At 46.7% G+C, this 69,104-nt stretch overlaps 4 protein-coding genes and 2 long non-coding RNA genes across 20 annotated transcripts in view; 4 read left to right on the forward strand and 2 right to left on the reverse strand.

Annotated features, from left to right (window-relative positions):
* The window catches only part of ZNF384 (zinc finger protein 384), a 22,194-nt gene extending 11,170 nt beyond the window's left edge, over nucleotides 1-11,024 (forward strand). For 11 of the 13 annotated variants that reach the window (XM_027885225.1, XM_027885232.1, XM_027885234.1 and 8 more), the window contains 5 exons: nucleotides 6,176-6,400; nucleotides 7,051-7,233; nucleotides 8,053-8,131; nucleotides 8,970-9,128; nucleotides 9,295-11,024. In XM_027885225.1, the coding sequence (XP_027741026.1) occupies nucleotides 6,176-6,400; nucleotides 7,051-7,233; nucleotides 8,053-8,131; nucleotides 8,970-9,128; nucleotides 9,295-9,570 (922 nt within the window). In that variant the 3' untranslated portion in view covers nucleotides 9,571-11,024. The remainder of the gene's footprint in view (nucleotides 1-6,175; nucleotides 6,401-7,050; nucleotides 7,234-8,052; nucleotides 8,132-8,969; nucleotides 9,129-9,294) is intronic. The other 2 variants (XM_027885236.1, XM_027885237.1) reach the window with 1 other exon arrangement.
* A 6,038-nt stretch (nucleotides 11,025-17,062) lies between these two features.
* Nucleotides 17,063-18,517, reverse strand: LOC114058169. The gene is made up of 2 exons (XR_003571381.1): nucleotides 18,097-18,517; nucleotides 17,063-17,884 (listed from the first exon to the last, which is right to left on the reverse strand). It is a non-coding gene; the product is annotated as an uncharacterized LOC114058169 (long non-coding RNA).
* Nucleotides 18,518-18,966: 449 nt separating this feature from the next.
* Nucleotides 18,967-33,754, forward strand: ING4 (inhibitor of growth family member 4). The gene is made up of 8 exons (XM_027885242.1): nucleotides 18,967-19,039; nucleotides 30,590-30,661; nucleotides 30,856-31,022; nucleotides 31,217-31,331; nucleotides 31,655-31,763; nucleotides 32,081-32,228; nucleotides 32,621-32,682; nucleotides 32,894-33,754. The coding sequence occupies exons 1-8, from the start codon at nucleotides 19,003-19,005 to the stop codon at nucleotides 32,931-32,933; spliced, it is 750 nt and encodes a 249-aa protein (XP_027741043.1). The 5' UTR covers nucleotides 18,967-19,002; the 3' UTR covers nucleotides 32,934-33,754.
* Nucleotides 30,953-42,618, reverse strand: LOC114058170. Its single transcript, XR_003571382.1, has 3 exons — nucleotides 42,118-42,618; nucleotides 37,772-37,817; nucleotides 30,953-31,270 (listed from the first exon to the last, which is right to left on the reverse strand). It is a non-coding gene; the product is annotated as an uncharacterized LOC114058170 (long non-coding RNA).
* On the forward strand, nucleotides 42,562-52,501 carry ACRBP (acrosin binding protein). 3 transcript variants are annotated; one of them, XM_027885241.1, is made up of 10 exons: nucleotides 42,562-42,770; nucleotides 43,449-43,661; nucleotides 45,063-45,157; nucleotides 45,264-45,366; nucleotides 45,500-45,875; nucleotides 50,813-50,945; nucleotides 51,201-51,314; nucleotides 51,421-51,588; nucleotides 51,664-51,750; nucleotides 52,296-52,501. In XM_027885241.1, the coding sequence occupies exons 1-10, from the start codon at nucleotides 42,722-42,724 to the stop codon at nucleotides 52,422-52,424; spliced, it is 1,467 nt and encodes a 488-aa protein (XP_027741042.1). In that variant the 5' UTR covers nucleotides 42,562-42,721; the 3' UTR covers nucleotides 52,425-52,501. The 3 variants fall into 3 exon arrangements, with proteins under 3 accessions (XP_027741042.1, XP_027741041.1, XP_027741040.1); XM_027885240.1 differs by having other exon boundaries at nucleotides 42,564-42,770; nucleotides 43,503-43,661; nucleotides 51,135-51,314; XM_027885239.1 differs by having other exon boundaries at nucleotides 42,565-42,770; nucleotides 51,135-51,314.
* Nucleotides 52,502-64,720: 12,219 nt separating this feature from the next.
* On the forward strand, nucleotides 64,721-67,925 carry LPAR5 (lysophosphatidic acid receptor 5). The gene has a single exon (XM_027885277.1). The coding sequence runs from the start codon at nucleotides 65,050-65,052 to the stop codon at nucleotides 66,166-66,168; it is 1,119 nt and encodes a 372-aa protein (XP_027741078.1). The 5' UTR covers nucleotides 64,721-65,049; the 3' UTR covers nucleotides 66,169-67,925.
* The last annotated feature ends 1,179 nt before the right edge of the window (nucleotides 67,926-69,104 follow it).

Here is a 69,104-nt window from a genome sequence, read left to right on the forward strand (position 1 = left end):
GGCAGTTATCCTGAAATAATTAACATTTGGTCTTCCTAGAACTGTAATCTTAAGTATGACTGTATACTCCTCTGTTACAGGTCAGACCCTGTTTTGCTTTGCAAAAGTGTTGCATCTCATAGCTGTAGCATAGACTTAAGTGAGCTGGGATATGAATGTATATAATGTGAATTTTCCTTTAAAGGAAAAAAAGTGCTCACAGGTATTGGTTTGGCCACTTGAAATTAGTGGATATGTCTGTTTTACTGTGTTTCATTCCCTTTGCTTACAAAAAAATGGAACAGGGACATTGTGGGTAAAGATGAGTGTTTATGGAGCACTGGTATTCCCGTGGTGGATACAACAGATGAGTGATTCTGCTTCATGAGGTTGGAATTGCATGTGGTCGACAAGGCTCGAGGCTGTTCAGAGGATGGTGATAGAAAACAGTGAATGCTTGTTTGTTAAGTATCTGTCTGTGCAACATAATAAGGATGCAGTTCTGTGGAAACAGTCAATAAGGCTGTATCAGAATGCACCTGCATTGTAGAGCCAAATTATGGTGACATGGATGAACTTAATCCTGGTGTTTCCAAATTTGCTAAAGTGCTTTCTAATGGACCTTTGGTATTTTTTTTTAATTTTAGCTTTTTAATATTAGCTATATCAAGAAATACCTTATTGTGTTTTATTGTTTTGTTGGGCTTTTATGCTAATGGTGACTGATTTCAAAAATTGGTAGACAGTGTCTTAGGTCTAATATTCAATGATTCAGAGGTCAACTGAAAGTTATGATTAATAAAGATAAGAGCAATTCTGGTGGATAGCTGAAAAAAAAGGGGATCTTTATGTGGTTGTTAAACCAGAATTATTCAGACAAAATGTATTTTAATGCAGCCCAGTGGAAGACAGCCTTTTGGGTAATACTGAGTGACTTTTCCAGCAGTCAGGGATTGAGGTGCAGGTATTTGGACACAGTGGAAAACATTATCGGGCAGAAGTGTCCTGTTGAATACTATTGAATGTCTTTGATCTAAAGACAAGGAATATGGAGGAACAGTATCCTGGAACGCAATGACTGTGAAAAAAAAACTTTTAGGAAGTAAGTGAAATTATGAAAGCTCCCAGTGCGAAACTGTGACAGAAAAGGGTAAGTGGAACTGTTGGAAGCATAAATGATGGAGTCATTAAAAGAAGGCAGGCAACTTGTGAAGTATGCTGAAATACCACAAAATTCTGAGTCTGGTATTTTTAAGGTCATTTGGAAAATGGACAAAATGCAGGAATGCCTTCAAATCTGAGAACTGGGAACGTGCCATATTATGAGAGCATTTAAAAACACTCGCTGCCTTGCCAGACAAGTGTGCTTTTCTACAGCCTTATCAAGCCACCAGGTGACTGCAGGACTGTGGAAATAAGTTGACTGAGATTTCTGAGCCTGGCTGATAGATTTGATACACATGCCAGCAGTGTAAATTGTTACGTGGAGGTGCAGCATTGCCTCTGGAATAGCAGCTGATGCTTGTTGTGCCAGTATGGAAGCAGAGGTACCGTTCAAATGCTTTCATTTGGCATCATCATATTCACTGACTTCATTCAGGTGTTACCTAAGTTTTCTACCTGTGTAGCTTGAATGTTATTTTTGTCTCCTTTCCCTCGCCTCTTACAAAATATTAACAAGAAAATGTTTAACTTCGCTTTAAAAAAAAAATCGGGGGAATGCGAGGGTTAAGTTAGCATTTATCATGAACTGTGCATCCATTATTATGCTATGCTTGCATTAGTTACTTCATTAACTCTGCATTGCAAAGGCAGTACATTTGTTTCCTTGCTAAATGAACTGCTGACTCTGACAGCCTAAACTTACTCTTATCATCTAGTTTAACTTCAGACCTTCCTGTTTTGATTTTTATTTTAACTTGTGGCTTAGCTTGTATTTGTAGTCTAACAGAAGGAGCAAAGGCTCAATTAAATTTGTAAGACTAATCTCAGTAGATACTAAGAACATGAACTCTCAGAGCTATGTAAAAGCTCACATAGTTTTCACAACTGTGATACTAATTAATTAAGCACTTGATTGAAAAAGGCTGTTAATCCATGTCAGGCAAATTTTACTATGAGCTGGTATTTCAGATGGTATTTTATCTCCTAACAGCATCGGATGAATGAGGCGGAACATTCCATGAAAAGTGGAAAAAAATACAGCGCTGTGTGCCACAGAGTTGTAGTCTAGTTGCCATAAGCATCATTTTGTTTATGACTCATCGTGATGACTTTCATATGGGAGCAGAACTAGAATTGTACATCCACCTTTTACTGGCATTTCATGATTTTTGAGGGTGTTTCTGTCTAACGCGAACATTCTCTGAATGTCTCCCTACATTTCCCTGCAGATTCCCTATTAAAAGAAAGCATTATAAACATTGGAAGGGGTTACTTTTGATCTCTGGCATATGGCTGAATGCTAATCTAACTATTGATATGAGCCTCTGTATTATTAAGGATATTTTCTTAAGGCTGTCTGAATTTGCAGAGCCATAACAGGCAGCTGCAGGGATGTTGTGTCACACTGTCGATGGGAATGCTGCAGTCATTTCTGCTACTTGCTCTCAGAAAGAATACAGTGAAAGGAGGGGTAGTTTAGAAGCACAGTGGGGAGACAATATTAAAAATGGATATTAAATGGATGGGGGGGGGAATCAATTATTTCATGTAGTGCTTCATTCATGCTTAGCAAGGAGCACTCCCTACTTTTCCTCTCTCCAGCCAGGAGAATTTCACTGAAGTAGAATACTGAAGTGCTGCTAGTATCAAATTGGATGTTCTCATTATCCATATAGATTTAACATTTTTTTGAATCCATATTTGCCCACTAGAGGGCTGATTGCATCTTCTCCTTTAATATTTGATGTTGTCTGAGGCAGAATGCAAAGGCCTTAATTAAATGGATCATTTGTTCCCTTGAAAAAACCTGATACCACACAATATAAAAGTCTGAAATGGAGCTTTCTGCTATATTCCGTGGCTTGTTTTAACTCATAAGGCTCATGAATTTGTTAATGCTACATAACACATTCTTGCTCTCTCAGGGTTGATGCTAATTAGATGATTAGAAAATGAGTCCTTGCAAGATTTTCTTTTTAAATGTTGTTTGAAAAACAGTATCAGAATGTCTGTTGCTGTTAAAGCCAGACAACATGGCTTTGTTTGTTTGTTTGTTTCAGGGTGTGTTTTGGGGGTTTTTTTTAGGGATGTTTTTGCTAACAGGTTTATCATTTTTGTGCAAGTGCTGGTGAGGTTTTGAAACACCTTCTTCATAATTTTATTTTGAAAATAGATAAGGATGTTTTATTAAACTTTATTTTATGGAATTTATGTCCTGAAGGCAGGTACCTGACAAAGCAAATAAGTAAGGGATGTGCAGAAGTTATGGAAAATAAAGTAGATGGCTTTATGGCACTACAGATTTAATGCATGGCACTGCTTAGACTTGATGGAATGGTAAAGTTCATGAATTTTTCAGATCAGAATAGACTATTTAAAATATAGAGTCATGTGCCCAGCACAGAAGAGATTAGTGCACAGCACTCTATTTAAACTAGAGCAAAACCTTTAGAAGGGCATTTCTGTTAGAAAGGTAGCTGGATTCTCAAAATATTGATTGTAAGGGCCAAGTCATTGAGACCATGCTGTAGCCTCCGAGCGTTGTTCCAAAGATGCATTATTCTCATCTTTGGGAAAACCCTATTTCCTCTTAGGTTTTTCACTTCCATTGTCAGTTATTGTTTCTCATAATACCTTTCCTTGCTCATAAAACAAGCCTCTGGTAATTGATATTTTTCTCCTTAGATAGATTTATTTGGGTATTGACCAAGTTATCTTTTAAGCTTTACTCCAAACCTAGACAGGAGTTGGTGAATCTTTCCTGCAAAGCCCATTTTCCACATGCCATCATTCTTTCCACATGCTCATCACTGCTGAGCCTTGTCAGAGTTTTTCAGTAATTGTTCATGACGTGGACTTCAGAATTAGGCATGCTGTTGCACAAATAGTCGCTCCAGTCCTGTTTACAAAAATGATACCTGCTATTCCCCTTCATTTGGGGGATCCATATTAGCACAGCATCGCACTGGGAGCTTGTTCTCAGTTGAATGGTTCCTTATCAGAGGAGTGATGTTGTGGAACAGGGTTCAGTTGAGAGTAATGGAAGTTAGCGTCTGCTGAGAAGGAGCTTGATAAAAGTCATGCAGGGGATTATGCTGTAATTGCTTGTATTAGCAGCAAACTGGACTTGGTGACTCAAAGGTAATTTTCAGTTCAGTGTTCACCTCAAAGTTCTTTCTAACGTTGCTGCTTTCAAGGATACACAATCCTCATCCCTGTAAGTACGACTTGATAACTGCAAAATACATATGCTGTATTCAGGCGTAGCATTTCAGGAAGTCTAGAACAAACTGCGCAAGTGTTTGATCTATAAACCAAGAGCTACATTTTTAAAAAGATCATTCTGACGTTCCTTTTTACTCCTTATACCTCAGAGATGTAGGGATAAACAGCCAAATTGCTTCTGTTTGTTGATTTCAGGAGGGATTGGGGGGTGTGTGAGGAGGGATTTATGTAAGGACGTATTTAGCTTGCGTGTTTGCAATTAAAACGGATTAAGAAAGATGAAGGTAGGACATGTGGTAACAACGGTTAGAGATGATAATGAATGTAAAAGAGCAGTGGTGGAGAGGAAGGAAATATTACAGCAGGTGTGTGTCAGAGTGCTTGCTAGGGAGGCATGGCTTCCAGCTACATGGCTTGAAATCAAGCTGTGGCTTGGAAGGGCCTGTGGAAGTTAAGGTAGGTGCTGGATAAGTACTGCCTACATTACATGCACTAATCAGACTGCACACTTCATAAAGCTTCTGGCTCCAACATAAATAATCACAACAGTAGATGTAATGAAGTATCTTCCTTCAAGGATATGGATATGGGAAGGGCAGGACAAGCTCTCTATGGCTTGTAATACCTGCAGAGACTTTCGTGACTGAGCAGTTTTGTAAATACTCGTAAAAGTAGAGGAAATTCCCAGACAAAAACAGCTTGAAGGTTGAATTCATGTTAACCAGACTTCGTCTGCGTGGCATTTCTTTTCTCAAAAGAGACCCTGGAAGTTAGATGTGCAGGTCCAATTTTTGTCTTTAATTGAGAAGTCTGCAAATGGAAAACCCAGGTTCAGATAAACCTTTACTGTGCCCCTTGGTTGACACAGATTTAGTAGGGGACTTAAAAAAAAAATCCAGTAACTTGGATGCAGCTTCTATCTCTTTGTCAAATTACCAAGCACAAAAGCGTTTAGCATCTTGAATTGTAAAACAGTGCGAGCTTCTCTCAGCAGCCTGGTGTCGTGGTGGAGAACAGTTTTTAACAGCAGCTTCCATAGCAGAGAGATGCCAACTGCTTCTTCCTGTTCAAAGAGTCTGTGTTTTTACCAAATACGTTTCTGATCATAATGGGAACAGATGGATCCAAACTCCCAGGCAAAACATTTTGCATCACATCAGTAAGACTGAAATGATGAAAGCCCATTAGACCAATGAAATACCACATTTGGTATCCAGAGTATCTTTGTGACATCGACTAGGAAAGCAGCACTGTTGTTATTCTGAGGATTTTGTATTTTAAATTCTCCAGTGTCTTATCCAAAAATGGCAACAGAGTTAAGTGGGTTTGGTCATAACTGCTTTTATGGACTTTGCAGTACATGGAATTAACTTCTGTTATGAAGATGAGCCTTAATCTGGGATTTCCAGGTTTTCCAAGCTTTTTTTTGAGTGAAATAAATCGCAGATGAACAAAGTGGGGTTTTTGTCTAGGAATTATTCCTGCCCCCTTAGGATTGCTATTGGAAGATTTCCAAAGTGGTGCCCTGTCTCTCTTGCAAGCCTAATAAATTGGCCTCTTGGTTTCTTCCAAGACCTTTACTTGTCTGGCTGCAAGGTATTGTGCGGTCTGTTCTGCCAGTTCCTAGCTTAAATTTGTCCCCTTGGAGTACTTGCAGCTGAGCAGTGTCCCAAGTGAAACCTCCCCAGAACCACATAGTGAGACAATATCCCTTCTTCACTCATTTGGAAGATCCCATCCAGTTAGTTGATCCATATTGGGGCTTACCCCCGTGTGACACTGTCTCTTCCCCTCGCCCCGGTCCCAGGTGCCGGATGTGTTCGCTGACCTTCTACTCCAAGTCGGAGATGCAGATCCACTCCAAGTCCCATACGGAGACAAAGCCACACAAGTGTCCTCACTGCTCCAAGAGCTTCGCCAACAGCTCCTACCTGGCCCAGCACATTCGCATCCATTCAGGGGCCAAGCCCTACACGTGCAGCTACTGCCAGAAGGCCTTCCGCCAGCTCTCCCACCTGCAGCAGCACACACGGTAAGGGCCGGAGGAGGCTGGGGGCCCTCTGCACTGCATGTTGCTGTCATCCCAGCATGCTGTGAGCACCCTCAGTGGGCGACTGCCTGGGGAGACCTTGCTGGTTTTCACAGGCCGGTCAGGTCTTGTACACGACAAATCGGCAGTAGCGGTATCTGATGCGTGAGACTTGGCCCTGGCTGTGAGGGGCTGGGTGTGCTCAGAGGCTGGCCCTGCTCAGCCTAAGGGGCATCTGCAGTGGAGTGACACTTTCTGACAGGAGGCAGGTCCGGTTGTGTCAGTGAGGGTAATGTTGGCATAGGAGGACTGTTCCCTGTCACCCCATCATAGTTCTGCCAAACATCTCAAGTCCAGGCTTGCAGCCCCCCTGCTATTTCAGCCGTAGGCTTTCCACACACAGGTCTGCCAATGCCCCTCAGTCCAAACTCTATGGTTCCTCTCTCTGAATCCTCCCCCGGTGCGGACAGACCATGGTCTCTTGAAGCGAAGGGGAGCACGGTTTGAGACCAAGTGAGCTCATGCCGTGTTTGGAGTTCCTCTGTGTAGCAGATAGCGTGGTGCTGTCCCACCCCCTTTGTGCCCTCATTCCATCAGCACTAGCCAGATGGCGGTCATGTCCAACTGCTGCTGCTCCTCCTCCTCTTCGGCAGGATCCACTCCAAGCTCCACACGGCGATTGTCAAGCCACACAAGTGTCCTCACTGCTCCAAGAGCTTCGCCAACACATCCTACCTGGCCCAGCACCTCCGCATCCACTCGGGGGCCAAGCCCTACACCTGCCGCTACTGCCAGAAGGCCTTCCGCCAGCTCTCCCACCTGCAGCAGCACACACGGTAAGGGCCAGAGGAGGCTGGGGGCTGGCCCTGGCCCCCCGCGCTGCCGGCATGCACCTGTGGAGCACGCGCGCCAAGCATGCGGGGGGCGGGCGGGGAATGCGGCCGGCTGCACCCCCAGCAGGAGGTGACCCACCAGAGTGGACGGAGTGGAGGCTGCGCAGGAGACACTGACCACGTCAGGGCTGAGGTGGGCACGTGCTGTCCCTGGGGATCCTTGGTCTTGCACCGCGGGTGGCACAGAGAGAGAGAGCGATAGAGAGAGGCATTGGCTGTAGGGGATCCCAGCCTGGCACCATGGGGGTTGGACTGAGTGTGTGGAAGCTTCTCCTGGCATTGCAGGGGGACAGGAACAGATTAACACTGTAGGTGATCTCAGCCTGTTATGTAAAGGGAAAAGTGTTGGCGTGTCTGTCCTGAGAAGGAGCAGAGCTGTTTTCTTGATACTGTGGAAGCAAGAGAACAGGTCATTTGGGACTCCCGCGCTTGAAGCAGGGAGCCTGGACCTTCAGACCCCTTCGCAACACATTTTCAGGTGGCCCGCATGCTGAGCTGGCAAGGCATTCATTCATAAGCTCTTGCTCCTCAGTCCTAGTCACTCTCTGAAATCAGCTTGACTGCCTGTCTTCTCTAACTTCTAGCTGGACATGGGAGCTGGGCAGAGCTCTCTTTGTCCAGATAGAACAGCATCTGGAGGCAACATCATCCCTTTCCCTGCTCTCCCGAGTGGCTGTGAGATTTGATGACAGCATCAGGCCCTGGCAGCCTGCCCTGCTGCCTGCTCACTTGCCTCCCATTTGTGCTCTTCCTCCTCAACAGTATCCACACCGGGGACCGACCCTACAAATGTGCTCACCCTGGGTGTGAAAAGGCTTTCACCCAGCTTTCCAACCTGCAGGTAAGGGGCTGGGCATGTCCTGCTTGCCAGTGAGGCTGGCAAGGATGCCAGTGGTGGGGGAAGTGGAAGAATTGGGGCAGCTGGGAAGAGAGTGAAATAATACAGAAAAGCTATTGAAGCCCTCGGCCCAGGAGAAATTCCTGACTTTTGTGGCAGTAGTGACCCAAAGAAGTCACATAAGTGGTTGTATCCTATAGAACTGTAAACTTGACTTGAAAGCACTGAGATCTTGGTAAAGTTTCTCTCATCTGTTCTGCAGTTTTCTAACTTAGTTGGGGCAAGACTTTTGCAAAATGTTACACCAAATAAAGTCTGGGTATTTGGTGGGGTTTTTTGTTTGTTTGACAATGATATGGAGTGCATAACGGTAGGGATTTAAGGAAGCAGAGGTGGTGTGTCCTGCTGTGGTATCCTGGAGGAGGGGAACTACAGGGTGTGCCAAAAAGCAAAGAGCTGTAAACACCTGCAAGCAGCTAAAGCAAATCCCGCCCTGAAGGTATCAGATGCAGGGAGCAAATGTGTATGAAGGCAGGAGAGGAGAGACCAGGAAAAGGCTGAGAAAGAGTTGCATGGAAACTGAGATGATGGGGTTTTTCAAGCATTAGGAGTCTCTGCTGTCCAGAGATACCTACTATGCCTGGGAAGAAAGGGCATGTGTGGGGAAGGTGGGCTGGTGGGAGAAGCTCTGTCCCCTATGCTAGGAGCCAGCCATTCCTCAGCCTTCGGGAGCCTAGGGAGCTTGGGGCCTGTCTGGAAGGGGGTAAAGCCATCTCCAGTACTAATACTCACTTTCTTCCTTGTGCTTGCTGTCTCTTCCCTCCCCACTGCTGCCACCCAGTCCCACAGACGGCAGCACAACAAAGACAAACCTTTCAAGTGCCACAACTGCCACCGTGCGTACACGGATGCTGCCTCGTTGGAGGTACACCTGGCTACACACACGGTGAAACACGCCAAGGTCTACACCTGCTCCATCTGCAGCCGGGCCTACACCTCGGTGAGTGTTTGCTGCCCTGGGGAGCGGCAGAAATGGACACACTTCCCAGGGAGCATCTCCTCTAGATCCAATGGGAGCAGCCCCCTGAGCTGTCTATGTCCCTTCCTGTTGGCCTTGGCTTTTGTGAGCGTTGTTCCCTTTTCTGACACTGTTCTTCCCATTGCAGGAGACGTACCTGATGAAGCACATGCGGAAACACAACATCCCTGACCCCCAGCAGCAGGTGGTTCAGGCACAAGCCCAGGCCTCGCAGCAGCAGCAGCACTTCCAGCCGCAGGGCGGGGGGGCAGCAGGGGGCCCTTCTGGAGACACTAACCAACCCAACCCTCCCCCCCAGTGCTCCTTTGACCTGACTCCTTACAAGACTTCAGAGCATCACAAGGACATCTGCCTCACTGTCAGCACCAGCGCCATCCAAGTGGAGCACCTCTCCAGCTCCTAGAGAGACCTCAACCCAGGGAGCAGAACGCCTCTTGTGCATAGCCTGTGCCCAGGGGCACCGCCTGTGCAGCGGCCCTCCTTGTGCAACAGTCTCCGGCCTCTCCTCCTGCAACAGCCTCTTCTGGCCGTGTAACCCTGTTCATGGCAGCCCCTTGAACAACAGCCTGTCTCAAGGGGGTGCTCCTTCTGTGCAACAGCCTGCCTGGTAGGAGGATGCTTCCTTGCGCAAGAGCCTCTTTCCTGTGCTGGGATCACTTCCTCATGCAAGAGCCCCTCCTTTCAAACCCAAAGAAAGGCCCCCGTTTTGCCTTCTCTCTCACTGTAGGATGCATATGAAGGGGGGTTGCGTGTTGAGACACGCACGGTGGATGGGATGGAGAGACGGCCCTTGTACGTACAGGGGCTTGGACACATGTTTTCAGCAGGCCACAGAAGAATGTGGCAGGGTTCACAGCTGGATGGGGTTCTTTGAGGATTGCCTTGAGTGTCTAAGAGAGAAATATCCATTCCTGTCCTTCCTGCTTGAGGAAGGGAGGAGGGGTCGCTCGTCCTGCCCCAAGGACTGGATGGGAGAAACCTTCTCTCCAGTGGAAGGTGAGACCAGTGGAGGGGGGAGAGGTGAGGCATGTTCTCTGGGACGGACAGGTGCCTGCACTGCTCAAGGGCTGTGGAGTATTGCATTCTTTCTCCTCCCCTGGTGCAGAACAGTAGAGAGGAGTCTGTCTGAACTGGCTGCTGCCTCTCTCTCCCAGCTGTCTGAGCAGCATGATGGCCAAGGCCCCGTAGGAATGTGGGTTCCTGCTCATTGCTCTTCCTGCCTGTTGTGGATGATATCCTAGCAGCTTGTACTCCTCCTCTCCCTCCTGCTTTTCCTCCCACCTCCTCAGAAAAGCCTGCAGGCATCAACAACAAACCAAAAAGCAACTAGAGGGAGGGTAAGAGACTGCCAAAATAATCATCACCCTTCTCTCTGCTCCCTTTCCTGTAAGGTGGAAATGACAGCAGTTCTGACACACACACACACACCTGTCCTGCCCTCAGTTTCCCAAAGGGAAAGAGGAGGAGGAGGAGGAATAGACCAGTCTTTTCAAGGAGCCAGCAGGAGGCAGGGAAAGGCTAGTTTCTCCTGCTCACCTCCCGCCAGAGTGTTCTCCCAGGCTCCCTCTTGCCAAGACGGGCTGGACTCACACGGCAGTGGTGGCCTCTTCTGGACCCTGGTCATGGGAGAGAATCCCCAAAAGGTGGACAGTGGAGAGAAGGGGATGAAGATCCCCACAGAGAGACCAATCTAATGAGAAGGGGGAGCCAACAAGAATAAACTGAAGGCCCCTTGAATTTATATATATATATATATATAAATATCTATTCCCCACCCCGGCCCGCTCTGTCCTTGCTGTAACTGTTTCTATCTCTGTGTTTATAAAACGCATTATCCTGGCGAATTTTTATTTTCAATCTTCGTTTGTTTTTCCCTTTCTCTTTGTCTTCAATTCTTCTTCCCCCCCCCCCTTTTTTTTTTATTGGTCCACATGACTGCTAGTCTTGTGTGTCACTTGTTAGTTTCTTTGGATCATGGAGGCTGACTCGGAAGAGAATGAGAAGGCAAGGGAAAAAGCATGTTGTTGGGTTTTAAAATCAGTCACCCACCCAAAAGCCTATAGAATCCCAGACTTCTGTATGAACAACCCATAGGGGCTTCTTTTTTTTTTTTTTTTTTTTTTTAACCACCCTGTATGGAAATAAATTGGTGTAAAAGGCTCCTTGAAGGTGCTGCTGTGAGCACCCTGCCCCTGTGACGTGTGTTCCTTCCCCCTGCACCAGACCACTGCACGAGCATCTTGCTGCCGTGAGTCCGGAGCGGCTGTGTGGGCGGATGCGAGGGCAGCACAACCCTGCCTTTGGGCAGTTGGCACAAGGAAAGCAAGGAGCTCTGCACCTGTAGTGCCTGTGGCAGAAACCTTTTTCTCTGTGTTTAGTCACCAGGGTTGGCTGTGAATGGTTGGAGTGTTTTGTAGATGCGTAGGTTAGGCTAGAAGAAGCTGTCTGACTTGCCTTCTGCACTTCATAGGTGACATTTCAATCCATTTATCCTGTAGTGAGCACCAAGAACTAATGTGTATTTAAACTGTGTGTTGACAAAATCTATTGGCTTGATTTTGAGGCACTGGGACACAGAATCCCTTCCATTGGTAGCCTGCTGCAAGGGCTTCATGTTCCTGCTGTTTGAATATTTCAGCCAGATTTCTCCTTGCTTTTGCTTCTGGTTACTAGTTCTGTTTACATCCATCCCACTGATTCAGAGAGCCTGAGCACAGTGGTGCTTTTTCCCCTGGACTGGTATTTAAAAACTCTAGTGTCTCTTCTCAGTCCAGTTTTTGACAACCTAAATAGATGAAACTCTGTAAACCTTTCACTGTAAGGGATTTCCTCCAGCCCATCAATTATTCTTTTCTTTTCTTTCTAAATCTTGTCAAATTTTTCAGTATCTTATAAAAATGTTCCTTTTGGACTTGAGTGTTGGAAGCCCCAGTGCCATGGACAAGGTCCCTTAGCCTTAAGTCTGCAGAGGATTGTGTTTGCCCAGTTCTCTCGGTGTTACACAGGAGCTGAAATTGGCTGCTTGTCTGGTGTGACTCCTCAATCATCCGAAGTCTCGGCTTTCCATGATAGTGTTTCCCTCTTTCTGCAGGTATGGTCTGAGTTCTTATTTCCTAGGTGCTTCACGTGAGGCTGTGTCCAAGTCCAGTTTGTGTGAATGGACCTGGCTGACTGACGGACCAGGCTACTCACTGCTTTCCCAGTTCTGTGACCCACAAACTGTATCAGTTGTTGTTTTTTACTTTCAGATCCAGGTTGAAATGCTGCATTGCATCTGACCTACGCTAACTTGAAAAGCATCATTGAGTGCAACTTTTTATTAGCTTGTTTTTGAGACTTGCAGGCTAGGCATTTCTTAATCCTCTTAGTATGGTGATTATGTACAGTAAATCTTTCTGACTTATGGTGCTAGGTCAATGCCTTATAAAAATTTAAGTATGTTGCACCTATGCAGTCCCCTTTGTTAAACCAAATGTGTAATGATGGCATCTAAGAATGAAATTAGAGTTTGGGTTTTCTCTTTTCTTGTTTTACTACAAAATCTCTTATTTCATAAAACCTTTGGATTATAGACTTTATTTTTTCATTGACTAATTCTTCATCTCAACAGATTTTCCATAATTTTAACATTGAGTCATTTCATTTGCCTTTTGGGAATACTGCCATGAGTGTCTTAAGGTATTTCTCTAATATCCCAACTTTAATTAAAATGAGAATCAATGGGCTAGAGAGCTTGTTAGTGAACTCCTTTAGGGATTCCTGTTCCTTTGCTGACTTCAAAATGCATATCCCTAGTACATGTTGTCTCATCTCCTACTTTGATACTAAGGTACTAGAAAATAGCAATTAGAAGTTGCTATTTTCATTTGACTGCCACGTCCTATTCCTTTCTTTATATTTGTTGACTGATTTCCCCTATTCTGTGTCACCATTTTTATCTAGCATGGATCAGTACTATTAGTAAGATTTTTTTTTATTTTTTATTGAAAGAAATTAAAGAGCTAGAAATTCCTTTCCTATTACCACTAGTTTTGCTAGCCACAAATTTTACTTATTTTATAATGTCTAACTTGTGTAAGTCAATGTCTGGCCTTCACCTTTTCCATCTGTTGTGTTTGTTTGATTTTCTTTAAATTGTTTCTTGCTCACCAACTTTCTCACTGAACCCAGGATGAGCTTTTACCAAAAGTTTTCTTCTTTTTCATTGTGGAATTAGGGCCTTTTTGGCTACATGATAGATTTTCCTCACAGGAGAATTTAATTCACATTTCTCTGCCTTATGTGTTTTGTTTTTTTTCTCATGGACAACTCAGTTTATAGTTTTCCTCACCCTGGAAGTTAGCACAGACTCAGTACAGGTTTGTTACTACTTGTGGCTTTCCTCTCTATGTCCATATTCCATATGACAGGACAAAACTGCAAGTTTCACTCAAGTTATCTCATCTCATATGCATCACCTTGAAGTCTGAAAAATTGACTTGGCTTGGGTGCAGTGTCTTGTATTAAGTTGGGAAGGTTTTAAAAGTCGGAATTATACTTTGCTGACTGGTTGAATTCCCTGGGGAATGACTCACAAGTTAAAATTCCTTGCAGAGATTTTTCAGTTTATATGTTAAAGGTGCTTGAAATTGCCTTTCCGGGCCCCTGGTTTACTGTGTTGTTTTCTAATGTCTGCTATCCTTTCCCTCCTTGGAATCTGCTACCTAGCATGGGGATCCATATGTATTTAAGGCTGTACAATTCCTGTGTTACCAGTCATTCCAAAGGTATTATTCCTTGTGTTTTTGCAGCTTGCTGCTGTACCTATAGCTTTTACTGTTGCCCAGGAAGAACCTAATTATTTCTTAGTAAGGGACTTCCCATTGAGTTTCAGAAATGCCACTTTATTCCAGGCCCCTTTTTTTCTTATCAGTGAGAATGTCCTAATTCTCTGTTTACCCAGAGTCCTGTTGCTGATGTGGAAATAATTGAAGTTACCTTACTCTCATTATCTTTGTCACTTATTTGAGTTTGAATTAGGTCTTTGGATTCCCAAGGTTGTTTAACATAGTCAGAGTGCTTCAGGTGGTTTAAAAAGGAGAGTTGGTACCTGTGAGACACAAAATCTAACAACTTGTATAAAATCCTTCCCTGTTGAGATGCAGCCCGAGGTTCTGCAGCTTTTCAGCTTTGTGCGCTCAAGCCAACAATGGTTCAATTATTTACCTCCCACTCACAAGTGGAAGATTCTCTTAACAAGATCCCATGATCCTTCCTCTTCAGCTCCCTGAATTTTTTGACCCTGCATTTTCATTGTGATGCCAATCCATTTGTTTCTGTATGTCTTATCCAAGAAGACTTGACAATGACTCTGGAGTTCTGTGTTAGGTTGCATCCTGTGTCTTTGCTGGAAGGCAGTAGCACTTTTTCTTCTCCTTTTCTGAGTTGATTGTCTCTTCTTAGCTGGATTTTACAAATTATCATTGCTTTAAAAAGAAACATCATGTAGGCTGGAAATCATTTAGAAAAGTCACCCACAAACAGTAACTGAATCTCAGCCGTGACTAATGATAGTACTGCTGGTCTATAATTCAGTTAAATCTTCAAGAAAGATTTAAGACTTTCATAATTTAAAGCCTTATGGTTAATCAACCATAGCCCTTATTAGAGTTTTTTGTTGGTTATCACTGCCATTAAAACTGCCATTCTGTTTTACTGCTTTTTTTTTTTTTTTTAATCCATAGGGTCTTGCTATGGCTTTGTTCAGTACATTAAAGTCTTATTCTATAAGAAGTCTTTCTTCTTCTGCGATGAATTATAGACCATGATCAAGTCACTGCATTCATTCTTCCAAACAGCTAAATTAAATTGAGCTGGTTTAGGTGTCTCACATTAAGGCTTGGCTCCATCATGTATTTCTTACTTGTTGCCCTTCTTTTCCCTTTCACTTACCAGGCTGTGTGTAGTGTTCACTTCAAGTCTTGCTACATTAGACCTCGATGGTTATCTTGAGCCACCAAACTTACAATGCCAGACAAGGCTGTCTAGTTCTTTTAATGAGATCTTTTTCTTTAAAAGAGCATTATGCTGCTTTTCTTAGCTGAGTGCAAGCCCTATCAATTACACTGTGATTTTGCCGTGTCAGTGTTAGGTTAACTGCCTTACAGCAACCTGGATGAGCCCATTTGCTTTTCAAATACTTTTAAAGTATTTGCTGGTCTTCTGGAACACATTCAAAGTTGTTTGGAAAAGAAAGCCCATTGCTTCCATCTGCTTGCCAGATAATTCTTTTCAAATTACAGATTGTCAGTTTCTAGCTATGCAACTTTTAGGATGTTTTATTTAATGGGTAGAACTAAACATCTTCCTAAATCTCATTGGCAATAGGTAATATTTCATTACCTCACAGATATGTCTACATCATCCAGCTTTCTTCCTAATATAGAATATAATTATGAGATTCTGCCTGTCTTCTATATTTTATTGATTATTTTATCATCTTTATATCAACTAAAGGATATATATCATGTTTAGGATTTTCTTCTAATATTTTGCAGGTAATGTACCTGAAAGCTGCCCAAGTTTACTAGTGCAGTTTCAGAACATAGATTGAAATTGCTCTGTACACTTTCTTAACTACAAGATAGGTACCTGTTCAATCGTCATTTCAGGTACAACAGATTAAATTTGTGTGCATGGTTTCTTGTTTCTGTGTAGTAGACCACCAAAGTACTAGAGAGATGTAGTAACTTGGTCCAACAAACATTTCGATTTCATGTAGTGTCTGTGTAATGAATGGAAAAAAAAAATGCAAGAAAAGAAATCGTGACACCAAAGAACTAGAGTCTATGCCTAGTTTTGCTGCGGAATTAGGATATGTTATTGGAACATGGACACAGGTATAATCTGTGGCCTTTGGCATCCGCTTTCATTTGTAAAGCTGAATAACCACCCTGTGGGCAAGTGCTGCAGATCAGTCCTTTGCTGTTTGTGAGAATGAAGTGTGGGTACATCCAGTGTTTCCTGAAGACAGGAAATGCAGAGCAGGGACCTCTGAACTGAGAATGTTAAAGAGTGAGAAGAACCAAATGCACCTGTACAGCAAAAGGGAACCAGAGTGTGAAGCTGTAGGCCCTCCTGCTGGGTTATGTGTAAGGATCCCTCTCAAGCACTGGCCTTCACCTCCTAGTCCTTGGACAACGTTTAAGAGGTCTCTAAGGTAACTGAAAAGCTGGAGGCTTGAATTTGGTATGCAGATGTTTACATTTCCAAGGGAAAACAGGCATCTGTAGATCAATAAAGGTTGAGAACCACTGCTGCAGACTGCTTCCGTAGGCCGCCCAGCTCTCCGGTGTGAGGGGCACAGGCCTTCTGGGCAGCACGCCCGCTCATCCCGCAGGCCCTCCCTCCATCCAACCGGGGGGAGCTACCTGCGGGTTTAACAACAGGATGTAATTGTAGCAGCAAACCGGGGTGAGGGGGAGGAGAGTGATAACCACCGGGGTTAGCGTCTGTGGCTTTGTTACTACAACAGGATCAGTGAATGAGGCTGGGTGAGGGTTAGACATAAATAGCTGTGGATCTCTGGAGCATTTCAGTGGGGGAAACACCTTCCTGTAAAATCATCTGCACCCCTGCCAGGACTCTGACTTGCAGAAGTGTTGACTCTAAAAAATAATGCACCTCTCGCCAATAACTACTGTGGTAACACTCCCTCTGAAGGTCAGGATGCCCTGAGCGATGCACTTCTCTATGCCTTGACTTTCTAAAGAAAGCAAAAATAGCAACTTTTCTAGATTCAGAACTCAGGAACTAGTTTTTGCTGGATTGCTAGTTTCTACTGCTGTGAGACCACACAGGCACACAAAACTGCCTCTCTCCTTTGTTTTCCAGCTTCACAGTGGCAGTTCATGAACTTAAAGACACATTTGTACATTTTACTAAGACTTACCATTTAGATTTTAGGCAAGTGTCTCCTCTTTTCCTTGTAGTTTGTATCTGCAGTGGCAAGAAGTCCAGAGGGAGCTTGTGTCTCCACTTCAGTGGTCTAGTATTTTGACACATTCCTAGCCTTGGCTTGGAGGGTAAGATGGGATTCCCAGGTGGTCTCTTAACCAAATTAGTGATTTCTGAGAATGTCTAATTGTTAATGTCAGCTCCATTCAGCCTGATAGCCCCAAGCAGGATGCATTTGGGGGATTCTGGTTTAGTACTGCGACATGGTATAGGGAGCAGGGTTTTTTTTTTATGTAACACCCACATCCTTCCCCTTAATTAAGAGTGTAAGGCAATTTATACAAGAATTTTGAAGTACTTTAAAGTGAGGCTTAACAATAATGTTCAGCTAACTGAAGCCAGCTGCTTCATATGAGAACTGAAAAAACTAAGAAATGTGTTTTGAATAATTAAAAATATGTCCTAAATAACTTAGATGACTGTAGGAATAGGAATGGAAAACACCATCTTCAGAACAGAGGATCTCTGAATTAACCAAATAGTTTAACAACAAGAGGGTTTGATAGTTCAAACAGCTGCAATTCATTTATATAACAGCTCCTCAGTCTCGCAGTGGAGGCTGCTGGAAGACTTTATCCCAGTATATCCATATAAATAAAGGCAGGGTGTCTTGGAAGATCTTTGGGAGGAGAGGGGAAAAAACCCAAATCTAGTCACTTCTCCTCGTGGCCATAATGTGGTAGCACTCAGTCCTGAGCCGTGACTGTGACTGTACAGACTGTCTGTAAAAAACAGTATGGTGGCAGTGAGTACCCAGCAGAAAGGTGGATGAAATGTAGCATTTGCCAAACAAAAACAGTGCCTCCTAATCTGTATAGGATGCTAAATTAACGCTGACCTCCTCAAACATCCATCCTGCATATCCTAGACCCTAAGGATCAAAAGTAGTATGGTAATTTTGTCTCAGTTCCTTCATAATCACACATGACCTCACCCTCGTAGCCCAGCACAAAGCCACGCTGTGCATGTAGCAAAGGACAGCTGGGGAAGCTCCTGAACTCCATGGCATGAGGACCTCTAATCCAGAAACGACTCGTGGTGTGTGCTTTCTAAGGTCGTACTGGCAAGAGGAAGGAAAAGAGAAAACGGTCTTAACTTTATTCCATTCTTTAGCTGCATTGTACCACAATCCTTTCACAGCAAAGACTGTCTCATTTATGACACAGCAGCAGCTGCTCCTCACTGGAGAATTCCGTGGTGAATGGAAACCAGTAGTAATCAACAGCACTTCCTCGCCCAGATCACAGGATGGGTAAGGGTGGGAGGGACCACAGTGGCTCGTTTGGTCCAACCTCCCTGCTCAAGCAAGGTCAGCTGGAGCTCATGGAACAGGACTGCCGGTCCTGGAATACCTCCAGTGAGGGAAACTCCACAGCCTCCCTGGGCAACCTGTCCCAATGCTCGGACACTGCACAGGAACGAAGTTCTTCCTCGTGTTCAGGTGGAACCTCCCGTGCAACAGTTTCTGCCCTTTGCCCCTTGTCCTGTTGCTCGGCACCACTGAGAAGAGCCTGGATCCATCCCCCTCCACACTCCCCTCCCCCGCCCTGCTTTATGTATTTATACACATTGATGGGGTCTCCTCTCAGTCGCCTCTTCTCCAGGCTGAACAGGCTCAGTTCCCTCCTCCTTTCCCCGCAGGAGCGATGCTCCCCTCCCCCGGCCGCCCCCGTTCCCTCCCGCGGGGCCCGCCCGGGGCCGACCGACAGCCCCGAAATGGCGGCGAGGACGGGCGGAAGTTCCCGCCGGGCCGGGCGGAAGCGGCTTCCGCGGCCGGGCAGCGCCGCTTCCGGGGGTGCGCGCGTGCGGCTGTGGGCGGAAGCGCCGCGCGCTGGCCAAGATGGCGGCGGGGATGTACCTGGAGCACTACCTGGACAGTAAGGGCCGCGGGCGGGGCCGGGGCCGGCCCGGCGGGGGCACCGACGAGCCCAGGGGCGGGGCCCGCGGGGCCGAGCGCTTGGCCGGGGCGCCCGCGGGCTGTCCCAGCACCTCGGGTGCAGACCGTCGGCCGGCCGGTCCCCGGGCCGTGCGGGCAGGGCTCGGCTGAGGCTCCTGCGGGAGCCCTGACACCGCGGCCCCGCGGCTGGTTTGTCCCCGGAGAAAGGAACCCGTTGCTGCTCCAGCCCCTCGCGGGAGCGGGAGCTGGGCTATCAGTGGTTTCCGGGATAAACGTCAGTAGCGGGGATGGGGGAATCAGCCACCGTCTGTGGGACGGTGTTTTCGGTAGCTTCCTTCGCTGTCCATTTGCAGTGCAGCCCTGTTTTGTGACCGAAGAGGAGCTGTGTAAATGCTGATGGAGTTGGTAACGTTATCGGAGCCCTCCTTTGATACCGTCCCGCTTTGAGGGGCTCAGAACTTTGCCAAACTCTGCCCTTTGGGGATAAGACTTGCGGTGCCTGTTTTACCCACGTGTTCTTGAAACGGCCAGGTAAACTAATCAGAGGAGTTGTTTCTTGAGGAAGGGACTACTAATCTGTTAAGATCCACTAACCTGTTCTTTGAGGAATGCTGTTTGCACATTTCCCTGCTGATCTGGTGTCATGGGAGACGGGGGAGCACAGGGATGGGGTGGTGTGTTTAAAGGGCGGGAGTTTTGGTAACGTGTCTTACTTCACTCTATCTGGCTAAGATAAATCTCTCCATCTCTGTTTATGTATGCTTGGAAACACTGGAGCTTGACTCTTTAGAAATTTTGCTACACCAGGTTTTTTTCAGCACAGAGTTGATAAGGTCTTAATCTGGAGACAAGGGGTCTCATACCTTGTGTCTTCAGTGCTCCCTTTGCCATTAGGAAAGGAAACCTCTCGTGAATTAAATTAAGAAAGTTCAAGAACTGTAATAAATTCCCAAGAAAGCTGGAACTGAACGGGCAAGGATCTAGGAGCTGCAAGGAAGGAGGATGTAAGAGCCAGGAAGAAGAGTTGGATGAGAAAGCAGATTGTGAGAGAGGAGTAAAGATTTATCTTCTTGTGCTTTTCTCATTCCGCTGTAGAAGACTGCAGGTGACTGAGGCTCTTCAGTGGGGAGGACGAGGGCTAGACAAGAGGAGAGAGAAGCAGGTGGACAAGGAGTAAGTGCATGGGGAGGATGCAGGGTTTTCCTACTTGGAGGGCATTACATTTGCCAAGATAAAGGAGTGAAAGGCTGTGATTTGCAGTTGGAGAGCAGAGGTGAGCAGGATGCAGCACTGGCTGTGGAGGGGTGTGGGAAGGTACCAAGCTGGAGAGAAAGGAGGCTGTAGACGGTCTTGGTGGCTGGAAAGTGCTCCCAGACACCTCTGGCTCTCCTTGTCACTTCCAACTAAAGTTGACCCACCCCTGGAAATTCCTCTTCTTCTCTAGTACAGGCGTGCAGAGAAAATGGTACACTTATTTTCTCTCAGCTGAGATTTGTGGTCCTGTAGTTGAATTAGAGATTCTCATCCTGTTAGAGGTGGATTTTAATATGGGAGTGTCACTGTTACTGTTAAAGTATCTTCCTTAAAAACAGAAAGCAACAGGCACAATCTAAAAGCCCTTAAAAACTCTGGTTACAAAGATGTTAGAAAGAACAAAGCAGTCTCTGCAGCAATGGTTTAGCCTGGTTTGCTTACCCATAGAGCTCTAAAGGCTTTTTTTCAGTTTCTGCTGCAATATTACTTTCCTCTGTTAGCTAATTGTAAGATACTTACTGTGCTTAACCTACAGTTTCTTTCAGAAAATCATATTATATGAATTGTAATACTTACAATACTTACAAAAAGTCAAAGAGCATCCATCTAATTTTTCAGTAAGTTAATCTGCTGATAGGCTTTCCTGTCATGCTTTCATGACTTGTGTCTGTAGTTAATTTTCACAGTTCCAGTATTTAGTCACTGCACCTTTAACACCTCTTACCTGCCATGTTAAAGTGTTCCCTTATTAAAAGTTTATTCCCTGTGTAGATTGTAGTTGATTAAATCTTAACCTTCTTTCTGCTAACTTAGGAAAAAAAAATTGCCTGGGATAACATATTTTTCATTTTTCTGATTACCTGTACTGTTCTTGTCCCAGCCTGCTCTAATCTTTTTACATTCTGCTTGAACTTCTGACTCTGTGAAAATGCATAGTCTTTTAGCAATGAGTCTTCTTTGTGGTACTGAGTGACAGCTTTTGGTTTCCTCCTTGCTACTTCATTTTTCTTTTTTAAAAATTATTTTTGTATTTTAAAAGCATTCACTTCAGTTTCAGAGTAGTTCACTTATATCCCAAAACTTTCTGAAATTTGATACAAATAAATAGTCCAGAACCTTTGGTCGTCTCTTTTAAAAATGCCTAATTTACTTCTTCATTTACATTTGTGTCTTGGAACCGAATTCTTTTAGTATTACAGTGCTATTGCCGATACAGTTTTCAGCTGAATTTCCTTCTTCCTCCCACAGAGATTCTCTTTCATGGGGTTTACTGGCTGGATCTGCCCGGGGAATGAATGGGCAGTGTGTGAAAAGGGGACAGTTGTTGTAGGGCTTCTTCATATCTTTGAAGAAAGAGAAGGTGTATCAGGAATGAAGTGAGGATCATAGGAAGGGAAAAGGTGGCCTCCTGTTTGAGGCAGTTGAGTACCACTCTGACAAAGTGAGTTCAATGTTTTGTGTTGGGAGTCACACTTTTTACAGGTTCTCCTTGCTTGGATTGTGCTTCCCTCAAATTATGAGTGAAAATTTGCAGTCAGGGGAGCAGATGTGCAGAATGCTCATAGCTGCAGCTGAAGTCTGCTTTGAACAGATAATTCTGAAAAGTCAGGCTATTCAAGAGGCAAGATTGTAATTAGCTGGCCTTCTTGACTTTAATCTCTTTGCCTCAGTAAATCTCCCAGCCTTCATTCTTTTGGTAAGGGAAGTGGGCCACTCCACTGCAGCATTGTGAAAACGTTTTAGTGTCACAATAATGAACACCTTGAAAAGCTGATTACCAAATCAGTTTTCACATTGTGCTCTGGGCCGTGTGTGTGTGACTGTATCAAGCAAAGAGAACAAAATAAAACTTTGAATCACTGCTCAGTCACTCAGAATGAGAAACACCTTGTATGAAACCTCATGCAATTTGCTAGTTAAAGACTGTGTGTTAAAATGCATGAGCAGTCTGACAAAACTGTGCATACAGCCTCAGTTGCTTCAGTTCATGTATTTTGAGTCCTCTGCTTTGGACATCTAAAGTTCCTTTCCATTACATTTTTGTGGAATAGCCAAATTAAGAACAGTTCTCTTAGTAAAAGGTGTCTGGCTGGTTCTTAGGTCTGGTATTTCAGTAGCTTTCAAGTCTTTGCTGTAATTTGAACCTGAGTTTAGACCGAGGATTAGACATGCCCTTGCATTTGCTCTAAACTGTTAATTTAACAAAGCAGCTCTGTCTGAAATGTGTTATGCTCCTGGAAGATGTTTTTGCAGCAGAAAAATATGCACATTCCTTGTGTGCTGAACATCCTGACAGAGGAACTTCTGTCTTGTCTACTCTGATCTCCTTCATTCCTTCATCCTAATTACTGAAGCTGTCCTTTCAATTATTATACTGAACCAAAGGACTCAGGCAAGGGGAGAAGAGGAATGTGTCTTGTTCCAGTTGTCTTGTTCCACTTTTCTTCTTCCTGAGTGGTTTTCTCCAGTTGCTGAAGTTAAGTATAAAAAGATTTCCATCACTTCAAATATTGTCGTCTCCCCGGTCTCTAAACCATTTTATGCCTGGTTTTGAGGGGAGAAAGCAAGATAATATAAGTGCTTTCCTTCCAGCCAGTAAAACAGCAAAGGAGTGCAAAGGAGTTAAAGATGTAGAAAGGAATGGGGGAAGAAAAGGAAGAAGGAAGAAAATAGTGGTTTGTAATTAGAAGATTGAATGTGCATGAAGACTCATTATCGGAGCTTTTGCTTGCTTGAACTTGAGTTACTGTGCTTGTCTCTCGTGCTGGGTTAGAAATGCTGTAGTGGAGACTTGGAGGGGGAGAATGTGACTAATACAGATTTTCCGGAAGACGAGATGCAAACCCTGAGTTTCCTTCATGTTTGGACTTTTCAAGGGGATTGCAGATCTCCTTTGTGAAAGACCTCATTGAAGCACACACGTACTCAGAAAAGAGTCCCAAATGTTTTTCTACATGTCTCTGTTTGTATGTGAACATACCATGAGTGTAGGGATTGTCTTTGTAGCAGAGGAACTGCTGTGCAACCAGGTGTATTTTGTACCATCAGTGCTTCCCTCTTTACACACCCAGTGTGTGCCAGAATGAAGTAAGTATACTTAGTGACAGCACACAAATGTATCTTATATGGCAACAGAACCAAGGCACCTATGTTTCCTCAACAACAAAAAGTGTTTCCATCCTCCCTCATCTCAAAACTCTTGAGGAACTAAAGCCAGCATTTCATATAAATTAGACCTAAACGCTTGAGAGAGTCATCAGCAGAGGGCAGGTAGGCTTGGTGAGCTTGAGACGCAGAAGGATGTTGCTGGCCTGGCTGCTCTAGTGGCTGCTTGATACTAATTCCATGTCTTGGAGGCCACCAGTCAGGACCTCTTCCAGGAGCAGCCACTAGGACATATCTGCCTCAGTGAAGAGGGTGATGGAGACAACAGGCTTAGATGAGGAGACCTCAGCTGGTAAGTTAATGTGGTACTATGTAGTCATTTTACTTTGTGTTTTTCCCCTTTTTTACACTGATTAGGATGGCATCGAGTTCCCTTTGCTCCTCTGTTTGCATGTGTCAGTAGGCACATATAGAGATGCACCAGTTCAGGGCTTGTCAATACTAGAAAACTTAAACATAGAGCAACAGAAGCAGCATCTGCCCTTGCAGAAGTCATCTTCTTTCTCCTACAGCTGACATGGGAATGTCCTTTCATTCCTTGATAACATTAGCTAACCCAGTAAAAAAAGATTATTCTTCGGAAGAACTACATCTGTCAGGATTTTCCTCTGTGTAGCTTCATCAAATGAGGGTGTGATGTGTATCGTCATCTTAATGCTCTTAGAGGACATGGGTGTAATGTCGGAAATTGCTGTGGCAAGCCCTTGATTCCTTCCCAGACCTGGCTGCATTCCAAATTCCCCAGCAGTTCTTTTATCTCTTGTTTTCCCATCTTTACTATTATTCCCTCCCCAGTGTAGCATGCAGCCATACCCCCCATGTCCATCCCTCTAAAGTTTCTCACATCGTACTTCAGAAATGCAAGTCTCTTAATAATTTTTTTCTGTAATCAACACTGTTTTGTTGTAATGAAAGGTGCCTTTTACCTTTCCAAGACTTTGGATTAGTTGCATCTGTGATGCAGCACACTTGATCTGTGGAAAATTACAAAAGACATCAGGCAGGGGAGAGAATTTGGTGATTCACAGGCATCATTTGTTTCTGTGTGAAAGCTACTGGCACAGCCCACACTAAGCTGTTACATTTAATGACCAGTTCATTTAGAATTGATTTTGTTGTTCACTGGTATTTTTATCAGAGCTGATACAAGGTGGCTTTACATGGCAAAGCATACTGTGTTTTCTCTGTATTTCTTCACTCACCCAACTGCAAATCTGATGTGATGGCAAACAGCCCCGTGAGCTCTTCGGTGGCTGGCCCTGCCTTTGGAGGTCTGGGACAGGATGGAAATGCCAGGAGTGTTGCGAGTTTCATTTCTTGTGTTAGTCTTCCAAGCCCTCCAAGCTTCAGAAGTCAAGGTTGATCTTTAATCTGCCAACAAAGATCCCTTTTCTGAGACTTAACAACATTGCCTGCGATCTTGGCTGTGGGTGCTGTAGCACTGAGGTAGCATAATAAGAAAATGACAGAAAGAGCCCTCCCTTCCCAGGAAAACAGTCCAACACTTTGGGGGAGTATTTGGATTCTGTAGCTGTTGCATTGACTGTCACTGCTGACTGATTCCTGTTTCTTTGTACAGTGCCTGAAGGAGATGTGCTTCGGTGGACTCCTGTGCAGTGCACTGGCCCATAGCCTGGGATATATGACATGGGCACAGAGTTCCTGGGTGCCTGTACCTAAGTCAATCTGCCATACAGCCGAGCACCCTAAGCCTCTTTGTACAAATGTGGGTAGTATTATCCTCATGAGGTGTTGTGAGGAGAGCGGGTTAGGGTTAGGTACGGCTTAGGATGTGTACCTTGCAGTAGGGTTGAGCCATTTATGAATAGAGGGAAAGGTATACATTATGATCGTGCAATAATTTCAGTAAACTGCGTAGGAGGATGATTAATTACTTGAGAACACAGAACAGAGAAGAGACATTAGTTTTAAAGGGTTATGCCCTCTGAAAGGAGGGATATAAAAGACATCCTGCCCCCTAATGAGGAAGCAAGGGAGCGCCTGAAGATTGCTGTAAGCCAGTTGTCCTGCAGTAACTTCAAGTGCTACAAAATTATGAGGATCACAGAGTACCAAAAAGTCCAGTGTGCTTCCCCCACAAGATCCCAGACACTTTCCTATCTTGGGGGGCAAAGAACTTGCCCTCTCATTGTGTCAGTCCCTGGCACAAGCAGGATTTTTTTTTTAATTACCTTCAGCAGTGTGGTGTCTAAAATGTTTGCTGAAATATATACTGTTCAATAAAGCAACTGTGGTTATGTTTCAAAATGTATTTTCCTGGCTTTTAATAAATTTAAACGTGCATGTAAACATGGTGGGTAAACAGATGTCTCGGGAAAGGCACTGTGTTCTTGTATGGTCCTTGGTACTACTGATCATCTTTTCGGAATTTTTACAGTACCAATCCATTGTTTGGCACAGTAAGGACGTGCTGCGGGGGATTGAAGCACAGCTGATGTTACCAGGCTGTGTAGGCTCGCTCCCCGCGTGTGTATGTCAGAGGTAACATCTGAGTTAAGTAGCTGAAGTTTAAATGTCATTTGCCTGCACCTGACACCCACGTGTGCTTCTACAAAGGAGTAAATAAAATAATAATTATTGGAGAGGAAAGAGAGTGGTGTTGAAGTCTGACTTTTGGAGAGGGAGAGTGTGTGTTTTTTAAGAGAAAAGACTGCGTGGTAGTGGATGCCTGTGGAAGAATGAATGGGGGAAGGAGTGACAAGGGAAGAGGAGACTAAAAGAGATGAAGGAAGAATGGGGGGAGTGAAGGGATAAGAGCTGAGGAAAGACAATGGTAGGGAGATGGAGATGGAGAGACTTAGGCTTGTGATCAGAAATGAAAACAAGGTAAGAAAAGGGTGAGAAAAACTCACTAAGACCTGCACCAATGATTTTCAGGATAATTGTACTGTGAGAGGAATCAGTAGGGCTGCACATGGCATCTCTGTGAATTTGTGCAGATGGCTGCATTAGGAAAAACTTTTGCCAGCAGGTCAAGGGAAATGATCCTGCCCCTCTACTCAGCTCTAGTGAGGCCACGTCTGGAGTGCTGTGTCCAGTTCTGGGCTCCTGTCATGGGTTCAGTACAAGAGAGACATGGAGGTCCTCGAGCAGGTTCAGTGGAGGGCAACAAAGATTATTAAAGGACTGGAGCATCTCTCTTACAAGGGAAGGCTGAGGGAGCTGGGCCTGTTCAGCCTCGAGGAGAGATGTCTGAGAGGGGGCCTCATCAACTTCCCTAAGTATCTGCAGGGAAGGTGTCAAGAGAATGGATCCAGGCTCGTCTTGGTGATGCTGAGTAGTAGAACAAGAGGCAATGGGCGGAAACTGATGCACAGGAGGTTCCACCTGAATATGAGGAAGAACTTTACCACACAGGTGACTGAGCACTGGAACAGATTGCCCAGAGAGGTGGTAGAGTCTCCCTCACTAGAGATATTCTGGACTATCTGGACACAATCCTGTTTCATGTGCTCTAGGATGACCCTGCTTGAGCAGGGAGGTTGGACCAGATGAGCCACTGTGGTCTCTTCCAGCCTGACCCATTCTGTGAATCTGTGACACAGTTGCACTAATGCCAGCCTGTGCTTTGGGCCGCGCTGCTGGCCTTGCTAATACTTTCTTCCCTGGACATTTTCACCATCCTGCTCTTCCTCTCTTGCTGCTATGCCATTTGTGTGGAAAGAGGCCCTTGTTATTCCTTATTTTTGTCTCTGTTGTTGTGTATCAGAGTGACTGCGCTTCACTGCCCTCTTCTCTAGTGATCGAGGATGCCTCGAGGGTATTTTTTCCTTGCAATTATCAGTTTCAGAATCTGAGAATTATTTGGGTATTTTGTGATAGATAGTATTTAGTCATTAAAGTTTTAGGTGAATCTTATTACAAGATGAAAGAGCAAATGAATTGTAAAGGAAAAAAGGAGAAATTCATGAGGAAATGAAATTACATAATGTGTAAAGTGTGTGGCACTGGTAGGACTGAAAAAATTGAAACTCAAATCTTAGATTTTTAATGGGACTGTTAGGGTGGGGATGTCTAATACCCATCACAACACAGGTCAAGCAATTTCAGCAAATGTTCTGACCCCTGTGATAAATTCGGTGATGCAGAGAATCACTTCTGTTTAAGGCTACACAAGAGCTTTGGAGTTAAGCTGCAGATAGTAGAAAACATCCCCATAGCTAAATTAAGCTATGTACCATACAAATAGTTTGTCGCTCAGTTAAAACTTGCTTGGCTGCAGCTTTATCATGTTATGCTGCTTCTTATTGTCAGACTCTCTCTGGATCATAATTTGTAATGGTGCGCTCGGCTTCCTTCCACTTTCAACTGAACAGATAAAGTATCTTTGTAACAGTTCTGATTATAAAGTCACTGTACTGTCACTTGTTTCATTTTCTCACAGTTTATTGACAAAGCAGTTGCAGAATGTTGGTCCAGTAATAGATTTGCAGAGTGAAACATTTTGCTGGGGTTTTAGGGAATCATTTTGCTGGTTTTAGCAGGGAAGGAATTAAAATGACAGGGGTTTGTCTCCTCAGTCCCTGTGGAAGCCTGCCCAGCTAATGAGCCTTTGGAAGGTCATGGCTCTTAAGTGCTTAACTGGTAAATGATGGTGCCTGTGCTGAGCCTCTGCTCGGCCAGAGTCAGAGCCAGGTGACACCTCTCCCCACGCTGCCGGCAGCAAAGGGCTCTGCACACCTGCAGGCAGGTAACAAGGCAGGGGAGCCATTGGCCTGGCTGAGGGCGTGGCAGTGAGGAGAGCAGGCACTGGGCAGAGAGGGTCTCTGAAGGGTGGATGACACAGGCTGAGGAGACGAGGCCAGGCACGTAGAGGCAAAGGGAAGACAGACACTGTCCAGATGAGGGCATGTGCTGGTGTTAGTAGTGGTATCAGATTTTTACAGTGACAGCTGCAAAAACTAGAGCACAGTCCCTTTCAGGTTCTGTAGCAGAAACACACTCTTGCTTGAGTTTCTCCTGCTGTGAGAACGTCACCGTGAAATGTGACCATCACTCTGTGTGGGGTAGTTCTGGCCACAGAACAGCATCCTGCTGGTCTTTGTGGTAGCTCAGGTGCCTGCTCTTTCTAAAGGTTTCTAGCCCTGCCAAGGGAAAATTGACAGTACCTGGTGCAATTTGTGCTTTTACTATCTGTCCTTTTTCAGAGGAGAAAAAGAAATTACATTAATCTTTTCTAAAAACCACAAAGTCCAGAATTTAGAAGCTGTGATCTTCAGGATTAATAAACTCGATATGAATTCGACATATTGTGTGCAGTGCAAGAACAGATACTGTTTTCCTCTAGAGGATACCTGTCTTGTCTTCTGCAGGGGCTGCTTTGGAGAGGAATGAAAAGCAGCATGCTGCAGTATGACCCGTGTTTCATTTGCTGTGTAAATTGAAAGGTTTAGAGTTGATGAGTCTGGGGATTGCAGGAAGGAAAAAGGCATGGTCTTGCGAGCCCCAAGGTGGATTTCATCCCTGCCATGAGCTTCCTCTGTTAGCAATATTAATTTTCAACATTGTGTCCCCATCGTCTTCTGACACGCTTTTTTGAGCCATAGGGATGTAATCTGGTAGCTGGCTGCTTAAACCTTGTGTGAAGTCTGTCATGCTGAACAAACATGGAAGTATCAAATTCAGGAATGTGCTGACAGAATTTTGCCGCTTAGTAATTTTCTGAGAATTTGAGTTTGCACTGTTAACTGTCCTTGAATGCAGAGGGGTGATGTGTATATGCTGTGGGTTGTGTATCTGGGTACTCAAGGACACCTACTACCTGAGCATTTCTCAGGTAACTAAACTAGAAATTACAACAGAAGTCTGTTGAAGCAGCAGCTTCATTACTCATGAGGGTTCTGTGTGTGACTTATTATATTCTGTTTGTGCAAAAAAGTAAGTAAAAGGAACAACTTCTGTGCTCAGCAAGGCCCGGAGTTGGTTTTACTTCTTACAGGAATCAATTTCACGGCCTGTGGATAGTGCTTGTTAAAACCTTCCTCCTGCATGCAGACCTTCCCAGACAGCTGGTTGCTTTTCAGGGAATTGAAAAAGCGTTCGTTGCTGTAGAAATATGTGCAGTGAAAATAGAGACTGCTGCCTGGACTGATGTATTGGGCAGCTTTGGTGATGGCCAGACACACCTTCAGTTGCACTCCCTGTGTGTTGGAGAACGGGTTCAGGAAGCAAATATGCTTAGCTGGGTTTCTGAAGAGTTTTTCCCACCAACTTTTTTTTTTTTTTAACCTCTAAGAGAGATTTTTTTTTTTTAATTACATATAAAGGTGACAATAATCAAGCTTGGATTTCAGGTTAATGCAGTAACACTAGATCTCATTTTGATTAGACAGGCATGGAAAAATGAGAATCGTTTTTATCAGCTTTGCCAGTTGAGCATCTGGTGATGCCTAGGGGGTGAGTGGCATAGTGCATTGAAAATTAATTGACTATCAACTTCACATTGCTCATTCAGAGCCCTACAAACGTTTATTATTCATGATATATGGCATCCTTCCAGGTGTTGGATGGGCCGTACTGAGATGACGGTGCAGAAGGCACAACAAGGAACACGTCACGGGGGGTTAAGACTGATACTCGCTGCTCCCTGTCCCATCTCAGAGTTGCTCTGTGGCTCTGCCCAAAGCGCCTGCTGTCCCCTATGTGTAAAATGGATGCACTAAAACAGACTCACTTTTCAGTGAATTAGCATTTGATCAACTTTAATTTTTACATCCTTGTGTAGGAACAACTAAATGGCATTATTTACCAGCTGTTGTACGATTTTTTTCTTTACTAAGTGGAGTTTTTGAATGTGTTAGAATGACTGACACTTACTACAAATTTTGAGTTTCTGCTTTCTTAATGTGGATCTTTCTGCATGGCAGCAGTTTTCTGCTAACTAATATGTATTCTAGAACTGTGCTCCCAGATTAAATCTATCACGTTTTTATAGTCAGATTCCTCTGGAGCTGGCAACAAACAGAAGCACACTAATGTGCACTAGGGATATCATTAGAGGGGTATATGTGTTGTTATTGATTAGCTTTGTTCCTGCCTTGGCATCACGGACAAGAACCTGATTTCTCCACGTATTCTCCTTTCCCTGCAGGTATTGAGAACCTGCCATTTGAATTGCAGAGAAACTTCCAGCTCATGCGAGATCTGGATCAGAGGACAGAAGGTGAGGCTTAGAGATGGTTTTGTTGCCAAGACAATAAGTATGTAGCTTGACCAGCTTTTCTTTGCTTTGCTTTAAACACGGGGATCCCCGGGCGGGGAAGCAAGCCTAAAGCTGCTCCAGTCATTCGGTCTCTCTTACTGGAAGGCACTGTAGCATGGTGTGTATTTATGTATTTAATGGTAAACTTGTTTCAGACCTCAAGTCGGAGATCGATAAGTTGGCCACAGAGTATATCAGCAATGCACGAACTTTGTCTTCAGAGGAAAAACTGGGGCTTCTCAAGCAAATCCAGGAGGCCTATGGGAAGTGCAAGGAGTTTGGGGACGACAAGGTTCAGCTGGCTATGCAGACCTACGAGATGGTATGAAGGGAAGTGTCTGGTGCTTATCGGGTGAAAGTCCGTCCAAACTAAAGCCCCCAGTCTTGAAAGGCCTTGATCTCTCATTTTTAGGCCCTGCCCGCTCTTTGCTTCTTGGCTCTTTAGTGCAAGCCCCCTCCTCTTTGTCCTCCTGGGCTGTGTCCTGTGGTGACTCCTGGTCACTGTTGTCTTTGCAGGTGGATAAGCACATCCGGCGGCTGGACACAGACCTCGCTCGCTTTGAAGCAGACCTGAAGGAGAAGCAGATAGAGTCGAGTGACTACGACAGTTCTTCCAGCAAGGGCAAGAAGAGTGAGTACCACCACTGGGCTGCAGATTGATACAGGAGGCAGCCAAGTGACTGTGGAAGTGGTGGGGATGAAGGCAGGCACTGGAATGGTACAGACCAAAGACTGTTGCGCTGGAATCTGAAGGACAGGTAAAAAGATGGTGACCTGGGCTGTTCTTGTGTGAGGATATTCGAGACCACTAGATAAAATTAAATGGGGTGCGTGGCCCAAAGCTGATATACATTCCAAAGTAGGGGTGTATTTTAGTGCTGGAGAGGTCGTCACCATGTCAGGTGTCTGTTTTGATGGGGTGACAGATGCAACACCTTTTTCTCTTCTTATCAGAGGGCCGAGCCCAGAAAGAGAAAAAAGCTGCCCGTGCTCGCTCTAAAGGGAAGAACTCTGATGAGGAAGCGCCAAAAACTGCCCAAAAGAAACTGAAACTTGTCCGCACGTAAGTGTTTTAAGAGACTTGTGGGAATCAGGAGCAGCACTAGAAATCAGACCAAGGAAGGCCCAGTCTGAGAAGGATAGCTGATCCCCACCCAGACTAGAAGGGTGTATCTCCTGTCCCTTCTTGGGAAGCAAGAAGAAGGGAATCTCTTTAATTCTTTCAGGGGAGTGTGGGCTGAAGAGGAAAGCAGGTCACTTCACTGGAGTTGGGTGTATGTGCTTAAATAAGAGAAGCATCTGTCTCTGGCAAACAAGGACATCATCTTGGGAGACTCAAAGCCAGTTATTTTGCTGACCTACTTTATTCCTGTCCTGCAGTAGCACAGAGTATGGGATGCCTTCAGTCACCTTTGGAAATGTGCACCCTTCGGATGTACTGGATATGCCCGTGGACCCCAATGAGCCTACTTACTGCCTCTGCCACCAGGTCTCCTATGGGGAGATGATTGGCTGCGACAACCCAGATGTAAGAGCCTGCACTTGATGGAAATGGGGAAGAAAGGAGTGGAGAGAAGGGTCTTGGATGGAAGGTCTTGTCCTGCTTGGATGGGACCTGATACAGCAAACAGTGGCAAGGAGACAGGGAGTTTGGGAAGGGCAAGGATGTGGCATACCATGACCTGTTAAGTGCCTCTTTCGTCAGGGTTTTCCTTAAAATGTTTTCTTGCCCCTAAACATAGCAAGGGACAACGGGAATTCTCCTTGCTAACAGTGTGTAGGTTGGGTGTGAGTCTTCATTCCCTGATTGCTGCTAGGGATTTGGGAGTTTGTGATCAAATGCTGGGAATCTCTGGTAGCCCAAGAGCCATGATTTCAAAAGAAAACTGCTCTTTGACTGACTGCTCTCCATCCCAACAGTGTTCCATTGAATGGTTTCATTTTGCCTGTGTGGGTCTGACAACAAAACCAAGAGGAAAATGGTGAGTTAACAAGCAACCTGGAGGGCCCACTGGCCTTTGGAAAGGGGAGGTTGTGGGTGGCAGATGGGAGGGTACACTTGAAAGACCTCATAAAAATGAAAAATTGAATTAAGGTTTTGTTGGGGACCTTGGAAAAGGTCTTTTGGGATCTCTTATGTTCGAGGTTCATATCATGCCCTCAGTGTTGGCTTTGCACTTCCCTTTCCAACAGGTTCTGCCCTCGCTGTTCGCAGGAGAGGAAGAAGAAGTAAATTCCCGTGAAACCTCAGAAGTGCTGCAGGAGCTCTCTTCCCCCTGCCAGGGCCTCGTCCCAGTTCCCCCAGCCCTTGGGGCCTTGGCTGAGGGGGAGTCTTGCCCTGTTTGTGGTTTGGGCCATCCCTGGAATGGTGTGTACCCTCACGGTGGTTCCTGTGTGTTCTGTTTCCCGGGTTGCTTCCAAGTCCCTAAGGGAGGACTTCTCTGTGTACTATTCCAAACAGGTCCCTGAACCTCAAAGGGAATGAATGAGGGCACCAGGGTAGCCACCAGATTCCCAGGGATTCAGGTAGCCCCTGATTTTCCTTGGCTTTCCTTCAGCCTCCTCAGAGTTCATTGCCTACTCTGTGCTTAGAGAACAAGGCTATGGGATGGGGGAAGGAAAGGAGGTAAGTCTTCAGCATTTTAGGTCATTGATTTTCCTGGATCTTTTTCAGGAGAGAGGGAGTAACCAGGCTACTTCTTAATCTAGTGGGCTGGTTGAGAGACTGAAAACCTGATACGCTCCCTGTCTTTAACCATTCCATTACTGGCATTGAGCAGCCTCTTTTGTTGGGGAGAAGTGGAGGGAGTGTTTAGAGCTAGCTTTGTCTCCCTTATTCCTGGGGTAACTGCTGGTCTGGGAAGCACACTGTGGGAAGGAGGAAGAATTTCTAACCACATGGGGAGAAGTGGCTTGGTCTAGCCTGTCTTCCGACTCCAAAATTCTGCCTTCCTTTTGTGCAGTGGTGCTTCTCCATTATGTTGATGGTGGAAAGTTTGGGGATTCAGATCCCACTTGTGTAAAACAGAATGAAATAAAATTCATTGAAACAAATACTCTGTTTGCCTTGCTGTCACCTCCAAAATAAACTGTGGCAATTGGTCTCTCCAGTTCTTTTTCTCTTAGCTCTGCTTTTATTGTAAGTTATGAATGTGGTACAGCTTTCTCATGTACCAGTCCTAAACAGCATTAATAAGTGACATTCTGCATAAGTCAGGCTTGAAAATGTACCTAATGTACTTGCAAAAGGTTACTGAGCTTTCTAGTGGATGTGAAAAACATCTACCCCATCAGTCGTGCCCTCACAAGAAGGCGGACGTTTATTCACATTATTGTTTGATCATCTACTTCATCAGTTGCCTTCTCTTACATGAGGAAGGGTGGAGGTTATTAAAGCCAACACTCACTCTGGTTGTTGGGCAGCACAGCTGAGAAAATAAGCCATCAGGACAATCCATGTGCCTCCAAGAATGTGGGTAGGTATTGCCAGATATCCTGATAACTTGCTCCCCAGTGGGTCACAATCACCTTGTTGCCAGAAACTCCAACTTGCCATAATGTTGGGCTCCAAAACAATTACTGAAGATGTATCTCTCTTTGTAGTGTCTGCAGGTAACTGTGAGGAGATGACCCACACAAAAGGTGACCCTTGATCGATTCCATTGGCAGGACCTGGAGGTGGATGAGCCCACGTTTCTTGCTGCTTATGGTCTGCTCATCAGGAAGGTTTAGGCTTTTCACGTGAAACACAGAATGTGTTCCTCACACATCCATGCAGGATTTTGCTCTTGTAGTCATGAAGCCAAAGCTCTGCTTGGGTTCAGAGGATTGTAGGTGAAGAGCAATGTTATTCCCACCTTGTCATTGTATGGGGACCCTGTCAGCCATCAGCTCAGGAGCTGGAGTTTTCTGCTCAAGGGACTTGGCATTGAGTCACTCTTTGCTTTTGCTTTGAGATCCGTGGGTTCCCATTTTGCACAGAAAAAAAGTAGAGATGGGTTCTTACCCAGGCTATGGCTCAAGTTTTTGGTACTCCTGCCACAGTCTCCATTTCAATCCCCAGATTGTATTAGGCCACTCCCTGGGGTTTCCCTTCTTTAACAGAGAGAAAGTAAAATCTGGAAGATGTTGGCTATGTGTCTGGTACCATTTTCATCGTGGGAGACACTGTGCCAAATGATGCAGGGGGTGAGAAGGCTGTGGCAGGAGAACAAATTTATTGAGCTGGGATGAATTCAGACATCAGCAGGGTGCTCTGCTGACAGAAATGGTCTGAACTTGAAGATGGGCTTTGGGCGAAGTGCAAGGGTGACGAAGGATGCAAACAGTCCTCCAAGCAGTTTGGTTTTGAGGGGATACGACTTTAATTGTAATGGCCAGTGTTAGCAGCAAGTTCTCTAGGAGCAAGTTCTAGCAGCAAGTTCTCTCTCTGTGAGCTAGAGAGGTGTTTGAAGCACTAGCCCTGTACTGAAGCCACTGCTAACCAAGGGTAATAAGTAGCTTAGAAAAGCATGTGGTGTAACGTGAGAGAGTGTGAGTGGGCAGGAGTGTGTTGCACACCAAACCAGCAAACAAGATTTCTTATTTTTCGGATGCTGCTCACAGGAATAACTCTGTCCCTGGCAGCTCTGGTTCGGGAAACACAAGTCTGGGGTTTTCTGCAGTCAGCATAGGATGCTGGGAGGGGGAGGTAGACTGGAACACTCCTGTTTTCAGACTAAAGCTTGGCCACAGCATTAGCATTGTGCTTCTTGGCAGGCTGAGAATTGGAATATTCTGATGACCTAATGCAAAACAGATGAGAAACACCTTGGCTTGGTTCTGTTCCAGTGCTAGAAAACAGCGAGCAGTGCTTGGCTGGAAGCACCACTTCCCTGCCACTCTGCTGTTGTGTCCTGCTTCTCGTCCAACAAAGGGGTGCTTCAGCCAGCAGCATGGAGCATCCAGGGGACGTTTGCTGCAGCTGAGAGAGTGTTCTGACTTACAGGAAGAGGGAACTTGGACCAAAATTGAGTATTTTTAGATGGCTTTAGAAAGTATAAATGCAAATGAAAGGGCATTAAAATCTAACCTTGGAAGGGAGGGAATAAGGGCAATAGCTGTGCAATATTTAATCACCAGAGGAGGGAAAAAATCAGTTGAAGCTGGAAATTACAAAGTACAAAAAATGAAGCCAGTGGGAACAAAGCCTGTAAGTGACAAGGCTGGAAACATGAGCAGCTTTTTTTAGAATGCCTTTTGTTTTTGATATAATTGAACATGGCACATGTCCATTACCAACTGCAGATAGCAGAATTGTTTGTAATGAGAGGAGGGGAAGTGTTCTGTAAATATTTATTCTGTGTTGGTGCTGGTGTCAATATGGGGATGATGTACTTCCTAGGCAAACAGTAAAGGAGAGTTTTAAATAGCATCTATTGGGGCCAAGACTTTTTTGATCAGCAGTCTTCAATAAATTATGTCTGTCATCCTGTGAAAACCACCCAAAGGAGTCTGTGGACTGCTCTCTGAAAGGCTCTGGACTGCTAAGGAAAGCCTACAAGGCTGGAAAAGAGCCAGCTCTGTGCTGGTCCTTAACGATGTCAAGAAGGCTGCCACAGCAGTCCAGATGTGAAACGCTGGAACAGCAGGGAATAAATTGCTTCTCTCTAAAACAAGCACGAAATCCAGGTCAATAAAATAAAATTGGTTTGACTGGAAGGAGCAAAAAAAGGTCAGTCAAAAACTTCTTGAATCTTTTTTTTTTTTTAAGATCCATATTAATAGTTACCTGTATCGCTCTATTGGTAACGGGATCTGAAAAGTTTATTTCTCCTAGAATTGAAGTGCTTAAAGCAGGGTTACACGAAGTTAAAGTAATCATGAGCTCCTTTACAGAACTGGCTAGCTTGCAGATTTCCTGGAACAGCTGTCAGTGCAACATAAACACTTTCTAAAATGGTGCTGGAGAAATTGCCCTTTTAGAGTGATTGGAAATATCCTAGTTGATGAGTAAAGTCAAGTCTGAGTTTTCTGCAGCCATTCAGCACGACAAGAGGGAAGATTTTTCCAGCCTCTTTTAAGCCCATTTATTAACAATAATTGTTCATGCACACAAATGACCAGTTTATCTTGTCCAGCTGTGATTGCCCCATCTGTGGGCATCGCTCCTAGGTAGCTGGGCAAATATGTTGATGAGGGCGTTCAGCAAAGTATTCCCCTTTCCAGCGAGCAGATGTGCTCACCAAGCTCCCATCCCTCGGGCTCTGCCACCACCATGCCCACTGCATGGTGTGCACAGAAATCATCACCTTCCACCAGTGGGACCACCTTCCTCACCTGCTTTGGAATGAAGAGATTAAACTCACCCTGTGCCTCAGCAACATCCAACCTTTTATTAAGCACTTCTAAGGGGTCACTTACCCAGCCATACACTCAGAGCCATATGGTGGACATCCCTTGCTCACTGTTTGTTTCTGTGCTCTAGCAGACTCATTGAAGCTCAACTGCAGGGTGTGTTCCTGTGAGACTCAGATTATCAGGGATCAATTCTTATGAGGCAGTTACTCAGAACTGGAAACACTGATTGGAAAGTACCCCTTGAGGTTGTCTGCTTCAGCTTCCCCTTCAAAGCAGGGCTGCTGTCGGTCCTAAATCAGGTCAGATATATGCTAAGTACCAAAACTCCCTGTAGCAGAGCATCTAGGCTAAGAGGCAGCAGTTGTGTGGCTCAAGGCGAAAGGTGATGTTGCTGACGATCTAAAGGCTCAATTCAAATGCTGATCGAATCAGTTCAGAGATCTCAGCTTGGCAGTGGAGAAGAAAGACATTCCCAAGAGACAACTTGCTCATACTGAAGTGCCTGAAAATAAGCCCACATCTGCCCAGACACAGCTGGTTTGACAGTTTCTGAGCCATTGTCCCTTTTATAATCAACCACGGCTCTACTTTCTCTCTGCCATGTGAACCAGGAGGATGAACTGCGAAGATGTTCACAAGCTGAGTGGCAACATCTGCTGTTCTAAAGCAAGCGAGGGAGACCTGCAGCATTGAAAGAGTTAAAGACTAATGGGAGGAAACAAAATGCCCTACCTTTCCTTCCAAAGACAACTGAAGGAAGGTTCTCCAACTCTGTTGCCTAGTAGTTACAAGATCAAAAGAAACATAGCTGGTTTTATCCAATAAAATGCATTTTATTTATAAAAATAGTCAAACATCTTGATTAATTTATGCTAATTTATGTTTATTTTTCTGAATACATAAAAGAAAGATAAGTGTTAGTTTTAAAAAACACATTTTTGCCCAAGGCTTAAGGACAGGCAAAGCTGTGACAAACACTAAGCTCCTAAGGCTTGGTGTGAAAGAAATGTTCAGCAAGTTGTCCACTTTAGTCTGTTTTTGCAGGTGTACAATTCAATTTCAGTGGGCTGGATTGCTGCCATTAAATAAATAACTCATTCAAAGTTGAAAAGCCATCTGGGAGTAGAAAAGGAATTCTTTTTTACACTTTGACAACAAGCAATGAAAAAAATGTGTGAGACCATGAGTTTTCCTCATTCCAAAAGCCTGAATGATGCAGTCATTGGAAGAACCCATTTAGTTACCAGAGAAAGACTGAGGTGGGAAGAGGCCTCTCTGGTGCTCTGTAGCCCAAGCCCCTGCTCACAGTAGGGATAAATCCGTGGTCAGATCAGGTTGTTCTTGCACTAAACAAACCTGCCTAAAAAGACTAGAGCAGTTCGTTCAAACGTTCCTTTATGTAGCCACTCCATCTTAGGTAGTATTAATAATTCAAGAAACCGTTTTTAAATACTGTTTTTTGCTATCAATTAAATATTCCATTTTCTAAATGTCAAGTAAAAAATGCTTCATTCACTATTTCCTAACAAAATAAAATGTAAATTAAGTATTTGAATTAATGCATGTTATAACTCTACAGTGCTTGTATAAATGTGAATAGATTAACATATCTACCAAGTTAAAAAGGAGTGTAAATTTTAATGTGAAGTCTATATTTATCAGCTTATTCGCAGAGCTCTCAGCCAATGACAGTAAACCCACCAAAATAAAGTACAAATGAGGAATGAAGATTATTTAACCTGTGATTAAACTCAGCAATTCATAGAATTTTGGTTCGAATCTGAACACCCTCTCATGCTTTTGTCTGCAGAGATGGAGATCTCTGCCCTGCTCTGCGTGGGCTGGTACCCACATCCCTTCCCACAGGGCCGCAGCTGCCAGGTTGGAGGTGTTCAGGACTGGGAGGATGAAGGGGTTCAGTGTTGGAGTCTTCAAGTAGGTTTTGCTTCAGGGAAGACAGTGCTGTACTGTCTGACTCCCTACATCGATGGAGTAAACGTCCCCCTTCGCTGTCTGCTCCTTTAGGGGTATGTTTTAGTAAATGAAGCAGTCTTCCCTTTCCTTTGATGCTCTGTAAGGAATGAATAACCTGGCATGAAGGGGCTCTGTTGGCCCCTTCTTTATTCCAGCCTAACATCTACACAAGCATACCTGCTCATGGCCTCCTCCATAAGCAAAGAGGCTGGTGTTTCTTTTCCAGCAGCATACTGAGTCAGGGGAGGTTTAGATTGGGTGTCAAGGAAAGGTTCTTAACCTAGAGTGTAGTTGGGCACTGGAACAGGCTCCCCAGGGAAGCGATCACAGCACCAAGCCTGACAGAGTCTGAGAAGTGTTTGGACAACACCCTCAGGCACATGGTGGGATTTTTAGGGTGTCCTGCACAGGGCCAGGACTCAATGATCTTGATGAGTCCCTTCCAACTCAGCATATTCTATGATTCTATGAAATATAACCATATTTCAGTTAACCACACTGTTATGGCTGTACCGGTACTCTGATTATTTCAATTCAGCTAACATAAAAAATTAGATTTAGGCATTTTTACCAGAATTGCCTTTCTAAAATCACTGTTGGTTTGTGGGTTTTTTTTTCCCCATAACAGGTGTTTTTGAAAGCATGTTTCTATCATCTCTGCTTGCATTTCAAATTATTTAAGGCACATGTTTTCTAGGGATGCTGCTTGACAAGTCACTGAGTCTGGAATTCACACTTAATCTCTGTAGCCTCCATCTTTATGAGTTTTTGAGGTGATCGAACATCCTTTCCACAAACCAGACAGGCTCTTATAAAGCTCAGAATTGACATAGCAGTTGGATAGCAGCATGGAAAATCCCACTCCAGCAAGCTGCTATCCAGCTGTTACCCTCCCTGCTGCTGGCATCAGGCGCTCTGTAGGCCTGGGGGCTACAGCTGTGCTCATCATCCCACCGAGCTCCAGCTGGCACAGGAACACATCTGTGGAAAACTGCTGTGTGGTGGCTCTGAAAACAAGGGTGCAAATCTGGTTCAGTGCAAAAATTATACAACTTGTAATGTGGCATCGGGGGTACCACCTTAAAAGTGCCAGGTCAATGCTCAGAAATCACAAAAAAATGGAATTAATATCACTTCTGTGCTGTGCATTTCTGACCACTATAATTGTTTGAAGCAGCAGTAGAGAGCAGACCCTCCCCCGCTTTCAGCCATTGATGCATTGTGTCCAAATTACTGTTCCTCCCATCCTCGTCCCTCCCCTCAAGATGACTTTTTTTTTTTCCAGAGGCTTAAACAACAAGTGCCCCACAGCCAGCCTGTCACACACCCAGTCAAACAGCACTGCAGTCTCCTGCACTTGCAGTCTCTCAACCCTGCTGGGTGCATGCTGGAGACTAGCTGGCATCTTCTTGTGGACTGTGAGTTTCCTGAAGGATTCTGACAACCTGAACCAAATCCAGGGTGTGCCACAGTGCATGAGAAATGCCGAGTAGCCAACCTGTCCTCACATCACTAACCACCTTCTTTCCAAATGTGCAGTAGCTCCCCACAGGCCTTGCTACTGGAGCACCCGCCAAGGGTGACTTCTTTGACAGCTCCTTTGTCTTCTGCCCTGTGTTTGAGTTCTCAGTGTATGTCTGGGGACTCTGGTCCATTCGTTCTGGTTTCCTGTTTTCATACACCATAAATCTCTTGCTGGCACATGGAGACAGAGGCTGTGTAGCCAGCACCTGACAGACATTAATAACATTGCTTGGCATTGCTCAGAGAAGTTGTGGATGCCCCATCCCTGGAAGTGTTCAAGGCCAGGTTGGACGGGGCTCTGAGCAACCTAGTCCAATGGAAGGTGTCCCCGCCCATGGTGTGGGGTTCAACTAAATGATCTTTAAGTTCCTTTCTAACCCAAACCATTCTATGATTCTATGACATGGCACATCGGTGTGCTTTCCTAAGTCCACTGTTTCCATCAGCCACTGAGGTCAGCACTGAACTTCTCCAGGAAGCTGCTCAGCCAGGGCAACAGAACTCAGCCTGATCTCTGTTGTCACGAGGAAGTGGAGGGGATTAACAGAGCTGGGGAGCTGAAGGCCCTGGAGTCGTCTAAAATCAGCTAAAAAGCAGTATCTCTCAAGCTAAGCAATGGAAGACCAGGATCTGACTAAAATTTGCAAGCCCTGGCAGTGTTGCCTGTTTTAGTATGAGTGGTAAGATCTAGTTGGAAAAAGTCTCCTGATCACCATCTTTCTAAAGAACTGCAAAGCCATCCAAAATTCAGTGCTGCTGTTAAGGGGTCAGGCTTCAACCTTCGCAGAAGCACAACCTTCCAACAAGACACCTTAGAGCAAACTACAGCTTGTCTCCTGCCAGGACCTGCAGAGCTACGTGGTGCTGCCAGACACCTTTTCAACAGACTGCATTGTTGAAATGCTGACTGCATTTGTTGACTGCATTCAGTCAACAGACTGAAGTGATTTGAGCTTCCACCTTGACAGCCTGGATGGCCACAGGGCACTGGCAGGAGATGTGTCAGCCATGCAAGCACAGCCGGCACATCCGCAGCACGCTCTGCAGCTGTTTCATACAGCAGAGCCGCTGGAATCTCCCAGGATTTGCGACAGAAGCGACTCCTGCAGCAGCATCCTGCTGCGGAGCTGAAAACTTTGTCAGCTCAGGCCGCAGCTCCTCCTTGGTTCCGCAGGCTGTGGGGTGACACGGCAGGCACGCGGAGCCGCTGTGCCAGCCTGTGTTCTGCTGACGGCTGCAGTTCTTGGAGCTGCTGTGCCAAGCATTTTGCTTCCAACCTGACAGCTGCTTGCCCGTGATGGTTGTGGTCATGTCTTTCCCTCTTGCCTCAGACAGTGCGCAGCTGTGGGAAGCACTGTGCCGGCTCCTGTCCGTGGGGTGCACATGTGGATTGCTGTGCCTGTGCCCTGCACTTTGTGTGTCTCTGTATTAAGAACTGGGCATGGGTGTGGGTTTCCCTTAAATAAGTCCAATGGGGCTCTGGGCATCTCTACTCTGGTGGTCCCAAAGCTCATTTTGCCATCAGCATTCCCACTATTCCTGAGAAGGCTTTACTGTGTAGAGTGCAGTGCTCAGGGTACCTTTGCCAGATACAGAGGAAGACCAGCTGGTGCTCTCTTGACTCCTTGGAAGCTCAGAAAGTGGTGTGGCTGCCCAGAAGAGATCAAGCCATCTTCCCGTTGCATCCTGAAACAAGCTGGTGCTGGGACATGAGTGTTTTCCAATCCACTCCAGATGGAGCAGATGTTTTCCCTTCCCCCTGCAGAAAGGCGTAAAACACTTTGGGGTGCAAGTGATACCCCTTTTGGGGTACCCTCAGCCCTAGGTTAGCCTGGCCAGGCCTCAAATGCAGTTGCGGGTTGTTGCCAGCCACCACCATGTCCCCAAGCAGAGACGGAAGCTCCCGGTTTGGTTCCCACTCCTCCTTGTCCCCATGACTCGGTGTCTCCCCTCCCTGTGGGGTGCCCACCTGCCTCACTCACCCACAGACATGAGTCTGGGCTTTGGCTGCCCTCCACAGGCCGCTCCCCAGCCCCGCTGTGACACCGTGGTCAGGTTCTGGTCGCGGCACCGTGGCTGCGTTCCGGTTCCACTGTTGCCAGGGGCAGAACCCGAGTGCTCAGGCTTTCTATGTCTGCTCTGCTTGGTATGTGAGTGACTCCCACCCAGCCACCAAGCAGCTCCATGAGGCTGAGGCTTGTGGTAGACATGCTGTGGCTCCTCTGGCTACTGAGTAAGTGTCTGCCTCCTGGGGCCACCTCAGAGCCTGGGGTCGGGGATGGAAGGAAGCATGAAGCCCCTGTCCTGCTGCTTCCAACCCAAGACCACACTACTGGGCCCACAGGCCATGCCAGCTGTCAGTTCTGCTCACCTGGGAGCGGCTGGAGGCCCTTGGAGGGGTCATAGTGTGGGGGACAGAGGAGAATGTGAGGGCAGGAGGGGAGGTGGCCCAGCTGAAGGCAAAGGAGAGAAGGAAGGAGATGAAGGGATGCCCCCTTGGAGGGGCACAGGCCCATAGTGTGGTGCAGGGGGCAACTCCCAGGGATGCACAGAGAAGCCAGTGCCATTGTAGGTGCCTCTAGAGGCTCTGGGGCTTTTGAGGGGGGGAAAAGTCCACTGAGAAAAAACCCACCCAAAAAACCCAAAACCAAAACCAAGCCAAAAATCAAAACACATTCCCCTAGTCCAAACCAAACCAAGCTCACAACAAAACACAACTTCTAAATTTTTTCTAATTTTTTTTTTCTTTCTTCCTTTTTTATTCGTTTTCACCTTTGTCCCCCTTGGGGGTCCTCATCCCAGAGCCCTGCTCTGTGCCAGCAGACAGGAGCGGGCCAGCTTGCCAGCTTCTCCTTCATTTCCTCCATTAGGGGCTGTTAAGCACAGGCTGTCCCAGGTCTTTCTCCCATAGGTCTGCTGACTTTGCCGACAGCTGCTGTTGCTCCACCGGTGCCTCCCATTCCGGGCAGTCCACTGTCAGACACGGAGTACCAGCAATTCTTTGCGAGGCTGCAGCCACTCTGGGAGGCAAACATGTTCTGCCTGCTGCGCCAGGCGTACGGCTGCCTCAGTCCCACCATTCTGCAGCTGGACCAGGAGGAGAACCACGGCCAAATCCCCAGTGGTAAGGACATCCCTCCACCTCCATGGGCAGGGAAGGGCGCGGCCCCAGCTGGAGCAGGACCAGCTGTCTCTCTGCCCCAAAATGCTGCAAGATTGCGGGAGGGGTTGTTTTGGGGTCTCTAGCCCACAGTCCAGCTTGGAGCAGACACTCCCAGAACAAGAGCACACTGGCTTTGTGCAAGAGTGGTTTTGCAGCCTCTGTGGGCATCCCTTCCTGTGCTGCACCACTTCCCTGGAGAAAAAAAGCTTTTCCCAATGGCCAGTCCTAACCTCCTAAGCAGGCTACAGTTTTCTGGGGCTCACTGAAGCTCTTCATCTCTTACCAGCTCCTTCCAACTTGATCTGGGCATTAATGCAGAAACTTGGCTCATGGGTTCTCATAGGTCTTTAAGAAAACTTGAGATGATAAGCTGTCTTTTTAAGTGTTTAACATTTCAGGAGCCAAGAAACATCCCGGTTCAGAAAGCACCATAGCAACAGCACCCTTCAAATCTCCGCAGTCATATTTTCCCTGCACCCCTGCATCAGAGAATTTAAGTGGCATAATTATATCTGTGCAGCTGAAAAACTTGGTACTACTTCTGTTGTATTTTTCTTCAGAGGAAAAAAAAAATAGGAACAATTTTCTCATAAAAAATACGTCTTTATATTTAGATATGAACGTCAATGAGCTGAATGATCAGGCAACTGTGCTTATTTGGACTGCAGCTTGAGGGCAACTATTTCTTGATGGTTTCTGCAGCTGTGTCGGGGGAATGAGTGCCACCCTTCAACACCAGACCCAGGGATGGGTCCTGGGCTCCTCACTCACTCGTGGGCACCTGCAATCCAATACCTTGAGGTGCTGGGTGCACCCAGGGTCTGTCCCTGGTTTCTCTCCTGCTGGTGTCCAACTCCTCAACACTGTTTTTGAGCAACCTGGTCTGGTGGAAGGTGCCCTTGCCCATGGCAGAGGGGTTGGGACTAGATGATCTCTAGGGTCCCTTCCCACCCAAAGCATTCCATGATTCTCTGGTGCTCCCAGGCCCAGTCTGATCATCTTTTGAACCTATCACATCACTACTTTCCTTTTCTCTTTTTTTTAAACCCTGTAAGGACTAATAACAGAATCATTCTGTCCTGGAAATAGGAAATTTGGGTCTCTGTTGTAGGGAAGATAACTGTGATAAAAAAAAGACAGAAGAATGAACTGAAACCCTCAGAGGGTTGGAGGGAAAGGGAATGTGGCACCTGGGACTGGGAGCTATAACACCACTCCATTACTGTGATCTCCACATGGGGGCAGACAGACCTTCCCTGCATCCACAAGCTGTCATCTCAGAGGTCCTGATCTCTTGGTGCACACAGGCCAAGGCAGATGATAAAACCTGTGGCCTCCCCCATCCTCCATATCTCTCTCCAGGGCCAGTCTGCACTGATTTTCCAGAGGTGCTGCAGTTTCAGACCTTCTGCCAGTTCGCCCAGTACCGTTGCCTCAAACAGCAGTTCTACGTCAAGGTGGGGAGTGGGATTTGGGACAGAGAGGCTGGGGAGATGGAAAGGGTGAGGAGGAAGGGAAAATGACATAGTGAGTTTCATGTTTCTCCCTCTTTCCACCTCTCAGAGAGTCCCATGTTCGACTTGGTCTCCAAAAGACGTCATCCCGTCGAAGCAATCTCACACTGTGAACTCCGTGACAGTGGGCAGAAGCTCCTCTGCCAGAGAAGGTATGGCTGCACCAAGCTGTGCTGAGCACTCTGCTCGCCTGTTCATCTCCTGTAACTACTCTTCCACCCCCAGCACCTTTCTGGCTGGCCTCAGAAAGGTGCCCTCAGCCGCTCCATCCCTCTGTCTCCCCAGCTCACAAGCAGGCTTCTCCCTCGCCTGCTCACGTGGAAAGGCTTCAGAACCACTCTCACGCACACCCGGGTCAGAAACCACCGTCAACAAAGCCCCCCACAACCACATCAAAGGTGACCACGCCCTCACAGAAGAGCACGACAACTGTGCGCCCGACAACTGTGCGCTCACCAACTGTGCTTGTCCCGGCTGCCACTACCACCTCGCCCCTCAGGGTGGAATCCTCTGAAGACCAAAGCCTGAAGAACAGCATCTGGCAGCTGATCCATTCGGCCCTTTCCTTGGATGCATCCCTGGACGCCAAGGACTCTTCTTGGAACTTCACCAAGTCAGGTCCAGAAATCACATCAGAACAGGAAATTCCCCCCCGAGGCAGGTGAGGGGAAGACTGCTCTTTCTGGGTGCCCGTGCAGGACTGTCCTTGTATACACTGGCTGGCAGCCCCGCAGCATTCATGCCCCTGCTTGGAGCAGGTGGTGAGTGTGGGCAGGCTTTCTGGAGCAAGCTGTCCCATCCAGAGAAGGAATGTACCTGGGGACCCTCTCAGGCACCCCCAGCTCCGGCACAGAGTGAGCAGGAAAAGGGTGATCCAGCACTGCTCCTGCCTGAAAATGTCACTGGCCTTGCATCCTGAGCAAAGTGAGTTTAGTCTGGGCCTTAGCTGCAGGCAAGGCTTTGTTTCCCCACGCTGTGGCCATCTGCAGTATGCAATCACCTCTGCACTTATCCTCCTCCCAGCACCTCTCCCAGGAGTACAGGTGATGTGCAGAAACAGATTCCTTGTGAACACTTGGGAGCCCTTGGAGGAGTGCTCTGTCCTCTCCCAAGTAAAGTAAAAGCAGCCCTGTGCTGGGAAACAGAGCTGGGAGCACAAAGCCGTGCTCCTGGCTGTGCAGGACCACTGCTTCTCCTCGAGCACGTGAAACTCTGTGCGCTCTGGATCTGTGCACAGCTCTTCCTAGGGGGTTTCTGGTTCCCCATTATGGTTTTGGGAGCAGTTCAGCACAGGGCCATGTGACAGCCCATCTTGCTGCAGTCCTTTTACACACCCTTCTCAGTTCCTCTGGCCTGTAGGAGCTTGTCGAGCATGTTGAGCTCTTCTCAGTTGCTCTGCCAGTATCCATTTCTCTCTGTTCTCAGGTAGCTGGGGCTGGTGAACCCACACAGAAAAGACCTGCAAAAGGATCATATTCTTTCACTCAAACTTACTTTTTGATCTTTTACTACTTTGTGGCTGAGGGCCACTTGCTTTGACTGAGAGGCAGAGACTATTTGGCTTAACAAAAAAAAAAAAAAAAAAAAAAAAAGCTCTCTGAATGTGGTTTATATGGAGAAGTCATTTTGGTTTCACTCTGTTGCTGGCCTGTGATGTTCCTGTAAGCGCACAGATTTTGTGCATGATTGCACATCTGTGGTTTCTCTTAAACACAGAGCATACTACCACTACAGTTCAGCCAGACATTCCTCTTCTGCATGTAAAAATGAATTGCATCGTTATTAAAGCCATAACTGCTCTCTTGCAAAGCTATAACATGTCATCCTCCTCCCTAATATTGTAGGAAGCTTTTACTGCCTGGAAACATTTTTTTTTTCTGGTGTATGTACTCTAAACTGTGTGTTTCATCGAGGATGTGCTCGTTTTCCCTGCTTCTGAGACTGAGCCTTGCTCTGATTTAATTCTATTGGGATTATTGAGGGACTGCTGTGATTGCAGATGACACTTGCTATTCTGCTGCAGAGTTTCTCAAAGACACTAATGCTGACTGTGTGTCTGTAACCTGGCAGCCAAGCCCCATCAATCATGCTAAGCAAAGCTTAAACTCAAGTGGGGATAAAAAGGCGAGATAGACCGTGCCTGTCGGCTTTGCTGCTCACCACATCCTGCCTGCTCTCAAAGGGACTTCAAAGCATGACCTAAAAAAGGGGCAAAATGCTTTGGGACGTTTCAATTCCACCAGAGGAGCAGTGCCGGGTGGGACTGGTCATTGCAGACAGGGACCATTCAGTGTCTGGACTGACACAAGGTGTGCAGGGTGGTGCTTTCCTAGTACTTGATGAAGTTAACTGTGACCTTTAGAGAGAGACAGGGCGATGGTAGTAATACAACAAGAATCTGCAGCACACTTTTGTGGTCTTTTGCTAGCAGTGAATCATTATGGGAGGGAAACGTCAATTATTGCACTTATTTTCTACTTCTAGTCCTTACGGTGTTTCCTGCCTTATTTCCCATTATTTCCTCTTCTTAGAGTTGCCCATATACCAAAATTCAGTCTTGCAATAAGATAAAAAGACCTCTGTAGCTCTTACATGATAAAGCCTGTGCAACTCCTATTTTTTGTGGCAATTTTCGGTGGCCCTTTAAAACATCCCCACGCTCCAGCTCTGTGTGCAGAGCCCTGTGATGGGTTTCAGCAGCTGGGTGCACAGAAGGACACCAACCTCCCTTCCCTGCTTTTCTGTTTGCACGCAAGAATTGTATTTGCCCTTTTTCCCAGGGCTTCCCACTGTTGTGTTGTTTGTCAGCTACAACCCCTACACCCCTTTCAGCGTCACAGCTGTCCCAGATGCAGACCTTAGTGTGCTGGTATTCTCGCATGGATGCTCACTTGCAGTTCATGTGAGCCCAGCTTTCCCAACAAAGCTGTTCCAATCCCTCTCAGAATCCCAGAATCACAGAATAGTTAGGGTTGGAAAGGACCTCTGCCAAGGCAGGGTCACCTAGAGCGAGTTACACGGGAATGTGTCCAAGTGGGTTTTGAACAGGTCCATGACCTTCCTGAGCAGCCTGTTCCAGTGCTGTGCCACCCTCAATGTAAAGAAATTCTTCCTCATGTTGAGGTGGAACTTCTTGTGTTTTAGTTCACAGCCATTACTCCTTGTCCTGTCGCTGGGCGTGACTGAAAAGAGTCTGGCACCATCTCCTTGGCACCCACCTTTGAAATATTTATGTGCACTGATGAGATACATACACTCCTAGTGACTCAGCCTCTTCCTCCTCCTCCTCCTCCTCCTCCTCCTCGTGCTTTACTGCTCCAAACAGTCCTTGTGGTGTTTATGTACTTCAAACCCAGAGGCTTTCATTCTAAGGCCAAACTCTTTGTTAAAAATATCATCCCCAGAAAAAATACTCTTTTTGAATTATCATTACCCATAGCCAGCGTTGGCATGCAGGCAAAGATCTCTTTACTCTTTCTGAAGCTGTGAAAAATGGCTTTCTCCTTAATGATTTTACTTTCCTGCAGCACACCCCACCTAAATCAGAAGTTACCAAGTGCTGGAAAGCTGCTGTTTGCTCCTTATCTTCTTTTCTGCTCGCCTCAGGTTCTCACTCCACCTCAGCCAGCCAGTATCGGGGAGGCTCAGCAGCTGAAAGTTAATGGCTCAAGTCCTTGTCATTACATTGTGAGAGCGGTGGATGCTGTTCACCAGCACTCTTCAGAGATACCACTGAAGCAGGCTCTGTATGTGTCATTCCACATCTTGAGATGCTAAAGTATGATAAGCTTTTATCTGAAGTTTTCTCTTTTTGCCTTGGAGCAATTATTGATCTCAGCTCTCAGATTCTTCTTAATTCTGGGGGGGAGTTTTCACATTTCCTTTGAATCATTGCCTCACAGTACCTGTTAGGCTTTTTCCAGGACAGTGGCTAGGACAAAAACATGCATAAATACTAAGCTGGGGTGGGATTTGCATTAGGAAATCACTTTAGGTAGATCCATCCCTCTCCCTGCAGCATGAGTGAGACGTCTGTACATCCACAAACAGCTCAGCAGCACGTCAACAAGCATAGGGGACCCGCAGCAGTGCTGTTATACTCACCCAGAGGTGGTAAATCAGCTCATAAATTTGCAAACATTAGGCCAGAAAACCTCACAGCAGTGATGGCGAGCAGAGATGGGGCAGGAAAAGGATGTGACAGGGAGTGCAACACTATTTCTTGGTAACCTCAGACTGATGGCAAAACTCAGTTTTCCAGGAAGGTGATCTATTTTAACCCTCAGGCCTAGAAATTTATCTGATCACGCACCTTGGCCTTCCTGCTCAGCACAGGACATGAAGCCATGTCTGGTGAGCCCTGGAGGAAAAAAACAGTATCGTGCCTGAGCTACAGACCCTTCTCCTAAGAGAAGTTTGGGATACATTTTTGAAGTCTGAACTGTGGAGAAACCATCCCATCAGCTGCTCCCAATCCAAATACCCTTTGTGTCAGAGACATGAAGCTAATTTCTGGTTTGAATGGATCTCTCCCCACATTCTAGTCACCAAAAGTCATTACTTTTCCATCTGCTGACAAGAACAGCTTTCCAGCTGGTGTCCTCCTTGGTAAAAGTGCTGTCTGGCTGAGTGGCCACCCACTAGTGCCTTCACTCAGCTAAAAGAGACTCTTTCAGCCTCTTGCTCTAGATGAAAGTTTTCCAGGCCTTAGGAAATCTCATCTTCATGACCTTCCTTGAGGTTCTCCAATTCTTCTTTATTTTTTTAATGCTAATCTGAAGGTCTCCAAGAAGTTTCAAATACTCTGAGGAAAATTTGTCTATATAGGTTAGCCCGTGCATGGATTTTAAGAGCATTTTAACATAAGCATCTGCTGCTCCTCTTACTTTTTGTCAGATCAAAGTTTGTTTATTTAACACTGGTTTTGTTTCCAGACACAAGAGGAAAATATTTAATTGAGCATTTTTACCTCTTCTGTATCATTGATATGATTGAAGCCAACCATCCCTGTCTAGTAGCAGTTCTGTACCATGCCTACAAATTCCATGGTTCCTAATATTCTTATTGGCCTTATCCCATTATCCTTAAACTTTCTACTTTTAGCTACCCATGTCAGTTTGAATGAACGGGTAATTCATGGTTATCAGACTTTTCCCTTTCTATCAAATACATTGGCTCAAGCAGGAGGGAGGCTTAGTGAGTGGCATCCTCCAGACCCAAATGGGGCTGCCCCACAGTCAACATTCACCAGACCTCTACAAACATCTCCTCATTGCCCTCAGACTGACAAAACTAGGCAGCAGCTGCTGCAGGAGCCCTGGGAAAGTCCTTCGAGCTGTACCCTGTGTCCAGTCCCTCTCACATGATCCCAAATAAACACACACACACACCCCCACACCCACACCCACCCCCCATAGCCTTTGTGTTATACAGGCATGTACAGACCCTGCAGATACCCCCATTTCTCTGTGCAGTTTAGCCAAGAATCCAAGGTTTCTTTGGCAAGGGTTCTTTTTTCGCTATGTTTTGAGATTGTTTTCCCCTCTTTCCATTTCTAATTGATGGTGTATTGACTTCCTCCTTCCCTTTCTCTGTCAGCCTTTTAGCCCTGCAGAATGACGAGGCAGTGCTGGTCCTGTGCTATGCAGTGCTGGAGGGAAACTGTCTCTCGTCAATGCTTGCCATGGCCTGGAAGGAGATGGAAAAAAGAGTCTTTGGGTTCGGAGATTCGGTAAAGACCCCAATGTCCACCTTTGACCCCACAGTGTGCAGGGGTTCCTGTCATTTCGGGTGTCACCTCCCGAAAGAAGCTGACCTGGGTGACCAGGGAGGCAAGCTCCAAGCCAGGGATATGGGATCTCCTCAGTCTCCTTTTTTGGGATCTTCTTAGTCTCCTTTTCCCCACCCCCGACCATCCTAGGTGTGTGACAACCTCGGGCGGCATCACATGGACCTGTGCCCTGACTGCGCTTTCTGCTCGCTGAAGATGGAGCAGTGTCAGAACATCAGAACCCTGAGCCGTGTTCCCTGCGACACAGGTGACTTCTTCACCTACATCAACCCTCAGATCTCAGCCCAGCACCAGGATGCAGAAAAGCAGGTACCAAGTGAGCTCTGTGTCCTGCTGGTCTCTGAAGAGGATCCTGGACCGGGAGGTGGGGAAGGAAAGGAAGAAGCATATCTCACTTTATCTCACTCCTTTGCAGACCAGATTCTCAGATACCCTGGAGGACTATGACTTGGATTTTTTCAGAGGGCTGAGGTCAGAGTACTGGTGCAGCCGGATGGCCACCCACGGCTGCAAGGACCCAAGTGTGATGCTCTGGCTGGAGGCAGAGTATGCTGCCTTCCAAAAGGGAGGTACACCAAACAAGGTGGGTGACCATCAGTGGATGTTCCCACCTCTCATTCTCTTTTTCTTTCTCTGACTTTCATTCCCATCTCCCCAGATATGTGACTCCAGTGGAGTTCAGCACCCCAGCTACTGCACGTTCAAGAGCCACCAGTGCCTCCAGAAGAGCATCCAAAACCAGAGGGTGAGAAGCAGTTGCACTGCCTTTTGCACAGCCATTCCTCCGTGACTAGGCCCTCCACAGCCAGCCTTAAGTCCCTGTGGAATTCACTGTCCCCCTACTTGTCCTTCCAGGAGGACAGAATTGGATCTGTTTGTGGGGTGATAAATAGTGACCCAAATGCAAGTGGCATGTCATAGGTGGGTGGGATTTGCATAGATGGTGTCAGGGATGGAAGCAGAGGCAGCTATAATGTGAAGAAAAATGAGCTGTGGGAAGCCTTCCACCCATCAGTATATCCCTGTAGGGGAGGATCTCTCCCATCTACTGGGTGCTTCCAAGGTGGCGACAAAAACCAAAATCACGAGAGCAGGACAGAGGATTAGCCTATACCTTAGGAAACACACAGCTCAGCTATTAGCTGAACAACTTTCCAGCTGGTTCTACCCCCTCCCCTCTGGTGCCCCCCTCATCCCAGCCTCCAAATGCTGTCCACTGTGGAGGTCCTCCTTCCTTGTGGAAAGGATGGGCAGTGGCACCCTTCCTATGAACTCAAGTTCTCCTTGCAGGTGACTCGCGTTGAATGCAAGAGTAACGAGACCTACCAGGTGCTGAGTGAGAAGGAGGGAGATGAGGAGGTGCAGCAGTGGCATGAGAGGTTCCTCAGCCTTGCCAAGAAGCAGTCAGAAAATCATTAAAGTTTGAAAACATCTTCAAGAAAATCAAGTTCAACCTTTGACCAAATACCACCATGCCCACTAAACCATGTCATGTAGTGCCATGTCTACTTGTTTTTTGAACTCTTCCAGGGATGGTGATTCCACCACTTCCCTGGGGAGCCTGTTCCAATGCCTGACCACCCTTTCAGTGCATAATTTTTTCCTAACATTCAATCTGGACCTTTTCTGGTGTAACCTGAGGCCATCACTTTTTGCCTGGGAGAAGAAACCAATCCCCACTTCACTACAACCTCTTTCAGGTAGCTGCAGAGAGCAATAAGGTTTCCCCAGCACCTATTTTTCTCCAAGCTAAACAATCACAGCTCCACCAGCCACTCCAGATCCTTCACAGACTTTGTTGCCCTTCTCAGGACATGCTCCAGCACCTCAATGTCTTTCTTGAAGTGAGGCACCCAGAACTGGACACAGTACTCAAGGTGTGGCCCCACCAGTGCCAAGTACAGAGGGACAATCACTTCCCTGGTTCTGCTGGCCATGCAATTTCTGATAAAAGCCAGGATGCCACTGGCCTCCTTGGCCACCTGGGCACACTGCTGGCTCATATTCAGCCACTGTTGACCAGCACCCCAAGGTCCTTTTCTGCTGGACAGCTTTCCAGCCACTCTTTCCCAAGCCTGTAGCACTGCATGGGGTTGCTGTGATCTGAGCACAGGATCTGGCACTTGGACTTGTTGAACCTCTTAGAATTGGCCTCGGTCCATCAGTCCAGCCGGTCCAGATCCCTCTGCAGAACCTTCCTACCCTCCAGCAGATCAACACTCCCGTCTAACTTGGTGGAGTGGACTTATTGAGGGTGCCCTAGTCCAAATCATTGATAAAGATACTAAACAGGACTGGCACCAATACTGATCCCTGGGGAACCCCACTAGTGACTGGCTGCTAGCTGGGTGTAACTCCATTCACCACCACTCTCTGGGCTCAGCCGTCCAGCCAGTTTTTAACCCAGGAAAGAGTGCACCTGCCCAAGCTATGGGCTGCCAACTCCTCCAGGAGAATGTTGTGGGGAACTGTGTCAAAAGCTGTACTACAGTCCAGGTAGACAACATCCACAGCCTTTCCCTCATCCACTGTGAGGTTCACCTGGTTACAGAAGGACATCAAATTGGTCAAGCAGGACCTGCCTTTTGTAAACCCATGTTGCCCGACCCTGGGCCTGATCCCCCGGTTATCCTGCACATGCCCTGTGATTGCACTCAGGGTAATCTCTTCCATAACCTTCTCCAGCACTGAGGTCAGACTGAATGAGGGGAGCCTCACTGTGGCAGCTGCTGGAATTGGAAATATTTCCTCTTGGAAATATTTTCTCCAGCCAAAGGAACAGCTGAGCACTGGAAAAGGCATTTCTTGCATCCTTCCCCCATACATAGTTTTCTGTACCAGTCCTCCAAATGATGAGTCTTATTTTGTAAAGAGCTTGTTTGATTTTACAAACTTCATTTGTTCCCTTCTTTATAATGCCACTGCTCTATTACACCTCTCAGTGACCCCTCTTGTGCCCAAGATGGATCCTTATGCCATCCTTCTCCACACCCTGATGTTCCTTTCTTACGCAGCCCGTGTGTCCCCTGAGCACAAAGACACAGCATGGCCTTGTCCCCTCCCAGGACACAGGAGGAAGCAAAGCCAGGGACCCTCCAGGTCCCAAATCCAGCATGTGAGGAAGAAGCTTTTGCATGCAGCTGGTTTATTTTTAAAGTTCAGGGGTTTATCTGGCTTGTGTCCTCCAACCCTCCACCCAGAAAATTAATTCAAACCACAGAAAGCCCACTGAGGCTGGAGGGAGGGTGCTGTGGGGGGAGCACAGAGGAGCTGATGGCATGTCTGGACCTCAGGGGAGGGAGGGGAGGGAAGGGAAAGGGAGGGGAGGGGAGGGGACGGGACGGGACAGGAGGGGAGGGCAAAAAAGTCTTTTTAAGCCAGGCCAATACAAAGAGAAGGAGATCCACTTTGCAGGCAACAAGCTGACTTGGGTCTGTAAGAGAAATCCCTGAGGCAGGGAAAGGGATGGGGACCTACTCTGACTTGTAGGGCTCTGGAGAGGGGAACGGATCTGCCCAGAGATAGAGGATGTTCAAGGGACCAGATCTGACTGTGACCCCTGGAGAAGGTGGTTCCCTTGTTGAGGAGGGGCTGGAGGGGCAGGAAAGCCCTTCAGAGCAGAACAGGGTAACTAATTTCCTTTGCAGAAAAGGCCAAGGAAGTTTAATCGCAGCTGGGCTCTGTAAGGAAAAGGAGATTGCACAGAAGCAGGTAGGGGAGGCTAGGGCCCCCTTCCACCAGTACTGGGCTAGGAAAGGCAGCAGGATGCAGACTCCTCTGGAAGCACATAGCTGCCCCAAACTGCTTCTTGGGGGATTGGGGGCTGGACTGAGTTCTGCCTAGCCAGAGGGAAACCCCTGAAGCCAGGATTGCTTCCCAGCCCTTGTTCCTGCCCTTACCTTGCTCCCAGCCTCATTGTTGTGCAGGTTCATGAGTGCTTGGCTGGAGGAGACACCATGGCTCCTCTGTGGGTTGATCACGAAGACTTGAGAGAAGGTAATCCCATAAGACAGGTTATCAGAGCAGCCCAACCACTGGAAACCTGCTGAGGGAAAGCAGCCAGGAGAAGCCCTGAGAAGATCTCCCAGAGGGTTGTGGGGAAGGGATGTGTCCCCTTCCCTGGAGACAGTTTCTCCCATAGATCTTTCCCTCTGCCACCGGCTTCCTGCCACAGTTTTCTCCTTCACCTTCAGGGCTGGCTCCTCGGATCTTGTGGTCGCAGCCACACTTCTCCAGCTCCCCGCAGCTGCAGGCACGAGTCACAGCAAAAGCAATGCCAGCAGCAGAGATGGCATGGATGAAACCAGCCTCTTGTGTGCCTGCAGCATGGCAAGAAGCTGCACCAGTCTGCAGGGCACAAAGGCACTGATGGGACATGGTGTGGGAAAAGAGGTTGTGACTGCACACAGCAAGGATGCATTCAGATGGAGACTGCTTGGGAGAAATACATGGCAGGGTATTCACCCAGTGCAGCTGTTCCCAAGGCCAGGAGCCAGTAATGGAGGTGGCTCTGTGTCAGGGCTGATGGCAGGGTAAGGGAGGAGATCCACCAATCTGCATAGCTGGTACCCAGAATGGTCCAGATGGGACCAAAATGCCAAATCTGGCCAAATGGGCAACAAGTTTAGCCAGAATGTTAATATGTGTGAAAGCACATGTGTTTAGTTCAGTTTACTCTCTGTTGACAGACATGTTGGCATGTGGAGGAAGGCACTGGCCACCGAGGATGGGTCCAGTGTGACCCTTGCACCCTAGCCCAGGAAAGGCTGATGTGTCAAGGACACCCTATAGGCATACCAGAGGGAGCCCATGGCAACCCTGCCTGTGTCACCTGCCCCTCGCTGACCTTGGATGGCCATGTTGCCAAAGACCTGCGGCCCCTGCAGGGTGGGGCAGGAGTTCCAGCAGTGAGTGAAACTGGTGTTGGCACTCCTGGACAGCCAGCTCCGCACCTCGCTTCACTCCTTCCATGGCTTCCACCTGCCACTGGCAAATGCAGACTTGCTCTTCTTCCAACCCCATCAGACCATCACAGCCCCTGGGGTCCCGGAGGGACACCTGCAGGGAGTTGTGCTTGTCCAGGTACCTGTGGGGCAGGGGAGAGATTCGGTTTCAGATGTGCCAGAGCCAGGGCCATATCTCTGCAGGACTAGTCCTCTGTAGCCTTATTTAAGAGCAGAAATGTTGCAGAGAAGGGGAGGTGCCTCCTCTTGTCTGTGTTGAATTGGACATTACTCCTCCTCATCCTGATCTGCACCTCTTCCGCTCTACCATCCCCCTCCATCCATGCTCCCAGAGATGCCCTTTCTAATGTGCTGCCTTTTGGTTGCCCAAATTCCTTCTTCCACCCTTCTATCACCCCATTTTCTTTGAAGGCAGCACCTGCTTAGGGGACTTTCCAACTCAGACAGTACAAGTGCAAAGCATACTCACAGCCAGGTCATGGCAGCAACGTGCTGCACAGGGATCAGCACTGCATACAGGCACACCAACTCCATCCTGTCCCTGGCAAAACTCCACCACCTTCAGCCACGGTGCAAGAGCCACCTCAATCCCCTTCTGTGGCCTCCCACAGCCTCTGCCTGATGATAGTCACTTTCCCAGCAGCTCCAGTCCAAGACTGCAAAGCAGGGGTAGCCCTGGTGTGCCTGCCAGCATCAGAGACCCTGCAGAAATCTCCTGGGCTGGCCCTGAGAGATTGTCCACACCAGTGCTGTTCTGTACTTACAGCTTGGGCAGCATGGTGGGAAAGCTGTGAACTGGGGCTTCAGGGTGAGCATCCATCACAGGGAGCTCACACTGATGAGGAGAGGATCAGTGTCAGACCCTCGGCCTCCGCCATCCTGTCAGCAGGTGATGTGGTTGCCTTCCTCCACAGTCCACTCACTTCATCAGCAGGAAGCAGCCCAAGATCCAGTAAGCAGCAGACAGAGCCTTCCACATGAGAAGAACCTGGCAGCATCAAGCAACTGTTGCTGGACCCATCAGCTCATCACTGCTTTGGGGAGACAGAGAGTTTCCCTGCAGCGACAGCTCTTGGGATCAAAGACGGGAAGACCTACTGCCTTTCTCATCCTCAGCCGCTGTTCTTGAGGACACTCCCTCATCTGCCTCCTCCAGGCTGGAGATTCTTCTTTTCTAACCTGCAGCCCACATAGCTACGGAAAACAGACACAGCCAGGCTGCTCCCTGGCTCTCTTAACTCTTTCCCTGGCACGTCTCCCTTCCCCCCCTCATTTTCTTCCCCAAGTACAGTCCTTGCCCTTCTCCTAGGAGGCATAATGGGCTGGCTGCCCCTTTTCTCAGCAGGTAGCCCTTTCCTAAGATCCCTTGGGAGCCCAGGAAAATGTGAGTTGTGTGACCAGGGAGCTGAAATGTCCTGGAACAAAAGCCTGCCATTCCCCCAGCCAGCTTGGGAAGTGCCAGCTGTCTCCACCACCCTGGAAGGTAAAACTCCTCACACAGCCCACAGATTTCTGCTTTTCCTGTCTGAATCATTCAGAAAGTGAAGCAGGGCTGCTCTGGCCCTGCTGTGGTTCTTCCATAAAGGGATTCACCTCTTTACTGTGTTTTTCAACATTTTCCTGTACAAAGAGATCTCAGGAGTACTGGGGTTTACCACACACCCTTTCAAACCCGAGCAGCCCCTCTCCTCTCCTTTAGCATGTATTCCACCTCTCTCCTTGCCTTACAAGCTTCCTGCATCCCTGCTTCTGTTGGGTCCTTGCTCCTGGTTTCTGGAGTCAGCACTCCAGGGCGGTAGGCATGTTGGGATCTGCAGCATCAGGGTGTAGCCTCCAACACACACCCCAGTAATCTGGTCTTACCTGCTGCTCACTCAGCAGTGAGGAAACGCCGGGGGTTGTGCTGCTCTTCCCCACGAGCTGAGCCTCCAGGAGACAGCGAGGGGAAGAGGTGTGAGCCCACCTGGGCAAAGGGAGACAGAGTTCACGGGCCAATACACCGAGACCCAGTGAGGTAAGTGAATACAGCTCGGTGAGGGGTGCTGTGGGCCTCGAGGGCTCACCGGCTCATGGACTAGGCTAAGTGACACTGTGTCCTCCTGATACATGGAAAAGCCAAGACTAAAAGGCTCAGCCAGGTGTGTGCACGTGGTGGGGGGGGGGTGGGGGGTGGGAGGGGGGGTGTGCAAGGGCTGCAGGGGATGGGGAAGTTCCAGTGGAGGGTGTCAGAGACTCCTTCGGCAAAGGACACCCCCCATCCCCCCCAGTATATCTGCAAACCTTTATGAGTGGCAGTGCCTTGACGGGAACTAAAGAGACGCAAAAAGCTGTGAGAACAAAGATCCCAGCAACTAGGAAGTGAGAATAGCAGTCTGGTTAAAAAAGAGAGGCACTGAAAAGAGGCAGAATGAGATCAGTGGTTCGGGTGATATTGTACCCTCTGAGGATTTATGAGCAACAGGAACATTTATCCCTTGGCGTGTCACTCCCTGAATGAGGAGGAGTCAGCAACAGCAGGCAGGGAGTGAGAAAGTCAAACACCAGCAGGTGGAGGAGCTGAGGCAAGGGCTGCAGAGGAAGAGAGATCCCACCAGCACAGCACCTTCTTCTTGGGGCAGCTGTTTCTGGGGAAGGATAACAGTAAGATTAGGAGTATCGCTGCTCGTGTCTTCTTCCAGGTGTGCTGAGACTGGCAAAGCAGAAATAGGACTTGAAGCAACATTTTTCCAGATGGGCTCTGCAGAAGGTCAGCTCCCTTCCCAGCTACACGTGGCAGTGCCAGGTCACAGATCTCCTGGTAAATCAGCCCTTCTACTTTCTTAGCACTGTGCCTTCTGTAGCCTCAAACATCAGGGACTGACGTTTGTGGCAAACATGCCTTTGTTTGCCACAGGCACTGACATCTCTTCAGAGCTCACTTCTTTCTGTGACCTTGCCACATGCCAGCGGTGCACAGCTGGGCACCCAGGCAGGACTTCAACCCCAAAGCACCCAAGCCCATGAGAGTGACAGGATTCCAAGTCTTTGTGGTGGCTAGCAAATAATCAACTTTGCTCTCACTTCCTGTATTTCACTTCTACCTCCTGTTTAGCAATATTCTGGGGAAGGAGATATTCTAATTTTCCCTTGTCAATCCTAGGGGTGGCTGACTTAGCAAGGTAAGCAAGAATTTGGCACTATGACCCAGGGCAGGTCTCCTCAGTTGCAATGACACCTGGGTGCTGCTTCTTTCCTGACTACATTTGCTGTTATAGGATGTGGTTAACTTATCAGTCATAGATAACAAAGTTCATGCTTTGTGGCCAGGCAGAAGTGCATCAGGAAGTGAAAAAGCAGAAGAGACAAACTGCAGCATGATGTCGAATCAGCCACAGTGTTGTAGGGGGTAGCTGTGATTTGGATGAAAAAAAAAGCCAAAGAGCCTGCCTGGTTCTGTTTTGATCCAAGCTGCTTGCAGGTTTGGTGCCTGGATTGAGACCTCAGCAGTGGGAGCGACCACCAGCCAGCGAGCCCGTGTGCACCCTTGGCTCTTCAGCAGCAGAGAGGTAAGCCAGACGGAAACATCTGGGGAGCTGGATGGTCTGGGCACCTTGGGTACTGGTCCCCATGAGCTGCTGTGCACTTGCTGCCAGACCTGACCATGGGGCACTGGGGAACATCTGCCCCTCTTCAGTTGCCCAGTGGACTTAGAGGCAAATCGCAGTTCAAATGGAGGTTTTCTTTGGGGTCCTCTGATGCCAAAAGCACGGGCAGACTGAAGAGCTTACTTACTGAGGTGCCCACAGTGGAAGCCCACACGGCCCTCGGGAGATGAAAGGGGGGTGACAACTCTAAGGAGTAGGCAATAGCGTAACCAGACCTCAGGAGTTAAATTCGAAGGTCTCAGTTTTAATATGATCTATCTCTCATTAAAAACAAGTCCTCCTCCTAAGTCCTGAGTGTCTCTGAGGTTCTAATCATCACAATAATCTTGGGTAGAAAAATGGTAAAAAGTGGAAATTAGATGTCACTGACAACAGGGAAAAAACATCCATGTTTATGAAAAAAAAAATATATACCTTCAATTTCTAGAGCAAAGCTGAGAGGGCTTTTTTTTTAGGTTTGGCAAGCTCTTTGTTATTTCCTCTTTGTTTTCAGACTTACTAAGCAAGCTTGCATTTTCAGCTCTGCACCCCAATGCCACATTTTCTGTTTGCACCCCCACAGCATCCACAAGGCTCCCCATGGGTTCAATGACTGCTCACTGTCAGAAACACTGACCCTGCACCATGCTCAGCAATATATTTTAGCTTTTTTTTTCCCCACCTCATTTCTCAGCCCCACACTCAGATCCTTCATAATTTTTGTCGTGGTAGGAGGCAGTGACTCCTAGAGAGATAATGTCAGGAGAGAAGATTCCCAGGACCAGGAAGCAAGATACCAGGCATACATCCCATCTTGGGACATGCCTGCCTGTTCTGGCCTCGGTATGCAAGCACATCTAGGGCTTCTCACCCCACAAAAGAAAAAATGAAGATCCCTTTGGGTTTTGCAAGTCACAGTCTCGGCAGATGATGGTATTCAGGGACTTGTATTGAAGAGGCAAAAGGATGCTTCCTCCACCTCCTGGGACCCATAAGGTCAGTCACCAAACAGAAAGTTCCTTCAAGATTTAAAGACAGCGTCTTGTTGTGAGGAGGAGGATTATTCAGGTGTGGTACCATTGCCTTCTTACACAGCTGATGGCTTGATGGCAGCTTTTGTGCAGGGCAAGGAGTACTTGAGGTTCTTTTAGAGGCACAAAGAGTATGCTCTTTGCCTCTCAGACGTTAACCAAGGATATTTTAACCAATTTCAGCTATTCTGTTCCCCTGCTGCCAACCTGCTTGAGCTACCCATACCTTTCTTTTTCAGTGAGGAACAGTCAAAACAGTACCTCCGGAGCTCATCAGAGAGACGCTTTGGTCCCACAGTTTCATTGTTCCAACGACTCTGCCTGCATACATTTCATTTCAGCTCTCTGAGATCCTGATCATAGTATCTGTTATGGCAAGTTTGAAACTATCAGCTTAGTTTCAATAACATCACCATAGCATATTCTTTCTTTTGTGTTTCCATCTACCCACCAAAAAAAAAAAAAAATCCCCTCAAACCCCCCAATCTATTTTCTCCTCTCAGTGATCTTTGCTGCAAATTTAGAACTCTGCTGTTTAGTGTCTTAAAGGCTGAAGGGTTAGAGTATGTAAGGAAAGACCACTTAGGAAAGAAAGAAAAGGTGACAGTGAGCAAAAAAAATGGACAGGTTTCTTTCACTAGTGTTCATGACACAAAAGCCTTGGAGAGATTTCTACAGCAGAAACTCACTTTACAGGAAAATTCATCAAAAGACTGTCTCTGATCAAAACAGCAGTAGGAACAGCTATGGAGAAAGATGTACTAAGTGTCTAAAACCACACGGCTTCTACCCCAGAGGTCTGAAAACAACTGGAGGGTGGAAGACCTGACTAACTGTGGTGTAGAAACATTTGCTTAAAACTGTTTTTAAAGGCTCACTAGCAGACTTAATTTGAGAAAAGGCTCTTGGGGGTTTCTGACCAGGGAGTCTGATGTTTTTGCTGAACAAATTAGTAGAAGCTATAATAAAGGGGGGGGAAAATCAATTGGCATGCAGTCACATTTAATTACTGGGGAAGAATCATCACAGTTTTTCTAAAGGGATGCTCTATCCCACAGTCCTTCCTTAAAAGAGTCAAGAAGCATGTGAACAGTGGCCCATGCGGATTTCCAAAAAGGCTTTCAAAAGGGTTCTCACCAATGGCACTTAAAGCAATTCAGAGAAAAGGTTCCTACCTAGATAAAAAGGTGCCTAAAAGTTGGGAAGGAGAATGAAGGTAGATTGTTGATTTTCCCAGTGGAGTTATAAGACACCAGCGCTGGGGCTTGGATTGTTCAGCTTATTCATGACAGATGAATAATAAAATAACAAATCTGTTGGAGACATAAAGTTATTTGAGTTAGAAAAGATGAGGGTTGGCTGCAAAGAACTGCAGAGATTAGGAGAAGCATGAGTGACAGGACTTAAAACAAGAGCTGTAATTTCAGCTAGCTAAGTGATGGGAAAAACTGAACTGGACTGACCATTACCCCTTGCAAATGAGGTTTGAGCCTACACAGTTCAGTGTTGTATACCATCAGTGTTGTGTACATTTTCAGTACCCCACCACAGGGCTCGCAAAATCAGTAGCAGAAGTGGAAAGGTGCTGAGAAGGATACCAAGGATGCTCAAAAGTGCAGAACGGCTCCTTTGTAGAGAACAAGTATGAAGATAAGGACTTTTTAGCCTAAAAAAAAAAAAAAAAAAAAAGTTTACTGAGTGGGAATATGGCAGATGTTTATAATATTATCACTGTTAAAGTGAAGGTGCAGAGATGTTTTTTTCCTTGTTGCTTCCAGCACTAAAACTAGGAACTGAACGAAATAGTGTACATGGCAGTGGTTCTTCCCCTGACACACGATTAAGCTGTGTAACTCCTTGGCACTCCTGGCACTGGGTGCTATAGATGGTAAATTTTACCTCAACTCAAAAAGCAACAACAAAAAAAAAAAAGTGAAATAAAAGTTCCCTGAGGACTACTGAATTCAACTGGGTCCCCTCCGCCTCAGGAGATCCCTGGGCTGCTGTATGCTGGAATCAGGAAGAGAACTGGAGGCAGAGTAGGTACACAATTGCATTGGTCTTAATATTATCCCTTTGCTATCCATATTTGAGATGGAATACTAGTTGTAGATAACTCACTGGTCTCACACACATGGACTGTGTTTACATATTATATTTTCTGGAGTGTTTATCGAATACCTCTCGAAAGTTTGAAAAATAGGTTATCTGTGGAGATAAGTGCCTTTCATCTGACATCTCTCTGATCTGAGTAGATATATTAAAGCAGGTTATGGTCCCTCACTGAGTCTTGGTCTCACTAACTTTGTCTCAGTAAAGACAAAGGTCTCAAATCTGTTCAGTCTGCATTAATTGCAGAACTTTGGCTCTAGCAAAAACTGACATATTCACTTTGAGATTTTTTGAAGCATTTAATCATTTCACTTGAAACCAACAACTTCTACGAAGTTTTCATCCACTGGGAAGGGTGACATTCACTCAGATATAGCTTGACAAACCAATAGAAGTTCTCTAAGAAACCTGTCTTGGTGGTGGATCTGCCCAATAACACTAAAGGATGGGTAAGCTGGCAGCTGTTTGCTCTCTTGTGTTAGACTTTCACTTTTGTTTAACATATTGTTGACAGAAGAATATCTGTGAGGTCAGCACATGCTTTTGCCTTCTGTAGATCCTTCCTCTAGATCTGTGCATTGCCCCACAGTCCTAGAAGATCTGACATGCTTGTCATACCTGTCAAGTTGTTGAGTGGCTTCCTCTTTCAGTAGCATCAGACTCACATAAAGGTTTTCTCTAGATAGAAAATTCTACTTTCCTTTTGAACTAAATCACAATCGACATGGACTCTGTGAGGGAGCCCTTACTTAACCCCTGCAAACTGCTGTGGGGAACCATGTCATACGTGTCAATCCCTCCTCCAGCGTGGGTTCCTTCCATGGGGTGCAGTCCTTCAGGAACAGACTGCTCCAGTAGGGGTTTATCATGTCTTCTCCAGAGGCAACAGGGAAATGCCCCCTCTGGCAGCTGGAGCACCTCCTTCCCATCTTTCTTCACTGATGTGCCTGCAGAGCTGCTTTTATCACATATTGTCACTTCTCTCCTCTGGTTTCAGTTCTATTCCGCAGTAACTTTTTCCCTCTCTTAACTACATTATCCCAGAGGTGCAACCACTGCTGCTGATGTGCTTGGCCTTGGCCAGCAGCAGGTCCATCGTGGAGCCAGCTGGCACTGGCTCTATTGGACACAGGGAAAACCTTTGGCATGTTCTCACAGAACCAGTCCTGCAGCCCCTGCCACTACTAAAACCTTCCCACGCAAACCCAATGCAGAGAGGCTGATACCACCTGGAGCCTTCTCTAGTCACAGCTATGTTTGTCCACATGAATCCCATGGCCCTTCCTTTTTTACTGTGTGCTCCCTTACCTGGCTGTGTTGGCTGTGTTTGTGGGACATGAGTTGCTTCGTGTTTTACGGTGTTATAAGCAGCAGAATGAACTGAAGACATGCAATCCATATAAGCAGCACCACTGGTCCCATGCAAGTAAGAACACCAAAGGAATTGTATGAATGTAAGCAACATAAGGAACTTGAAGTCACTGGGACTAAGGTTTGCGTGTGCTGTTTCACGTAGGAAAAGGAGCTAGGGTGGAGTCAGATCTAACTATAGTATAAATTTTTTTATCTGAAATGAATGTACAAAGTCCTGTTTCTCTGATATAAAACAGTACCATGTAGTTTCTGTTTTAAGTTCATTCAAGTCAGCATTTTTCCTTGAAAATGCTGCTCTCTTCCTTTTCTTTCACTGGACCACCTCAACTACTTTCCCTCTGTGCTCATGCTGTCCCTTTGTTGTATGCATGTGCTCTCAGTAGTGATCAAAGGAATGTGCATTTTCTGGGGCTGAGTGATAAATGATTCCACACAACCACATTCTCCATGCTCTATCTTCTTCTACCATGCAATTACTCACTTTTCTAGTGTCCATTTTTTTAGTCTTTTAGTTTCTTTGTGAGTTCTTGCTGCAGAAGCCACCAGGGTTGTATTTTACCATTTCAAGAGATTTCCTCCTCTAACTTAAACACTTCTGTCTTGGTCTTCCACTCTGACCAGGAATTGTGCTGACAACTGGCAATGATCCTCCATCGCATCAGCACCCCCATAACCACTCAAAAGAATTGCTGAATTAGAGGAAGAGGCTGACATGATTGTACAGTACCATCCCTGCCAGATGACCACAGACCAGCAATCCGACACAGCATCAGTCAAGAGAGAGATGTGCCCATCTACCTTCCGTCTGCAGAGGACAGGAATGACCTGTCTGTAGCTTCTTACAGGGGAATGACTTCCCTCATTACTTTTCTTTGTGCCTCCTTAGCTCATCAGCAGGCTCAGCCATCTCAACGAGACCATCCCCTGATCCCTACTGGGCATGTCAGATCCCAATACGACTCAGACCTGCAAGGATTATACCTTCAACCACCACCTCCTCCTGCCTGGCTACACCCTGATATTCATTACAGGCTTGATACTGAATGTGGTAGCCCTATGGATATTCATCCGATACCTGCGCCTGAAGTCTGTAGTCATGATCTACATGTTCAACCTGGCCATAAGCGACCTCACCTTCACACTACCCCTGCCACTGCGACTCTACTACTATTCCAACCACCACTGGCCCTTTGGCAGCACCCTGTGCCAGGTCTCTGGCTCTGTCTTCCAGATCAACATGTATGGTAGCTGCCTCTTCCTCATGTGCATCAACCTGGATCGCTACATAGCCATTGTTCACCCACTTCGCTGGCGGCACCTGAGGCGTCCCAAGGTGGCCAAGCTCCTTTGCCTGATAGTCTGGGTTGTGATCTTCCTGGGCTCCATCCCCACAGCCATAGTCCACAAGCAAAACCACTGTAAGGTACAGAACCAGAACTGGACCATTCATCTCTGCTTCGAAAGCTTTAGCGACAACATATGGCAGAATAACCTCTTCCCTCTAGTCATCCTGGCTGAAATCTTGGGGTTTCTCCTGCCTCTCAGCTGTGTGACATACTGCTCCATTCGGATCTTTCAGGAGCTATGCCACTCCAGCCAGCCAAAGACTCTGCGACAGCGGAAGACTGTCCGTCTCCTCTTGGTCAACCTGGTCATCTTCATCATCTGCTTTGTGCCTTACAACACTACCCTGGCAGTTTACGGGATGATAAAAGCCCGAGTGATTGAGGTTGAGAAAGCAACTCAGGGCTCGGTGCGCCAAGTGTTAATTATAACGATGATGATGGCCAGCATGAACTGCACGCTGGACCCTTTGATCTACTACTTTAGTACTGAGGGTTTCCGTAACACCTTCAAGAAATTGCGGCGGGGACAAGCCTGGGACTCAGAGATGGGGACACTTAAGCATCAGGTTGTGGAGAATAAGTCAATCCGAGACCAAGCTGTCTCAAAAGTAAAACTGTTCCAATCTCAAAACTTTGTCCATCCAAACGAATCTTCACCATCCCTTCCTACAGCAGTATTTTTGAATGGCCCGATTGAGGACTCAGAAGTTTAACCACAGAAAAGCCACTGCAGAGTCAGCCATGCAGTAACTACAGCAAGCCTGAGGGAAACTGCTCAGGGTAACCTAACAAACTGTTTGAGGGAGCAGAGCAGACTGTAAGTGGGTGAACGTGATGATGCAAAGCTAAAGGATGAAGGGTTGTTTTGAATAAACAGAGATGTCTTGGTGGCATGGTCACAACTGATTCTTTCGGTACAGGAAATGGTAGTGTGGAACAAGGACTTGAAACAAACCCAGTGTGTCTGGGTGCAGCCAGGGTAAATCCCTATAGCAAGTCCATCCTGTCTGAGTACCTCCCGCTGCACTGTAGCTTGAAGCAGTTCTGGGGATCGTCAGAACACAGATATGGTACTCACTGCTGACAAAGTGTATTTACCAGCAATAGCTGAGGGAAACTTTTGACTAGATGTTTCAGTTTGAGTCATAGGTCCAGCTCGGGGCACCTAAATAAGTATCTTAATTTTCCCAAAGAATTGAAGCATTTAGCAACCCTTATTGGGGTCAAGGAGAATAGCTGAGTTTTCAGTACTATAGCAGAAAATATGTTCCTAATTATATAGAAAGTCAGAGACCTTAGCAAAACAATCTTCAGGAGATATGTCAAATGTGCTTGTGCAGCTGTACACACATGCAGCATACATTTACCTAAAACAAAATGGCTTGGGAAACACTGGTACACTTTAAAATACAACTGGCATTCCTAATGGCCCCAGAAAAAAAGAGAGGATACCAATATTGTCATCATGCCTGAAGCTCACACTGTTGTTAGTGCTTTGCACTCTCCTGTTGCTGGGCCCCTATATAGGATGATTGATTTCAGGTCTGAGTAATTTTCACTGTTGAAAAGAAATGATGTCACGGAATCAGGCTGTGGTGAAATATAGTTGCTTGCACTGCTTGTACATGCTTTTTCAGCTTGCACTGTATGTGAAAGCCCTATAAATCTCCCCAGAAGTGAGACATCTAGCTGCACACAGGCAGTGCCAGAGGCCCCAGTTATTCACTCCTGCTGGTGACCAAGGGTTGATTTTCCAATTGCACCGCGAAACAGCCCTTCTGTGGCTTCCAGCAGGTTTCAGACTATCCCAGAGTGGATCCATTACAGTGGTTGGTTTGGGGGGGGGGTTAATGTTAAGGGAAAGGTCAGGAAAAGTGACAAGAAATGTAGTTCAAAGTCCTGGGTTTTAGAGATCTAAATAAGCAATGAATCTGTTTTCAAGTCCCTACCTCATGACAGCTGTGGGAATAAATGTATCGTAAGGCATCATGGGTTTGTGTTAGGAGACACTGGGGTTTAAATCCATTTTTCCAGTCTCCCTTGAAGACCCTCAGATGCAGGTCTTCAAGAAGACCTGCAGAAGATGATGAGCCTCCCCACAGAGACATCCTTGTGTTACAGCCTGCCTTGGGAGACATGTGCCCTTGATAGGCCAGCTCTGTCCCCTTCCTCAGCCCATATATCACCCAGCAGACCAACCCTGAAATCCATCTGCAGATGCAGGACATTTAATGGTGCCTGAGAGATGCAGGGAGAGAGATGGAGGAGGGTTTGCAGGGCAGTAGGTATTCCCATTTTGAAAATTCAGGACTGCCACGTGAATGTGAATCATTTGTGACATTGTGCAGCTGCAAAGGTAACAGCTGTGTGTGTGCCTTCTGCTAGGGTCTGACACTACCCTTCTGTCCTGGGATTTACAGGATAGTGGAGTGATATTACATCAGATGTACTCCTGTCCATTTTCCCATCTTCCTCCACTTTCCTCCTTCCTTTTCCCCGTTCCTCTGGGCCTTTCTCCTTTCCCCAAATCTAATGCTCCTCGCACCTAAGCATCAACACAATGCCTTCACACACTGTTTTCTTCCCTGCCCAGAGAAGTCAATTTTTTCTTTCTTTTTAACTTGGCTAGAGTGGTGTCACAAATTCACAGAAAGATTTGAGGGGGAAGGGACATGTTAAGATCTCTCCCTCAACTCCCTGCTCACAGCAGGTTGTTGGGGTCAGTGAGGGCCGGCTGCTCCCTAAAGGAACACATCTCCTGAGAGCCAGGCAGAGGCAGAAGCTTACCCAGCAAGGGGAAAGAACCTGAGCAAGGCAAGCAAGGCAGGTATGGGCAGATAGCTGGGTTCAAATGAGAACCCAGATCATCAGACAAGCTTCTGGTGATGAGGCAGGTCCAAGGTCAAGCTAAGAAGTCACGTCAGCATCAGGTTCAGCTCTGGAGGCAGTAACCAGAGTGAGCCACAGTCCAGAGATTGCCAGACAAGTCTGTCGTCATATGGCAGGTCTTGGGTCAAGCCAGGAAGCCTATCTGTGGGTCTAGATCTACACAGGACATGGTCAGGCACAGGCAAGACTGCTCAGACAGGAGCCAAGGGCAAGAGCACCAGCTTAAAAACAGCTCCTGGGGCAGGGGTTCAGCCCTGGCTGAGACTCCACCAGAGTTTCTAGAAATTCTCCCTGCACCAGAGGGAAGAGGCAGCCCTCTACTGCTACAGCTGCTACACTGTCTCTGTCTCTGACCTGTCCTCCAAGCTCATACAGCCAAAGCCCCAGGACCAGAGAGGGTGCGCTTGGGACCCCAAGCTAGTTCAGGTTGCTCAGAGCCTTGTCCAGGTGTCTTCTGAGAACCTCCAAGGATGGCATTTCCTCAGCCTCCTGAGGTACCCATGCCAGTGCTGAAACATGCCCTGGGGAGAGGCTTTTCCTAATGCTCACCAGGATTGCTGCAAGTCGTGGCTGCTGCCTCCTGTGCTTTCTCAGGGCCACGATGAGCAAAGCCTGGCCCCGTCTTCTCTTGGCAAGCTTGCCAAGTATGAATGAAATATCAGGTGGCAGATGCCACTCCTCTGGAAGAGGCTGCTCCTCTGCTGAAGTTACAGTATCCTCCCCAACACACAACACACAACTTCTCAAAAACTACATCAGA

Source organism: Empidonax traillii, unplaced genomic scaffold (genome assembly GCF_003031625.1).
Source record: "Empidonax traillii isolate 1590-97213 ecotype Southwest subspecies unplaced genomic scaffold, ASM303162v1 scaffold163:size1593379, whole genome shotgun sequence".
Classification (NCBI taxonomy): domain Eukaryota; kingdom Metazoa; phylum Chordata; class Aves; order Passeriformes; family Tyrannidae; genus Empidonax; species Empidonax traillii.

Coding starts and splice junctions, on each gene's coding strand:
- ACRBP (XM_027885239.1), top strand. CDS start 42,722: ATGAGGCTGAGGCTTGTGGTAGACATGCTGTGGCTCCTCTGGCTACTG. Junction 42,771..43,448: donor GTGGCTCCTCTGGCTACTGA/GTAAGTGTCTGC, acceptor TTTCTCCCATAG/GTCTGCTGACTTTGCCGACA. Junction 50,946..51,134: donor TCTTTGGGTTCGGAGATTCG/GTAAAGACCCCA, acceptor CGACCATCCTAG/GTGTGTGACAACCTCGGGCG.
- ING4 (XM_027885242.1), top strand. CDS start 19,003: ATGGCGGCGGGGATGTACCTGGAGCACTACCTGGACA. Junction 19,040..30,589: donor CCTGGAGCACTACCTGGACA/GTAAGGGCCGCG, acceptor CTTTCCCTGCAG/GTATTGAGAACCTGCCATTT. Junction 31,023..31,216: donor CTATGCAGACCTACGAGATG/GTATGAAGGGAA, acceptor TTGTCTTTGCAG/GTGGATAAGCACATCCGGCG.
- LPAR5 (XM_027885277.1), top strand. CDS start 65,050: ATGTCAGATCCCAATACGACTCAGACCTGCAAGGATTATACCTTCAAC.